Raw genomic sequence first — 72,089 nt, forward strand, 5'->3', positions numbered from 1 at the left:
ATTGTTCATCATCATCAGCCCAAGAGGCAATCCACCACACCACACACTGGAGTAGGGTATTACACCACAACGGTGGCCCGAACCAGTAAAAACCCTGTGTCTCTTGTGTTGTTCTTTCCTTAGTTTAGATCCTAGCATGGCGGAGGGGTGCAGGTAGGTAGGAGGCGAGATCTCCATGCGCACCCCAGTGTTCAAACCTCAAGGGTCTGCCGGAACCCGAAATCCGACATTTGGCGCGCCAGGTAGGGGTGCGCCGGAATTCGTCTTCCACCGCCCCGTTCTCCTCCGACCGTCACGCCCATGTCCGACGCTCGTCGGGCCCGCGCCGAGCGCCGGGCAGCACTCGCTTCCTGCGTCGCCTAGACGGCCCCTGTCGGCGGGCATCCACGTCGTTCCCCGTCACCTACCGTCAACGCCGCCACCGGCCCGGCGGGGGACAAGCGGCAAGCATCGTCCCAGCATCCGTCCGTGCGGCAAGACGGCCGCACCGCAACTCCCTCACTCACCCCAGCTGGTTCTTCATCCCGCGCGCTCCACGCGCCCATGGAGGCTCGAGCTGCACTCATCGCGGCAAATGAGCTCCTGCGCTACTGTCCCGTCGACGACGTCTACGAAGAATGGCTCGACCGCGTCACCGAGCTTGTCCGCGCCGCAGGGGGCTCTCCTGCGCCGTCCGTTCCACTGCACCGCACCCCGCCCCGCGCGGGCAACGAGGCTCCTGCGGCGCCCCGGCCGCCTCCTCCTCAAGAAGACGCCATGGCCCCAAGGCGCGTGGCCCCTAGGCGGAACCCGCTCCGTCAGGCGCCAGCGCGGCAAGAGCAGAGCTGCCAGGAAGTCCCTCGCCCGCAAGAAGCTGCCCTGGCGCTCCCTGCTCCAGCACGTCGCGACCATGCTCCTGCTCCCGCGCGTTAAGACCCCGCGCTGCTCCTAGCTGCAGCGCGTGGGGACATGCAAGACCAGGCTCTCCGTCACCCAAGGCCTCCCGTGGCCACAGCAGGCTGCCGCGCCTTAACCACCGAACTACGCAGCGTAACGTGGCCCGGCAAGTTCAAGCCAGACCTGCCTCCTTGCTACGATGGCACGGCTGACTCTGCAGAGTTCCTCCAGCTCTACGAGCTAGGCATCGAAGCTGCCAACGGAGACGAGAAGGTCATGGCGAACTGGTTCCCCATGGCACTCAAGGACGGGGCCCGCACATGGCTCCTGAACCTGGCTCCAGGCACAATCTCCTCCTCGGAGGAGATGTGCACCCGCTTCATCGCCAACTTCCAAGGCACTCGTGACCAGCCACCCGCCATGAGCGACATGCACCGCATCAAGCAACTGCCAAGGGAAACCCTGCAGAAGTACATCTAGCGCTTCAACAACGCACGCCTCAAGATTCCCAATGTGACTGAGGAGGCCATCATCTCGGCCTTCTCCGACGGCGTGCGCGACGTCAAGATGAAGGAGGAGCTGGCGATGCATGAAGACCTGTGCACTTCCTTGGAGCTGTTCAACTTGGCAAACAAGTGCGCCAGGGCTGAGGAAGGGCGTCTCTCCCTCCTCGAGCTGCCTGCCGCGGACCCAGAAGAGAAGAATCCCAAGGCCAAGGACGTGAAGCGCAAGGGGGCTGTGGTGCTCGCGGCAGAACCAGACACCAAGCGGGGCAGAGATCAGCCCGAACCCTCCAAGGGCAGCCGGTACTGTGTGTACCACGACCTCCACACCCACAACACCAACGAATGTCAAGAACTCCGAGCCGTGCGAGAAGGAAGGATCGGTCGTCGCCCCGACCGCAGTGACCGGGGCTACGGCCGAGCAGGAGGAAGAAACGCAGGACGCTGGGAAGACCGTGGGCCACGCCAAGGGTGGCGCGACCAACCTCGCGAGGATCGCTGGCAAGACCCGCCTCGCGAGAGAGGATGGAGGGATCAGCCTCGCGAGGGAGACTGGAGGGATCAGCTTCGCGAGGATCGCCCGCAAGGCAACGCAGGCCTCCCACCGCTGCCGTCGCAGCCAAGGAGAAACGAGGACCGCCACCAGGACGAGGAGGCTGGGGGCTTCCAGGAGCCGCGCACGATCGCCTGCATCTTGGGCGGAGCACAAGCCCCAGCATCTTAGTGCATCTTCAAGCAGTTCGCCCGCAAGCTGAATGCAGTCCTCCCCAGGCTCGAAGCCACGTGCCCCCTCAGGTGGTCGGCGTGCGCCATCACGTTCAGCTCAGCAGATCAGCTCAAGTGTGCGGCTACAGCCGGAGTCCTCCCGATGCTTTGTTCCCCAATCATCAGCAATGTGGTGGTCACCAAGACCCTCATCGATGGAGGGGTAGGGCTCAACGTCCTGTCCGTGGAGACGTTCAACAACCTCCAAGTGCCCTACAACCAACTTCAGCCAACCAAGCCCTTCTTCGGTATCACTGACGGCTCCACGGTCCTGATTGGGCAGGTCCGCCTCCCTGTCACCTTCGGGGCACGCGACAACTACCGCACCGAGCTCATCGACTTCGACGTCGCTCACATTCGCCTGCCGTACAACGCCATCCTTGGGTACCCAGTGCTGGCCAAGTTCATGGCCGTAACTCACCACGGCTACAACGTCCTCAAGATGCCAGGAAGCGGCGGAGTCATCACGGTGCCCTGTGAAGAGAAGGACGTGGTGTGCTCCCTGGAACGAGCCTTTTAGGCCACATCACTGGAAGACCCGGATCGTGGAAGCAGGAGGCCTCCCGAGACCACCCCCAAGAAGAAGAAGACATCGTCCGGCCCGACCACTCAGGAGGCAGGCCCCTCTGGGCCCGCGCCTGCCCAGGGTGTAACGCCCTCGATGCGGCTATATCTCCCACGTGTCGAAGCACGACTTAGAGGCATAACCGCATTGAAAGCAATGTCGCAAGTGAGGTAATCTTCACACAACCCATGTAATACATAAGGGAAAGAGTTACATAGTTGGCTTACAATCGCCACTTCACACAATTACATGAATAAAGCATTACATCATCCAGATAAAAACAAGGTCCGACTACGGAACCAAAATAAAAGAAGAACCCCGAATGCGACAAGGTCCCCGATCGACCCCAACTAGGCTCCACTACTGATCAACTAGAACGAAACAACACAAAGGACAAGATCTTCATCGAGCTCCTCCTGAGCTTGGTTGCGTCATCTGCACGGACTCATCGGCACCTGCAAGCTGGTTTTGGAAGTATCTGTGAGCCACGGGGACTCAACAATCTCGCACCCTTGCGATCAAGACTATTTAAGCTTATAGGAAGGGTAAAAGGTATGAGGTGGAGCTGCAGCAAGCGACTAGCATATATGGTGGCTATCAGACGCAAATGAGAGCGAGAAGAGAAGGCAAAGCACGATCGAGAAACTATGATCAAGAAGTGATCCTAGAACAACCTACGTCAAGCATAACTCCAACACCGTGTTCACTTCCCGGACTCCGCCGGAAAGAGACCATCACGGTTACACACGCGGTTGATGCATTTTAATTAAGGTCAACTTCAGGTTTTCTACAACCGGACGTTAACAAATTCCCATCTGCCCATAACCGCGGGCACGGCTTTCGAAAGTTCAAATCCCTACAGGGGTGTCCCAACTTAGCCCATGACAAGCTCGCACGGTCAACGAAGGATATTCCTTCTAGCGGGAAGACCCGATCAGACTCGGAATCTCGGTTGCAAGACATTTTGACAGGGTAAAACTCAACCAGCAACACCGCCCGAATGTGCCGACAAATCCCGATAGGAGCTGCACATATCTCGTTCTCAGGGCACACTCAGATGAGCTCTCCATACAACTAAAACCAAACCTCGAGTTTCCCCGAGGGGGCGCTGCACAGGACTCTAGTTTGGACCAACACTCAGAGGAGCACTGGCCCCGGGGGGGGGGGGGGTTAAAATAAAGATGACCCTTGAGTCTGCAGAACCCAAGGGAAAGGAAAAGGCTAGGTGGCGAATGTTAAAACCAATGCTGGGCATTGCTGGAGGAGTTTTATTCAAGGCGAACTGTCAAGGGGTTCCCATTATTACCCTACCGCGTAAGGAACGCAAAATCCGGGAACATAACATCGATATGACGGAAACTAGGGCGGCAAGAGTGGAACAAAACACCAGGCATAAGGCCGAGCCTTCCACCCTTTACCAAGTATATAGATGCATTAATTAAATAAGATATATTGTGATATCCCAACAAGTAAACATGTTCCAACAAGGAACAACATCTCCATGTTCCAACAAGGAACAAACTTCAATCTTCACCTGCAACTAACAACGCTATAAGAGGGGCTGAGCAAAGCGGTAACATAGCCAAACAACGGTTTGCTAGCATAAGGTGGGTTAGAGGCTTGGTTCACAAAATGGGAGGCATGATAAGCAAGTGGTAGGTATCGCAGCATAGGCATAGCAAAAGAGCGAGCAACTAGCAAGCAAAGATAGAAGTGATTTCGAGGGTATGGTCATCTTGCCTGAAATCCCGCAAGGAAGAAGAACGAGTCCATGAAGAAGACAAACGAACGTAGATGAACAGATCCTCACAACACGACGTTATCAGAACCAAACCGAAGAAGCAACACCGGAAAGAAGCAAACAATCATAGTAAAACAACCACCACATAACATGGCATGATGCACAACCAAGTATGATGCATGTCCGGTTTAATGAAGCATGGCATGGCAAAGTGTACAAGAAATCCTACAAATTAAGTGGAGCTCATTATGCAACGGAGTTGCATATTGAAGAAAACACCACATGACTTATTTAGTTCTCTCTCGTTTATGTACCCAATAATATTAAATGTTGTTAAACATGGCAAGAGGGGAAGCATGATGAAACTATCTAATCTAGGCAAGTTTAAATGAGGCCGGAACAACAAAACAACAAGTCCGGAAACTCCTCATATGCATATATTAGGTTTGGTACTGTTCTGCCCTAAACACAATTTTAGAGTTGTTAAACGTGCAAAGTAAGGTCACCATGATAAACTAGGCATTTTTCCACCCCATTTACATATAAAGTTTATTAAATTCCGAGTTACGGTTATTTAGTTATGAATTAAACCATTTTAGCATGGCATAGGAGCAAATTTAAACAAACAACATTTTAAACATCTCAAACATGCATGAAAGTTGGGTATTATTAAACTAGACAAGATTCTAAGCATTTTACATATTTAAACCATTTAATTCGAAGCACGGTTCAAGAGTTATTAATGCATGAACATGGAGGGGTAATCTGTAAATATGCAGTTCTCTAGATAATAGGAAATTCGTCCTGGCAGGAAAAAAAACAGGGGCCGAAACTAGCAGGCCCGATGGAACAGGGGATCTGGAGGGCTTCTCACCCATGGGCTCGGCACAGTAGGAAGCAGAGGAGGCCGGATGGGGCAGCGGTTGGACCGGCCCGCCTGAGGCCCACGCGGCACTGGATCAGACGTGCCCCTGCCGATCCCACTGGATCTAGGCAGGGACGAGCGTGGTCAACGGAGGCATCTCTCTCGCTCGTTCATGAAGCAGAGGTCGCAGGGGAACGGCAGCCGAGCAGTAGTGGAGGGCGGCGGATCCAGCGGGCGACGCGGCAGGGGAAGCAGGAGCCATCGATGTCGTCTCCGTCGCGGATGCAGGCGCGCGGCGGTGCATGCTCGTTCGACAGTGAAACAGCAGCAGTGGCGCACTCGACCAAGATGAGGCCTGCCGGCGGGGGTTCCGGGCAAGGGGCAAGGTCCACGTGGGTGCGGTGGATCTGACCAGTCCGAGGTTCAGGGAGGCGATTCCCGGCAACGAGGAACTCCGGCGGAATGGATTGGAGGAGCTCGGCGAGGGAATCAACCATAGCGTGAAGCTCCTGGTTCCTACGGGGCAAAGAAAAAAAACTAAGAGAAAGAAAAAGATGCAGGGAAGGAGAAGAAGGGAACGGGCCAGGGGAAGCAGCCTGATGGTTGAGGTCCCTGGTGGTGGTGCTCCGGTGGCGGCGAACCCCAGCGAGGCGAGCTGCGGGAGGAGAGCACGGGAGGGGCTCCAAGAGAATGTCCTCTTCTCTGGGATGAGAGGAGGCAGAAGAGAGCGAAGGTTGGTTGGTAGCTGAAATCGAGGAGGAGGGAATCGATGGCTGGTTCGAGTGGATCGAGGGGAGGATATGGTTGGCCCTTTGCTGAAAACAAGGGAGATGGTCGGCTCGGCTGGATCGGGAGGGATCCTGAGGAAAAACAAAGTGGCGGCGGCACCAGGGAAGGGAGGAAGGGACAAGCTAGGAATAGGGTTTAGGATAATATATATAGCGAGGGGATTAGGGTAGGGTTAACTGGACCCTCCGATTTAGATCGGGCGGTCGAGAAAATAGGTTAGGAAGTCTAATAAACAAAACGGAGATGTTTTGTAGACGTTTGGGGATGATCCGAACATGGCAGTAACGATTGTCCGGGTCGGGTTCGGGACAACTTCGGACGCGCACGTGAGGGGGGCCGCGGGCTGACGAGAGAGGTTAGGTTAGGCCTGGCAGTAGGTCATGGGCTGTGTAGACGGTCTCGAGCTGAGAGGAGAGAAGAGAGGGAGGCCCGACGACTGTTTCCGGAGACCGAAAACGTCCGACGTTAGACCAACTACTATTGCCGCTATATTTATCCGTTGGGGCATCAAATGGACTCCGAATGCGATGAAACTTGGCAGGCGGTCTACTGACAACAAAACAACACCGCATGCCAACTTTCAACCCATTCTGAGAACATTTTCCGGCCACTTATAAAATAATATTTCGGACATGTCGCGGGCGCGTGCAAGTGTGTCTGGGCTCAGAACGGACAACGGAAGGAACTGGGAGAACCCGGACGGATGCATGTTTTAAAACATGATGATGCAATGCACATGATGACATGACAAGATGCAACATGCAAGCGAATAACAAGGCAACAACAGCGAATAACTGGCGGACACCTGGCACAACGGACTCGGGGCATTACACAGGGGGAGCCTCCCTCCAACGCATAGGAAAGCGCGCCCGGCGCCCTCCTCAGGCAGGGCTCGGGAGCTCTCCCCTGGAGGGCCACCGACCTGGCTAGGGTCATGAGGGAGGCGCTTGGGCACCACATGGAGGCGTGTTTTGAAGCATGTTTCCCTCGAGAAGGAGTAAGCCAAGGAGATCCAGATCCTCAGGAGTTCGTCAGCAAGGCCATTCAGGAGCTACAGGAGTCAAGAGTCATGAAAGGCGGCCGCCGCTTGCCAGCAGTGGCCCCCCATCCAGGCGAGGATGGTGGGTTGCGCGTCTGCATCGACATACCAGGGCTCAACCGAGTCATCTCTCTGGAGCGCCTCTGGCCCTCTCGAGTGGGGCGCTGCGGAGGTCCACCCCACAGCTACGTTCGCATGCCTTACGGCTTGCCGAACGCGGCTGATGCTTACCAGCGCCTCATGAGGGGCATCACGGAGGCACGAGAGGCCAGGCGTTCCGCAGCCCTGGCAGAGATGGAGATGGCCCATGAGGAGCCGCCAGCGCCTCCGGAGCCTCCCGAGGCCCCTGGGCCTGGGGGCTCGTGAGGATCGGCTCCCGCGGCCCACCGAGCCTGCTACACCAACACCCCTTCGTCCTCAACATCATCAGGTGACATCTTTCGAGTTTTACTTCCAGCTGGGAGCACCCCCAGGGCTGCATTATTTCCAGGCCACGTGGGTCCGTCCCTGCGACGTGTATCCCTTTATTCCATGTTTTTAGCTTACCTTGTTGGGGGCGCCCCTCAGGCTGCATGATCCCCAAGCCGCTCGGGCCAGGCCCAGTGGCATGTATCCCATTTGTGTTTATTTCTGATTATGCGTTAGACCCACCATGCTTGATTATTTGATGCCGGTCCACGGCACCTCTTCTCCTCCATGCCGACCACTTGCATGTTAAAGGGGGGGGCACATGAGCATCGCGACTCAGGGCTCTTACTGGCTCTCCAGCCCTCACCCTCTGGCCTTGTCCATGGCATCGCGACCTGGCATACCAGCGACGGCTGAGACCAGCTCGAGGGCCGGGACCCGAGGATGTAGAGTGCCAACATCTAACCAAATTTGCAGGGACACATCATAAGATAAGGCCCAGTGCCAGGCGCAACCCGCCTAGAGGTAGGGCCCCGTGAGTCCCGCGCTGGCTCACGGGTGCCCAGATACACCTCGCCAGGCCCTACTGTACCAGCCACGTGTCAGGGCGGGGCTGTACATGCCCCGGGGGCTCCTCCCGGAGGGGGCCCCCCTCCCACGTACCAGTGGAAGCACCATGCTTCGCGCTGGCTGACGACACTGCCGAGGAGGGGCTATGCCCGTACACATACGGTAGCACTATGCTCCGCGCTGGTGATAAACAACTGAGGGTGGCCCCCGGGCCGCATCAACCTCAGGGAGCCCAGAGCTCAGTGTCTAGCCTCATTGTAACGCCTCCCCTCGGGAGTGCCGCGCGAGGGGGCTGGCACGAGGGCTGCGCCTGGGTCACACCCAGACGCACGCCGCACAGCCAGGTCCCCCGGGCCTGGTTCGTCGTGCGTCTCTCCCCGAGCGGAGCCAAGGTATGAAGGCCGTTTGAGCGTCAAGGGGGACTCCTGAGCATCGCGACCTAGGAGCCTAACTGGTCACGTAGCCCCTCACTTCGTGGCCCCCTCCTGGTTTCCGGTCGGGACCATCGCTGGGTGAGGCACGCGCGCGGCCGGGCTCTACAGACGTAGAACGGTAGATCCACCCACATCATACCTCCCTACTTGCAGTTCGTGCATCAAGGGGGACTCCTGAGCATCGCGACTCAGGAGCCTAACTGGTCACGTAGCCCCTCACTCCGTGGCCCCGTCCTGGTTTCCGGTCGGGATCATCGCTGGGTGAGGCATGCGCGCGGCCGGGCTCTATAGACGTAGAACGGTAGATCCACCCGCATCATACCTCCCTACTTGCTGTTCGTGCGCCAAGGGGGACTCCTAAGCATCGCAACTCAGGAGCCTAACTTGTCACATAGCCCCTCACTCCTTGGTCCCGTCCTGGTTTCCGGTCGGGACTATTGCTGGGTGAGGTACGCGCGGGGTTGGGCTCTGCCGGTGTAGAACATAAGCAAGTAGGAAGGAAAAGCGCTAATTTCAAGGAATTCAAAAGCAAATATTACAGTCCACATTGTTATCTCAATGCCAAACGCAAGTTTAAACGCCTCCCCGAGGCATGATACGTGTGCAGGAATTAAAAGCAGGACATGAGCCACGACGGAGTCACTTGGTGGGAGGGGAGCAGCGCGGAGCGGGTTCGCCTCACGGAGCAGCGGGGTCGGCAGCGCCTTGCTCCGGCTTGGTGCTGAAGTCCCAGAACTTCCCTAGCAGAGCCTCCGCGCGACCCTTCACGGCCTCGGCGGCGGCAGCGGCACGCTCACCACTCACTGGCTCCAGCAGGCTGTCGAGGTCGACACCGGGATCGCGAAGGTAGATGTGGGTGAGGACCCGCGTCAGTGCTGCAGAAGACAGGACATGCGCCTCGGCCTCGGCCGTGGGGCCAAGGCCAAGGGCGACATCTTCAAGAGCGTGAACTAGTAAGGGAAGCAGCTTGGCGGGGCCGTCCTTGGCGCCAGCCAGCGGGCTCTCCAGGCCGCTGTCGTAAAGCGTCCTCAGCGAGGAGCGAGCCTTCGCCTCCAACTCCATGAAGGCCGCGCGGTCCTCGGCAAGAACCAGGGCCTTGCTGTCCAGCTCAGCCTTCCTCGCCCCCAACTCCTGCTCCAGCGCGCCTAGGCGGTCGCGGCGCTTCCTAAGCTTGGCCTCCCGGCCCTCGACGGCTGCCTCGCGAGCCTTCACGCCTTCTTCCTGCTCTTGGCGAAGGCGGACCTCTTTCGCGAGCTGATCCCGCAGGCCTTGCAGCTCGTCCTCCAGCGCCTTGCAGCGACCGCGAACGTCGACCACCTCCCCCAGGGCTGCATCACGAGCAGCCTTCGCCTCCAGGACGGCCTTCTTCTCCTCGTCGCATGCCGTCGAGGCCTGGACCAGCGCCGCCCGAATCGAGCGTCGGAGCGAACCCATCCCGAAGCCAGCTCCAAACACCCGGCCACCAAGCGGGGGCCGGCGCCAAGAAGATCCTACCGCAGTCGGTCCAGCTCAGCAACATCACGATCCAGAACGGCAGAAGGAGTCAGAGAGACAGCGGCCGGTGGAGTAGGAGGAGAAGGCGGCAGTGCAGCCGCAGCATCCTGAGGCGGAGTCTGCCGCGCCCCGACAGCTGTAATGGCGGCGGCAGGCAAGAGCACCTCGGGAGACACTTGGGCCGTGGGGGCTGAGCTCACCCCAGCCGACTCAGTCAAACCTCGCGTGGACGACCGGGTAGGAGAAGCTTGTGCATCGCGGTCACCCTCCTTCGCGGCCAGAAGCGCCGCCACGGATGGAACCTCGGGAGCCCCCTTCGGCTTCTTTGCTGCGGGCGCCAACCTATCCAAAGATGCGGACGTCAAGCCTCAAAAGCAGAGCAAGAGATAAAGACAAGAATCAAATGCTTACGGGTCGTCGCCAGTGAGCTCAAGCGGCCTCCGGCCAAATTTGAAGCCTGAAAGCCGGCTGGAAGGGTCAACCTCGGGAAGCTTGGAGGCGGAAGGTGCGTCTGCGGTTCGCCCCGGGGCCGGGGGAGACCCGCGGGAGATCAGCCCGGTCCTACCCTTCTTCGGGATCGGGGGCGAGCTCCCGCCGTCCTGCTCGTCGTCGTCTTCGTCGTCATCCTCGTCGTCATCGTTCGGAGAGAGGCGGAGAACACGGGACCTGTGCCGGGGGAGGGGAGCCCTCGACTCTCCGTCAGTCGCCTCGGAGTCAGGCCCTTTTCCTCGCTCCCCTCCTTCTTCCTCTTCGCTGGAGTCACCGGAGGGCACGTCCACCGGTTCCTCGGGAGCTTCCAGGGGCACTGGCCCATCCCCGTTGAAGACGGGCATGGACTTCACCACCCGCTCCCAGTCGTTGCGGAGGAACAAGGGCGTAGGAGCGCCCTCCAGCCTCGCCACATTGCCCCCGACCAGAGATTGGAGAACCGCAGCCAGGTCTCCGTCGGCCAAGGCCGCGGGGCTCGGACGGGGCCTCCACATTGGAAGCGAGTACTGCCAAAGCGGAGCCAGCCGGTGCTCCAGGAACTCCCTCAGCAGCGACGTGCCGGTTAGCTTCGCCGCCGCCATGTCGGTCGGCCTCAGATCCGCGTCCATCTTCTCCAACACCATCTTCACGCGGGGATCCGCGAGCTCCGCTCGACCCCAGTCGCTGGAGCTCGTGGGTTGCTCCATGGGCAGGATCAGTCGAGGGTGGATGCGCCCAGCATCCACCATGATCCACTTGCTCCTGAAGCCCTCAATCCTCTTCCCAGAGTTCGAGATGGCAATGGCACCGCCGTACGCGACGAAGCCCGCGCACGCGGAAGCAGTCCCACGAGAGGTCCAGAGGTAGAAGTAGTGGCGCAGCAAGGCCACTGAGGGCTGCACCCCAACATGTGCTTCGCAATAATAAGCAAAGATTGCCAGGAGAAGGACGGAGTTGGGATGGAGATGCAGAGCCTGTAGCTTGTAATGGCGGAGGATAGAGAAGAAGAACTCGGAGAAGGGAGGCACCAGGCCAGCAACAATGGCACTTACGAAGAGCGGATAGAAGGTGCTCCTTTGACCCTCAGGGGTGGCGGAGCCGGCCTTTAACACCTTCGCCCCGTCGATGCCCCACGCTGTCGCCATCCGGCGCAACCGGGCAAGGCCCGCCTTTGACACGTTCAGCGAGTCCAGGGCAGACGAGTACCAAGCTGCGGCCGGGGGCTGACGAGGCGCCATGGCTCCCTAGGTTGCGCGGTCAGAGCAGATCTGGAAATCTCGAAGGAAGGAAGGAGAGGCGCAAGAAAGGGGATCTGAGCAGCAACCGGAGAAAGCAAGAAGCAGGGCCTAGGCGGATGCCACTCCTTTATCAACTCACGCGGTTGCTAAGGCGCCCACGTCCAGTCAACCGCCACGCGACGCCCAAGGCCGCATGCTGTTAGGGCCCGCGGCACTTCGCTCTTGCCCTTCCGCCTCCCTGCACGGCCAAGTCCGGGCGCGCCTTGGGCCCGGGGGCTATTGTCGGCGTTCTAGGAACGGGAGTCCCCAGACTTGCCTGCCTACGGCATGGCTCAATGCGAGGCGCAGCACGGCCCGTCTTCACCAACACAAACACAAGACCCTCGCGAGGGGCCAAGCCTCGTGGGGCGGACGACGCGGAGCTTCCGCAGGCACGACCTCATCAGGCTGGCTCACGAGGGGGCGGAGAGATCAAGGTGGGGTACCTCACGAGGTGCCCGTGATGCAAGCCATGACGATTCAGGGCGCCAGGAGGGTGCCAGCCCGCGCAGCGTCCTCTTTCCCTCTTTGGTGCAAAGGGGGCAAGCGCAGCCGCGGAGTACCGAGGCATCAGGCAAAGGTTGCCATTTCGGTGCAACGAGACCAAGACCAGGAGGACTACGAGACGGAGGTCACCGTGGAGCCCAAGACGGCGTCATCACCAGAGCTTTGCACAGGCGAAGACTACTTTTGTCAGGATAGCTGATACTTGTTGTCCCCCTTCAAATTAGCCCGCCATTTTTGGCTCCCTTCCCGCTCAATATTTGGGGAGAGGACCAGGGCCTCTATAAATAGGACTAGCCACCCCCAGGGTAGGGAGGATGGAGAATCAACCAACCCAGAAACAAGCTGGGGTCGAAATCAGGGTCGGTCAGTTGGAGGAAAGCAGAGAGAAAGAGAGAAAAAGGTGACTGAACTCCTCCGAGCAGTTCATCGCCCCAGCCAAGAACAGACCCTCACGAGGCTGTTCTTCCTTGTATTGTTCATCATCATCAGCCCAAGAGGCAATCCACCACACCACACACTGGAGTAGGGTATTACACCACAACGGTGGCCCGAACCAGTATAAACCATGTGTCTCTTGTGTTGTTCTTTCCTTAGTTTAGATCCTAGCATCGCGGAGGGGTGCAGGTAGGTAGGGGGCTTAATCTCCGCGCACACCCCAGTGTTCGAACCTCAAGGGTTTGCCGGAACCCGAAATCCGACAGGAACAACGGTAAACGCAAGGCGGATAATATCTTGGACTTTGTGGCAAACACCAACACCCAGGATAACGGTCAGCGGCATAAAGGTAAACCGCCCTAGCGGGGTGGAGGGTCAGACTCCAATCTTGAGCCCCTGTGAAATCAGCCTTGCCCAAAGCACAGGTCGAAGGAGAGGCCAGCTGTGCATCTTTGGAAAGATTGCTTCATTATGCGGGAGTGCAAAAATTCAAATCTCTTTCAATACGACAATGGACCACCCGACGGTTCAGGAGGCAGTTTCCATGGGACCGGTTATGGTGGTGGCAGCTCCGGTTCAGGATTCCAAGGCAACCAAACCGGACTTGGCAGTCAAGGCAGTTAGGGCAATCAGGGAGGTTATAACCATCAGGGGAATCAACAGCAGTAGCAATCGATTTATCAGAGCAATCCAAAGCAGTTGAATAGTGGGCAGTACCATGTCTTCACCACTAGCTTATGTAAGCGCGACCAAAAGCTTCATAAAGGGACGTGAACTCCGTTGAACCGGCGGTACCTTGTTATCTGCGCTGGTCTGAATAGCCCATTTTGTGGAGTCGAGAGGATCATCCACCCCGGGTTGATAATCCGGGTCATCTGGCCTTGGTGGTGGCGCCTCAGGTTGGGGGGGTATAAGTTCACCAAAGTGCTTATGGATGGAGGAAGCAATATCAATATCCTTTACTATGAAACCTTCCATCGCATGGGGTTGACAGATAAGAATCTTAAACCGCCGAACATCGTTTTTCATGGTGTGGTGCCTGGTAAATCGGCATACCCAGTTGGCAAGATAGCTCTAGAGGTTGTTTTTGGAGATGATCATGATACAAGATCAGAGGTGTTGACTTTTGAAGTGGTGAAAATCAAGAGCCCATATCATGCCCTATTCGGACGGCCGGCTTATGCAAAGTTCATGGCAAGGCCTTGTTATGTTTATCTGCAGCTTAAGATGCCGGGTCATAAGGGGACCATCATAGTGCATGGGAGCCGGAAGATTGCTTTGGAATGTGAAGAAGGTGATGCGGCTTATGCTCAGTCGGTTTGTGCCACAAAGGAGCTGAATTTTTATAAGGACAATGTTGATCCGGCAGACTTCTCTGAAAAAGCCAACTATAGAGCATGATCCGATGCTGAAATTTAAATCGGCTGAGGAAGCTAAGCTGGTTGACTTTGTTCCTGGCGATTCATCCAAGCAGTTCAACATCAGTGCTAACCTAAATCTGAAATAGGAAAGCATGCTCATCAAGTTCATCCGTGAGAACCGGGACATCTTTGCATGGAAGCCTTCTGACATGCTAGGTGTACCGAGGGAACTCGTTGAGCACACTCTTAATATAGCTCCTAAGTTTAAACCGGTCAGGCAGTTTCTCCCTCGCTTCAATGAGGAGAGGCGTAAGGCTATTGGTGAGGAGGTAGCCCGGCTTTTGGCAGCAAGGTTTATTGTGGAGGTCTTTCACCCTGAGTGGCTAGCTAATCCGGTGCTGGTACTTAAGAAAAACGACACTTGGCGCATGTGTGTGGACTATACAGACTTGAACAAGGCCTGTCCAGCTGATCCCTTTGCCCTCTCTCGTATCAATCAAATTATTGATGCTACGGCAGGTTGTGACAGTTTGTGTTTTCTGGATGCTTATTCTGGTTATCATCAGATCAAAATGGCAGTTAAGGACCAGGAGAAGACAACTTTCATAACTCCCTTTGGAGCCTTCTGCTATGTATCTATGCCTTTTGGGCTCAAGAGTGCCTAGGCGACTTATCAGCGCTGTGTCCAGAATTGTCTTCATAAACAGATTGGGCGCAATGTTCATGCTTATGTGGATGATATTGTGGTGAAATCCAGAAAGGAGGAAACATTGATAGATGACTTGAAGGAAACTTTTTATAACCTCCGGGTTTATAAGATGATGCTTAATCCGGCCAAATGTGTCTTTGGTGTACCGGCAGGCAAGCTCTTGAGTTTTCTTGTATCTAACAGGGGCATTGAAGCTAATCCGGAGAAGATCACAGCTATCACATCCCTGGCTAAACCGGTGTGTATCAACGATGTTCAGCATTTGGCGGGCCAGATTGCAGCCTTAAGCCGGTTTATTAGTCGCCTTGGGGAGAAGGCTATCCCCTTGTATCAGATGCTAAAGAATACGGATGACTTCGTCTGGAGTGATGCAGCTGATAAAGCATTTGAGGACTTGAAGAGACAGTTAGTCAAGCCACCTGTCCTTGCGGCTCTGGTCGATAAAGAGCCCTTATTGCTATATGTGGCTGCTAATGCCCGGGCTGTTAGTGTGCCTATTGTTGTGGAGCGCAAGGAGGCCGGAAAGGAGTATCCAGTTCAACGACCGATTTATTATATCAGCGAGGTGCTTATTGAATCCAAACAGAGATACCCACATTGGCAGAAGCTAGTGTATGGGGTTTTCATGGCAAGCCGGAAGCTCAAGCATTATTTTCAGGGTCATCCTATCACATTGGTCAGTTCAGCCCCCTTGCGAGATATCATCCAAAACAGAGAAGCACTGGCCGGATTGCCAAATGGGCTATTGAGCTTGGACCTCACGGGTTAAAATATACGCCTCGCACAGCAATCAAATCCCAAGCACTTGTGGACTTGATCAATGATTGGACATAGTTGCAGGCACCGGAGGAACAGCCAAACAACACTTATTGGACTATTCATTTTGATGGGTCCAGACAATTGGAGGGCTCGGGGGCTGGAGTCATATTAACTTCCCCACAAGGTGAAAAGTTTTGTTATGTTCTCCGTTTAATGTTCCCTTGCACTAACAATGCAGCTGAATATGAGGCCATGCTCCTTGGTCTTCGAATGGCTAAGGAGATGAATTTGAGCCGGGTTAAGTGCTTTGGTGACTCGGACCTGGTAGCTCAACAGGTGTCTGGCACTTGGGATTCCAAGGATCCACTCATGGCGGCATATAGACGAGAGGTGGATACAGTGGCTGGTCATTTCAAAGGTTATCAGGTTGACCATATAGACCAGTGAAAGAATGAAGCGGCAAATGCTTTAAGTCGCTTAGGCTCTCAACGTAAACCGGTGCCACCCAATACGTTTCTAGATGTGCTGCATAATCCATCAGTAAAGATATCTATGGAGGAGGATTTGGCTGTGCCTGACCCAGAGGCTCAATTGGTGGTGGCTCTTCATGTTATTCCTGATTGTACGGTCCCATACCTGGCATACATGAATCGAGGCGAGTTACTAGACGATGAAACTTTGGCCCGGCAGATAATCCGGCGATCCAAGTCCATGACCATTGTCAATGGGGAGCTGCATCATTGCAGCGTAACAAGGGCATCTCAGTGTTGTGTGTCTCCTCAAGAAGGTTGTGAGATTTTGCATGAGATCCACAAAGGAGGTTGTGGTCACCACGCCGGTTCAAAATCCTTGGTGGCTAAGGCTTTTCGTCACGGCTTCTATTGGTTGACGGCTCATGCTGATGCTGAGGATTTGGTAAAGAGGTGTGACGGTTCTCAGAATTAAGGATGATTCCAATCACTTGGCCGTTTGCAACTTGGGGGCTGGATATGGTTGGACCCTTTAAGAGGTCCAAGGACAAGAAGACCCACTTATTGGTGGTGGTTGATAAGTTCACCAAGTGGGTAGAGGTAGAGCCAGTCAGCAAGTGTGATGCGGCCACGGCGGTTAAATTCATCAAAAAGGTGATCTTCCGGTTTGGTTTTCCACACAACATTATAACTGATAATGGTACTAATCTGTCCAAGGGTGCTATGGAAGAATTTTGTCAACGTGAGTACATCCGGCTTGATGTATCATCAGTGGCACACCCCCAATCTAATGGTCAAACAGAGAGGGCCAATCAAGAGATTTTGAGAGGTATCACCCCGGCTTATGGTTCCTTTAAAGCGGACGCCGGGTTGTTGGGTGGAGGAATTACCTTCCATGTTATGGAGTATCAACACCACACCGAACAGATCTACGGGTTACACGCCTTTCTTCATGGTTTACGGAGCAGAGGCGGTTCTCCCTAGTGACATTCGTCATGACTCACCCCATGTGGCGGCTTATGTTGAAGCTGATAATGAGAAAGCACGTCAAGACTCACTGGACCTGTTAGATGAGGAGTGTGATCTTGCAGCGGCACGTTCGGTGATTTATCAACAAGATCTAGGATGTTATGACAGCCGCCGGGTTAAAACCAGAACTTTTCAAGAAGGCGATCTGGTCCTCCGGCTCATCCAGGATCAGACTGATATGCACAAGTTATCCCCACCTTGGGAAGGACCTTTTGTGGCCAGCAAAAATCTGCACAATGGATCATACTACCTTATCGATGTTCGAGAGCACAAAAACTCAAGTAAATCGGAGGAGGAGACCCAGCGGCCGTGGAATATAGCTCATCTTCGGCCTTACTATACTTGAGCCACAGGCTCTTCTTATGTACATAATTATGACAATGTATATATGATGATCAATATAATAAATCGGAGCCTCAGCTAAAGCGGGGTCTCTGATGTTTTTACATCATGTGTGTTTACATGGGGGCTTCTGTTTATAAAGCAGAGTTCTATTTATCCGGCTTATAAAGCCACACATATAAAAGGAAATCACAAGGGGGCTTGGTCGTATTCAAACCATAGCTACGCCTCTTGATCGGCTTAAGACCAAAGGGAAGTCACTAGGGGGCTTGGTTGTATTCGCACCATAGCTACACCTCTTGATAGGCTTCAGGCCAAAAGGAAATTATGTGGGGCCAAAGAGAGTGTTGCACCACCACAACTCAAACATAGGCACCCACTGAGCACAGCTCAAATGTTGCTTGGGGGCTCTTTGCTTCTCAAAGAACAAAGAGTTTGAACCCTTGCAATAGGCCATCAAGCCAGTCTTGGAAGCCAGGTGTATTCACCTAAAACGCCGGGTTATCCTGCCTCTTTAAGTAAGCCACTCCGTCCAGGTAAACCTGGTATGACCCGTCGAACGTTTGACAAGTCAATCACATAGACCCTGAACTTGTCAAAGTTAAAAGGATGATTGGTTAAAGATTGAGGTCCATCTTAAAAGGCTTTGAAAAATGGTTTAACTCAGTGGCCTGGCAGCCCATGAAGAGCCTCGATTTAGGGCCTGGTAGCCCATGAAAAGCCTTGCATATTCTTCTTGTGTTTTTTGCAAAGTTTTCTTTCCTTTGATAAGATTCATAAATATTTTCTGATAAACCGGTGTTTATTAAAACCCGACGTGGCTTTCAGCGCTAAGTTGTCAGTACATGATCAGTTATAATCCAACACTTATTGATCCGGTCTGGTTTTGACTACAAGTCACCAGTATTATAAGGATAAAACCGGTGTTTATCATAACCCGGTACGGTTTTATCGTAAACCGGCAAACATGGAAGGAGTCATCAATACTCCAGTTTGGTGTTATCACCCTTATTATAACAACAGATTGGTCAACCAACAAGGTGATTCAATGTAACAGGTATCATCTATTTTATATCTGGTTGTTTTTAAATACAGCCTTGGCTCTACACCTAGGCTATATATTTGGGCATCATGACCCGTCCAGTGGTAAACCGCTAGGACAATTTCAATCTCTTGTATGCAGGAACAAGTTAAAATACAGCCACTGCGAATCATGCATATAATAGATCCCAAAAGCATGGTGAGTTATCAGTATCAAGCAAAATAAGTATGCTCGATGGCATAACAGACAAGTGTTTGAACTAGCCTATTACAAGGCGCTTTCATGCCCATACAGAATAATTGTTCCAGCAAGAGTGGTAGGCTGTGACAGGCTAAACCGGCCTCCGGTTTAGGATTCATCACCAGGACGACTTGAAGATTGGGGATCATCTTGTGTCGGTGCATCTTCCTCCTCCGTATCCAGTGGCTAGAAATCATTGGTTGCCCAATCGATTCCAGTTAAGGCTTGGAACACGACTTCTTCACTTATAAGGTTGGCAAGATCAATGTCAGGGGCATAAGTGTGCTTACGAATTGGCGGAACAAGATCTTCTACATCATGTGTTGGCGCAGGATATGTTTCTGATCAGCATCATAAACCGGCTGCTAATGAGAGAGATCCGTTTCTTCCACCAATTTGCTCGCTAAAGGTCGCATTTCCCTTGTCAGCCTTCGGAGATCATCATTGTTAAATTCCGAACCATCTTCCTTCACGCCAGGATAGCCTTTGCCGATATCTGACGGTTCAAGATCTAAAATACATGCCTTGGCCCGGATTAGCGCAGCCAGAGCGCCTGACCTTGTAGATGATCTTTTAAGTTCATCCAACCGGGCAGGCAACATTGACAGTTTCTCAATAGTTTCTTTTATTAACGTTGGAGGAGGCTTGTTATGAGCAGCGGTGCAAATAATCCGTTGGGCTCCGAAATATAATTGCTCTATCAACGTATAGGCAGCCTTCAGCTTCATCCGCATGTCAGAGCCAAGATGGGTAATGCGGGTCCCTATGACATTGCAAACATCAGTAAACTGGTAATTGATGAGATAAAATGAATTGAAAAACATCAGATGAGGATACTTACCAAATACAACAGAGGTCATAGCGTTTATTTGCCGCTTTAAACTAGTCAGTTCTTCGACCACCGGTTTAAGGGCTGCTTCTGCGTCCTCGGCTCTCTTTGCTAAAGCAGCTTTCTCCGTGTCCCAATCTGCCCGTTCCTTATTAAAGGACTCCTTCAGCTTCTCCATGGCTGCTAAGATATTGGTCAGTTCCTCCTTGGCTTTAGAAGCCTCCGCTTGCTGAGATTTAATGTTTTCTTGAAGATCAGCGGTTTGGGTGCCCTTTTTGCTCAGCTCAGCCTATATAGGAAAGACATATCATCAGTGGGCTCTATATATTTGAAGTACCAAGCACATAACAAGTTATGCACTTTGCACTTGGGGGCTAATGCCTATTTGCTTCATTATCAGAATTTTTTTTCAAGTCCCAAGTGTAATACAAGCATTATTCTTGGCACTTGGGGGCTAATGTACATCTGCTCAAAGTAACAGCGCTTAAAGTCCCGGTTTACATTGGAAAGATAAATCGTCCCTTGGGGACTACACAGACGCAAAGTTGTTCTAAATAAGTATGCAGAGTTGAGATATTGCAAAGTCCCGATTTTTGATTGCCATCATAAATCAGCCCTTGGGGGCTACTAGAGTTGGTGCTTACAATTGGACTTAAGAGAGAAAAGGTTATATAATTACCTCATAACGCTCCTTCATCAGATTCACTAAACCGGCTTCGTAGTCACGGTTTGTGTACAGATGGTTTAAAAAACCAGAATGGAGTTCCTGGGCATTGAGGTGGGCATAGCTTGATAAATCGGTGCTCCATTTGCCTTTTGCCATAGCAGAACGTTCCTCCTTGACGCTATGCTTTGATAATGCAACAAGATTGCCAGGGGAGGTGTGGCCAACGCCAGTAATGATAACATCATCTTCCTTATCAGCGACAGCCTTCATTGGAGTTGACGGGATATCAGCAGCCTTAACCGGACTAGACGGTCCATCATCAATACGGACCAGGCTCGTCGGTTTATCAGCATGGTCTTCTGCTTCAATTTCTACTTGTTCATCAAAATCATGATCTTGAGGGGGCGGTTCATCAAACATGGCGTCAGCATTTGGACCTTCCGGTTCTAGAGTTTTCTCCGGTCCAACAACCACATGGTCGTCAGACGGTTTATTCGCCCGAGCCTTCTTGCTGGGTCTAGCCTTGGCTCTGAAAGGAAAACAATGCAAGGGTTAATATAGCATGCAAGTATAAACCGTCAAAAGATTCAGTTAAAATACTTACCCAACAACTGTCTTAAGAGGGAGTTGTGTGGCCGTCGACTCGCCAGATGATGAATGAGGTGTTCCCTGATAATTTGAATCGGACGGATTAAGAGGTTGTCGAAAATAACCTGCCTTGGGATAAGAAGTATTAGAAGTGGGTGAGACCTCGGGTCGACATTTTCGAACTGGAGTGTTCGGTAAATCGGCCGAAGTGACTACTTGGCCGCTGTGCCGGGTTGTGCGGCGAGCTTCGTGCTGCTGCTTCTTCAAAAGAAATTTTGGGTCCAAGTGAGCAAGGGGGTGAGAAAAATTTATTTTCCGGATTGTTTGACATATTTTCTGTGTTGACGGAGTGTCTAAACCGGAGGGAAGAGTAATTACCTCTACGTCATTAGCCTGGCTGCCTTCAGCGTCATCCTGATAATAATAATTGTCAATGAGGTGTATGAAAAGTGAACCAAGAGAGTCAAGTTCTACCTTTGAATCCGGATTATCAACGTCTTCGTCGAGGTTCAACCCGGTGGATTCAACCGCCTTCTTCTTGGCAGGCCTCTTGACCGCCTTCGTCTTAAGTCGAGGGGTTTTCACCGTTTTTTCTTGAGGTTTCTTCTTCCAAAATGGGCCATCGCCCTGTTAAAAGAATTGACAAAAGTTATAGGAGATAACATAGATTAAGTACAAGCACGAGTGAGGCAATGCTTAGAGCTGGCGGTTTATTCAAAGTATAGTAGGGACTTAACCCGGTCCTACTACAGACAGCCTCCGGTTCATTCAGTATCTTCTTCACAGCATCAGTAACTTCAGCTTCTGTCAACTCAATATCAATATGACATTGAGAGTCTTTTGAGTCACCAGTATACTCGCACATTAAACCGGGGAGATGGCTTAAAGGCAATATGCTCCATGAAATCCAGCAGCGGACAAAATCAACTCCTGTTAGATCATTGGCCATAAAGGCTCTGAGCTTGGAGAGCTATGGAGCATGTGTAGCCCGTTCTTTGGTAGTCAACTGTTGCGGAAATGGATGTGTGTTGGTAAGCCGGTGAGGACGGTAACCCGACAGAGGATTCTCATCATCAGGGGAGGTATCTTTACAATAAAACCAAGTCTAGTTCCAGTCTTTAGGATGTTATGGAGTTTGGCATGAGGGAAACTCGCATCTTTTCTCTTCTGAATTGAAACGCCGCCCAGTTCGGTATTGGGCCCGTCTACAAACTCAGTACGGCGGTTCAAATAGAAAAAGTCCTGGAATAGCTCAACAGTTGGTTCCTCTTGCAGGTATGCTTCACAAAAAACTTGAAAGTCGCAAACATTGGACACAGAGTTTGGTCCAATGTCTTGAGGATGGATCTGGAAATTGGCAAGCACATCATGGAAGAACTTGGACCTGGCGGTTTAATGCCACGGCTCATGTGATCAACAAACACTACTACTTTGCCATCTCTAGGGGTAGGAGGGTTTTCTGGACCGGGAACTCGCCACTGGATTTCACTTCGCTTCGGTAAAGTGCCAATTTTGACACATCCATCCAGTTGCTCTTAAGTAACCCGAGAAGGGACCCAGTTACAGGCATAAAATTGTTTGTCCATTGCAAGTGAAGAGCTGGAAAAGATTAATGTCGTTTTGTGATTCATGATTGAGAAAGCATAAAGCACGACAGGTTAAGAAAAGGAATTCAAGCACGCAAAATTGTTAAACCAGAGGCTGATGCTGTTATAAATGGTAAAGCAACGGGCGGTTTACAAGGGAACTAATGGCATATGACAAATTATTTTCTAAAAGGATAAACCGCCTATGCAGATGAGGAAGGTACAAATCTGAGGCAAAAAACCACTAAGTGAGGAAAAACAGGTTTCACAAGTTCACATTGGCATTTTGGATCTACCACAGGTCAGGAAAAGAAAAAGATTTAGACCTAAAAAGTTGGTTCTCGAGCAGTTCGCAAAAGTCCAGATCCGTTTTATACATAGAAGGCATGGTTGGATAGCCAAGATAAAAGACTACTATAGCTATCGCACGGAACGCATCAAAATTGAGGTCTGCTATGTATGAACTGACGAAGAACAAGAGAAGAACACCATGAACCCGTATGAACCCTAAGTGGATCTACAGAGGAAGGAGGGAAAGACTTACCGAAGTTGTTGAAGCAGCGGAGGTGTGCCGCATTTTTCTGGTGCGATCAGGTTGATGCAGCGACCGACGGTGAGGCAGAGGCGAAGCTTGACGACGGCGGCGGCGCTCGGGTGCAGAGGCGTCGCGAGGTGGAAGAAGAAATGAAGAGGAAACAGAAGGAAAAAGAAAGGTATCCTCAGCCATATTTATAAGGCAAAGAGATAAGCAACATGTGCGGGAATCGAGGAGCCCAAATAATGGATATATAACAAGGTTGTCGCCTCGATTGTTGGATGCTCATTAATAAAGGGTATCTTCAACTTTAATGAACAGGTGATGTCACGGCGGTTTACTACAAATCTGGAGGATGTTGTCACGACAGTTTATGAGATTTTATGTGAAGATGCAGAAGAAGAATTTTCCTAAGTATTGAAGATTGACATGAACCAGTTCAAATCAATCTGGGGCCTAATGTTGGGGATATTACTACTGGCCATAAATCGGCCAGGAGAGGCCGGGTTATCCCGATAATGATTATTGTATTTGAAGCCCATAAAGACAAAGATGGTGGCGCTTTATGAAGGCCCAGGGCCCAAAGGCGGGTTAGGGCCTGTAGACATAAACCGACATTGATATGTAAACTTGTGTTGTAAGATAGAAAGAGTAGAGACTGAGCAAGACATGTTTATGATCCGGCCTCGGGATTCTGTAGACTGGCGGGCGTCGACCTATGTATATAAAGGGACGACCCTGTGGCAGTTTAGGGACAACAAACAATAACTCGAGAACCAGGCAAAGAGGATTTGCTCCCTGGTTATCGAAACCCAAGCAATTCCATCACAACTGGACATAGGCTTTTACCTTCACCGCAAGGGGCCGAACCAGTATACACTCTTGCGTCCTTTGTCCGCTTTAACCCCTTTAAGCTAACCTGTGGCGATGGCTCCATGACTAAGTTCTTTCACGAGGACATCTGTCGTGACAAAACCACGACAGGAAGGGTCATGGAAGGAAAAGCGCTTCCACCCCTAGTTTGAATCCCTAAACCCCCGCACATCTGGATCACATGCGTCTTTTCATCATTCGGATTTGCCTTCTTCACCGATTGGGAACGACAAGTGAATATGTGTTTGAACAGACCCTAGTCTGGTTGATAGCCCAAGAAATTTTCGCACAGCAAGACAACGCAGCAAGATACGTTATTGTGTTTGGGGGGGAAATGGTGAATTTGAGCACCGAAAAAGTTCAAGAAACCCCTAACGAACGGATGCAGGGGAAGAGAAAGACCTCGATCGACATGGGTGGTGAGGAGGACACGCTCACCCTCGCGTGGCTGGGGCTCAGATTCCCCCTCCGGCAACCTCCAAGATCCAACGGCAATCATGTGGTCCTCAGCGAGCTTCTCAAAATCTTCCCGCTCGACGGTGGAGCGGATCCAGTCCCCCTGGATCCAACCAGGCGGCAGACCGGATCGCGACGATGTCCCCTGAGCCATCTTCTTGCCTTTTGCCGCTGTCATCTCCTTCTTTGCACGCTCCAAGGCCGTCGTATTGTCCTTCACCATGGATGCGGAATGCATGCGGGCCGAGCGGAGACGTTGAGAGCAGAGGGAGGCGCGGTGGAGAAGCATAGGAAGAAGAGATTGAATGAGGCGTACTGTACATTGCATCGGCCTCGACGCCTTTTATGGTCCTGCTTCTGAGTGGCTGACCCATGGACTCGAGCAATCCTATCATATCCCGCAACAGTCGCTCACCCAATACGTGGTGAAAAGAAGACGCGGAGATCGAGCCGCCTCTGTCTACCCGCTCCGATCACTACAGCACGCTCCATCCCACGCGCTTCTCCAAAATTTCAAATCCCGTGAGATCCGGGAACTGCAGATCAACCAATCGCGCCGAAGATTTTGCACCACAACAACACTCGAAGATTATCAGCATAATTCACTCGACGACCTCTGAGTTGATCAAGGCAACTGAAACGAGGTTTAAGCTTCAGCATGATTGCTAGACTCCGGTGAAATGCCTCCGAAGCATGGAATCGAGTCGGAACCAACTTCAACCCTTCTTCACTCAGACCTCAATCCATTCAGGGTTAATGAAGATGACATGTACCAAGGGTAGGGTCATAGGCCTGACCTAGATGCCCTACCCAAGGACACTGCCCTAGAGTCAAGAACATTCAAAGTACAATAGAATATACTGACTGAAATCACCTTGGAGTGCAATCCACTCGACCAGCTATCTCACTCGGATACCCCAATTTCACTCGACCAAGATAGAGTCACTCGACCATACGAAGAATCACTCGGAGTATAGAAGTACTAAAGCCACCCCAGGATGGCAACGGTCAGGCGTTCACTTCATAGTCTTAAAGATCATTTATAGTCATTTACAGCTAGCATTACCAGTAACACCCTTGCCTTAACGTACATTGAACCCTGTGTAACTAAGGGCTGGAGGGGCCCGGCACACTCTATATAAGCCACCCCTCCTCTGGCACAAGGGTTCGCACCCCCGGTAACTCTCATGCATAATCCAATAGTCAAAGCCTTCAGGCACCAAGACGTAGGGCTATTACTCCCTCTAAGAAGGGCATGAACTCGTAAATCTTGCGTGCACAACCTTGTCGTAGCTAGGGCATTGCCTCCTCCTATGTACCCCCTATTCTTACTGTCAGACTTGCTCCCACGACACATAACCTTCTGCCCTATTCTCCAAGATGGACAGGCCTTCATTATTTGAGACCGCCATGAATAAGTATCTTTTCACCTCTAAGGGAAATGGAGTAGGTTGACATAAACATCATGTTGTGACCAAGCACAAGTCTTACCCGACCATGGTCAGGCATCTGTACAGGAACAATAAAAGTGCGCAATTTCTGTTTCAAGAAGATCACAACTGTAAAACTATGTATAAGCAAGAGTTTATGAACAACATATATAATAGAAAACAGCTTGTATCATAAGTTTCTTGACACAGCTGGACCTGTTCAACATGTGCACCAGTGGCCACATATCCCACGTGGTCTTCCACCATTGAAACGCCCCCACAAGGACCTCAAGACGATCAATAAAGTGTAGGAACTGGTGGATGTCGTCTCAGTCGACTTGAGTGTCATCAATAATAATCAAGTTCTTTGCAAATAATAAACGAGTAGTGTCTTGAACTTTGGAATAACCTACACGTGTGACCAACTATAAGAAATATTAGTTAGAAGTAGCATCTTCGTGAGAGAAGGGAATCATAAATTGTTGCTACTTCTAAAGTCAATTTGTGATTAGTAGACATAATAGGTGGATTAAGAACCAGATACAAAACTAACATGGATGAACTACTGGAACGATGTTAGGGTGGAAGGTCATAGTGAAGATGAGACCAGGTTCTGCTATTTCCATCAACATTCGTGTACCAACTTTCATTCTGTAACACTTGAGAAAGTTTATCCAAGTTCTGCCATAAAAACAGTGATCTTCTTTGTTCATGAACCCAACTGGGAACTTATATCCTTGGTGTGTCTTCAATGTGACCATTAAGCTGGTGTATTTAGTTATGGCAAGGCCGAACATCTTGAGTACATGTGTTCTGGCAGAGCAAGGGATGCACTGCAGGAAAAATAATATGAGAACACAATTTATTCGCTATCCAAATCTAGAAATAATTTCCTCTTTCACGTCAGTGTTGACCATGGTACTAGTAACTTTTATCAAAAATATAGCAATCCAAATTTCCAAATTAGTCGACAACATGTTCAAGAACCCCAACCCTCCCAGATAGAAAAGAGGATTCTAGAAACATACTGTGCACATTTTAAAATCCCTTGTTAGGATGAGAAGGAACAAGTGTGGCGTCTCACCAAGGGCACAGAAACCTGTAGGGTCCTCACACTTTGGGCACTGCAAATGAAACACACTAGATTCATTAGGAAGAAAAATGCATCAACGGCGTCGGCTGCCATCCTAGGATTACTGACGAGCAAGGGACTAGAATTTATTGGGGATGGATGAAAAAATCGTACCTGGTTCTCCATGAGAAAACCCCAAGCAATCGCCAAGAGGAGGTTTTCTTTGAACAAGCAGACGAGGGGGAAGGGGATTCATGCCCAGTGAAATATTGAGTCTACCATGCAGTTGTGCACTCTAATTTGGTGCATGTCATGTGGACCCCATTGTCGGATTCCCCGCATATCAGCGAAAGGAAGTAGAAAGGCAGGAGTAACTAGTTACACGTAAATATATTTTTGATAGAGAGATACTCCCTCTATAAAGAAATATAAAAATATTTTATATCACAACTTTATACATAAGAAAAATCAAGGGGGATATATATAACATAATATGGGGTTCACATGAGAATAAAATACTCAGATAGGCTGACGAGTCTGGGCTTTGGGCCATATGCCAGTGGGCCTGCATGTTTGGGGGGCCATGTGTTCTAACTCAGCGCATTTCATCCGGTAAATATTTGGGTGCTGGTTTTAGATGATGTCGCAAGGCGAATACAAAAAATTAAATAAAGCACGGCAACTGTTGGAATGAAGTCAAACGACAGTTCCTAACCAGCAATTAGAGTTGCAATTATTTCACGATATCCTACGTGATAAATAATACTGTCGTACTACTTATACACACAGGACACTTGTACCACCATGCCATATTATTGCATCAAAAGCTCTCGGAGGATAGATCACTTCAGCAGTTGCATGCTGCTACTGAAGAATTTCAAAGTTGTATAGGACCAGCTCTCCTTGCCGAGAAAGTTTAGTTTTGACATCATCCCCAACCGCAAGATTTGATAGAGTTTTGAACCTAGACCATCCTTTAGCATCAATCATCATGAGACCATCCTTTCTACTTGTGGTATATTGAGCATGTTCATTCACACCAAGGTTGCGCATGGTAAGAGAAACTTGGCCACGGTCGCCGGGATTATTGATGACTCCCTCGTTGCTCTAGGAATTCTCTATTTGCAAACAAGAAGACATACACAAACAGTTAGATCAACACAATGAATCATGTGAAACAACATGGAAAGAAAAAAGAACGAAGCACTTGGGCAGCCAATGCTTACCAAGAAGGTGGAGACGTCGGTTTTTGTAAGGACTTCGGTATATGCAGTGCGAACTACAACCCAGTCTATTGCCGGTGCAAGTGCTGGTTCCGTTGCCGCTGCATGGGCCAGAGCAGATGAAAGTGCAACTTCAACTGTTGGTGTAGGTGATGGAGCCATTGCTGGTGCCCGTTGCGGTGTGACTAGTAGTACCGCCGCTGCTACCAGAGATGGTGCTCCTTGTGGAATTGGTGCCGATGTTGGAGTAGGTTCCCGTGTCGGTGCTCGATCCTCTAGTAGATCAGCCTGATCCGCTGACGCGGTCGGTGCCCAAACCTCTGGTAGATCAAACTGAGCTGCTACCGCTGTCAGTGCTAGAGCCAGTGCCGTTGGAGCAGGTGCCGGTGCTTGATCTGATGCTGAAGGTGGTACCGATGTGCGAGACAACAGTGATTGTCTCTGGTCTGCAATGATTTCATTCTTCAGCTTACTAACTTCGGTAGGCTCTGTGGCCTGGATCTAGTCTTTTTCTTCACTTCTTTTAAACCTGTGAAGGACTAATTGGGGCATACTTGTTAAAACAAACTACAGCTCATCATAGGGATTCAGACTGTACTCAGACAACAGACCGATCCAATTGTGTCCAGTAATATAAGTGATGGACAATGCCTTCATTATTGACACGTCATAAGAAGTGAAACCTGCTAAAATAACCATAGTAGAGCAGACCAAACGGTTTATTCTGTGAAAAATGTGACATGGCAAACCTGCAGCGTAAAATTGCAGCAAAAGTAGGAAAACTTGACTGTAAATCAATAAGATTTACTTGATGTGACATGAGTGAATCCTGATACGTCTCCAACGTATCTATAATTTTTTATTGTTCCATGTTGTTTTATTATCAATCTTGGATGTTTTATAATAATTTTATAGTCAGTTTATATCATTTTTGGTACTAACCTATTGATATAGTGCCCAGTGCCAGTTCCTGTTTTTTCCATGTTTTTTACATCGTAGGAAATCAATATCTTCAACATAACCAGGTTCCTAATCACAAATTTCATCTCCTTGAAATTTACATTATTCGCCATTTGCCTCTCGTTTTCCTCTCCTCCTCTTCATAAAAATTTACCGTTTTATTCGCCCCTCTTTTCCGTTCGCTGTTTTCTCGCCATGTACGATATCAAAAGAGCTAAGGGTTTTCTCACTAGTCTTAATGCTTTGGATAGCCCCTCTGTCCTCTCTAAGCTCATAAACAATGATGCTATGGAAGGATATATCGGGGTTGTTAAGAAAAATCTTAACCATTGTGATGAAGATGATCTTGGAATTTTTTGTTATTTACTTGATGAATCTTTGAAAGATGCTTGGGATGGGTTGTTGAGAATTCGAGCTAGCTATGTGCCCCAATATCAGATAGAGATATACTGGAAAAGTTTTTATGATGGTTTACCTTCTTCTTTCAAGCAAGTCTTAGATTCTAAATTTGAAAACGGTTTTCTTGAAGGGGATGCCGTTGATACTTACGAGAAGATGAAAGCCATATTTGGGCACCCCAAAGGAGAAAATGTTGAATCAACTACTCTTATGTGCTTTTATCAAAATGTAATAATTAAAGAGATGAAGGCTAGTTTAGATACGAATTTTCGCAACATGCTTAATCTTTCTTGTGCTATCAACGGACATGTGCTTTCACAAGATAGAAAATTAAATGCCATTGATAGAAAATTTTCCCTTTTCTTTCCAAAGAACAAGGATGACAAAACTTAGATCCTTGCTATATGTCTAGCTAAGGGCGTAAAACTATAGCGCTTGTTGGGAGGCAACCCAAGGAATAAATTTATTTTTGCTTTCTCTTCTTGAGTGTTAGCACAATTATGCTACTGTTATAATTGTGTTTTTTATGTTTTAATTAGTGTTTGTGAAAAGTAAAGCCTTTAGGATCTTCTTGGGCAATAGTTGTTTGATCTTGCTAAAAAAACAGAAACTTTTATGCTGATGAAATTAATTTTAGTTTCTTACCAGAGAGCGATAAAATACACATTCCACTTGCAGTCGATCAATATGCAAATTTCTCAGGCCGTCCTAATTTTTCAGAGTTTTTGGAGTTACAGAAGTATTCGAAATAGTTAGATTGCTACAGACTGTTCTGTTTTGACAGATTCTATTTTCTTTGTGTTGTGTGCTTATTTTGATGGCTCTATGGTTTTTCTTTGATGAGTTTTTGCCATAGAAAAGTTGGATTACAGTAGATATAATACAAAAACAAAATATGAATTGGTTTGATACAACACTTATAGTAGTGGTTTATTATTCTTACACTAACGGATCTCATGAAGGCTTTGTTGAGTTTCATGTGATTGAAGATTTCAAGTTTTGGGTTATCTTACGATGGATGAAGGAAGGATGTAAGAGGGCATACCAAGCTATTATTCAAGAATGAGCAAGCAACTAAGCTTGGGGATGCCCCGCCATCCCAAGCTATTATTCAAGAATGAGCAACCAACTAAGCTTGGGGATGCCCCCGAGTGGCATCCTCGCTTTCTTTCAACAACTATTGGTATTTTACTCAAGACTATATCTTTATACATCACATGATATGTGTTTTGCTTGGAGCGTCTTGTATGATATGTGTCTTTACTTTTTTTATTTTGTGTTTTAAGTTATCGATCCTTGCTGGACACACCTATTTGAGAGAGCCAAAATTATGTCATGACTTGTTAGAATTGCTCTCTATGCTTCACTTAAATGTTTTATGAGCCGGGACTTGCTCTAGTGCTTCACTTATATATTTTTGAGCATGGTGTGCTTAGTATTTTTGAAGAAATGCTCTCTTGCTTCACTTAGATTTATTTGAGAGTTAGTAAAATTTTGAAGAAATTCTCTCTTGCTTCACTTAAATTATTTTGAGACAAAGAATATTTGTTATACTCATGATCTTCACTTCTATTTGATTGAGCTTATGAAAAGCAACACAAGAAAATTAGTGCCAAAGTGATAGATATCCAAGAAGGATAAAGTAAAGAAAATTTCATGAAGATCATTGGACAAAATAAACTTGATTCTTAGTAATTGTTTTGAGATATTATGATGTGAGTTATGTTGATGAGTAATTGTGCTCTAGTAAGAATATGGGTGTTAAGGTTTGTGATTCCCTATGCAAGTACGAAAGTCAATAGTCATGCAATGAAAATTATATCCTACTTGTGGTGCATTATTCGGTGTTAATTATGCTTAATTTTTGCTTATGAGATTATTCGTTTCTTGGTTGGTCGCTTCCCAATATTTTGCTAGCCTTCATTTTGCACTAAGTATGACTTCTACTTGTGCATCCAAAATCCTTTAAACCTGTTTTGCCACATGAGTCCACTATATCTACCTATATGCGGTATTCTTTTGCCATTCTAAGCAAATTTTCATGTGCCATCTCTAACTTTCAAAATAAACTTCTCTTTTGTGTGTTTGTTTCGATCGCGGAGCGGTGAGGGGTGGCTAATATTTTCCATGCTAGATGTGTTATTCTCAAGACGAGTGTTTATTCACTTGTCATTACATGAGAGTAAGGCAAAGGTATTAGGGATGCCCAGTCCCGAAATGCAAAAAGAAATGAATTTACTTTATGTTGTCAAATAATAAATTCCTTGGAAAGTGTTGGTATGGAGGGCACACGTGGATATGGCTAGCCATGGAAAGTGAAAGTTATGGCGGGAAAAGGAATAAACTTTATTTTCTATTGGGAACCGCCTATGATATATCTATGCATGGAAATTATTGGGAACTCTAAGTCGTTTTCGTTGGTGGGATGGATACACATCCCAGAATGTTTTTATCTCAAATTTTTCGCTTTGAGCTCTGGCACCACTAAAAATCCTTACTTTCCTCTGCGAAAGGTCTATCTTTTACTTTATGCAATTTTTATTTTGAAATTTGAGTCTCCATCTTCTCTTATAAAAGCACCAACTAAGAGGCAATATGATCATGCTCAAGTATTGGGTGTAGTTAATACTCAAGTGTGTTTCATGAATGGATCAATGTTTGAGCATGATGGGCTAGGGATAACTTATTTTAGAATTGATATTTTGAAAGACATGGCTGCTTGTTGATGTGCTTGAGTATCTAAATTATTATGTCAAAACTAGACTATTGCTTTGAATCACATAAAAGTCCAAATGTCCATGCTATAAGGAAAAGAATATGATATGACTTGATGAACAACACTCCACATCAAAAATTCTATTTTTATCACTTACCTACTCGAGGATGAGTAGGAGTTAAGCTTGGGGATGCTGATACGTCTCCAACGTATCTATAATTTTTGATTCTTCCATGCTGTTTTATTATCAATCTTGGATGTTTTATAATCATTTTATAGTCATTTTATATCATTTTTTGGGACTAACCTATTGACATAGTGCCTAGTGCCAGTTCCTGTTTTTTCTCCATGTTTTTACATCACAGGACATCAATATCAAACGGAGTCCAAATGGCATGAAACTTTATGATGATTTTTATGGGCCAAAAGGAAGCAGATGGGACTTGGTTGCACCTGGGGGGAGTCCCGAGGAGGGGACAACCCACGCCTCCTAGCGCGCCCTGGTGGGTTGTGCCCACCTTAGGTACCCCCCCAGAACGCCTCTTTCCTCTATAAATACCCAAAAAAAATCCCAGAACCCTAGGGGAGTCAACGGAATATTCATCCAGCCGCCGCAGAGTCCAGAAACACCAGATCCAATCTAGACACCATCACAAAGGGGTTCACCACTTCCATTGGTGCCTCTCTGATGATGCGGGAGTAGTTCTTTGTGGACCTTCGGGTCCATAGTTAGTAGTTAGATGGCTTCATCTCTCTCTCTCTCTCTCTTGATTCTCAATACAATGGTCTCTCGGAGATCCATATGATGTAACTCTTTTGCGGTGTGTTTGTTGGGATCGATGAACTTCAAGTTTATGATCAAATCTATGTTTTTATATCCATGAAAGTATTTGAGTTTCTTTGATCTCTTTTATGCATGATCTCGTATAGCCTTGTATTTCTTCTCTGATATTTGGGTTTTGTCTGGCCAACTCGATCTATTTATCTTGCAATGGGAAGAGGTGCCCGGTAGTGGGTTCGATCTTATGGTGCTTGATCCCATTGACCGAAAGGGAACCGACACGTATGTATCATTTCTACTAAGGATAAAAAGATGAGATCTATATCTACCGCCATATAGATAAACGGATCTTGTCTACATCATGTCATCGTTCTTATTGCATTACTCCGTTTTTCCATGAACTTAATACACTAGATGCATGCTGGATAGTGGTCGATGTGTGGAATAATAGTAGTAGATGCAGGCAGGAGTCGGTCTACTAATCTTGGACGTGATGCCTATGCAATGATCATTGCCTGGATATCGTCATAATTATTTGAAGTTCTATCAATGGCCCAACAGTAATTTGTTTACCCACCGTTTGCTATTTTTCTTGAGAGAAGCCACTAGTGAAACCTACGGCCCCCGGGTCTTATTTCTCATATATTTGCCTTTGCGGTCTACTTTTTCCTTTCTTTTATTTTCAGATCTATTAAACTAAAAATACAAAAATACTTTGTTGCACTTTATTTTATTTGCGATCTATTTATCCAATCTATTACAATCTTCTTACTGTCACACACCAATTTCTGGCGCTGCTACCCGAAAGGGATTGACAACCCCTTTAACACGTCGGGTTGCGAGGTGTTGTTATTTGTGTGCAGGGGCTGTTATGTTGTGTTGCTTGGTTCTCCTACTGGTTCGATAACCTTGGTTTCATAACTGAGGGAAATACCTACCGCCGCTGTGCTGCATCATCCCCCCCTCTCTGGGGAAATACCGACGTAGTTCCAGCTGCCATCAAATCCTTACCAGGATATCACTATGTTCAAGTTCTGAATAGAAGGTTGATCGTCGAATTATGGGTGGCATGTAGGGCCCCCACTTACTCCCACAAGTAGGACAGTCCAAAGGTCATGACAAGTCGTTTGGAGGGAACATCCATGGGACAGGAAATTCTGGTGGGTGCGATAAACCCAGCAATGCATACATATATTGGAGTGTAACCATAATTTATAAACTGTCCTCACAAAAAAGATGATCTAGATACTTCAAAATATACAGACTGAATTGAGTGGACAAACATTAACATAGACTATTCTCAGGACTCACCACACAACAAAAGCGGCAATACTAAACAATATAGGGTTCACACACAAATCAAGTACTAAGCAATATTACTTACTACACACAAGCAAAGTTGCGCTAATTATACTCCGTAGAATATTTCTTGCCACTGGCCTATGGGATGTACCCCACATAACTGATTAGGCCATGGACTTCGTGAGAGATGTCTACCGCCACCTTCGCGATCTCGTCAACCTTGGAGAACCTAATAGACTGATCTTTCCACTCATAAACATGACGATGAAGACAGTCCGCATCAGATTTGTCGAGAAGCTTTACGAGAACCACACCCTTCGTAATCAAAGGCACATCTAGTAAATTGTTGTGGTGAAGTACACCCTCAAGAACACGCCTGACAACAATGCTACAGGAAAACACTTGTTCATGACACGTGGTGACAAGGACACAACAACTAGATAGTTTAGTAGTAGAACACATCCCCAGGTTTTCCAGTTCACACGACATGACTTTGAGAACTTCATATCCACCGGGGACCTGGTTCTAATACAAACAAAAACCAAATCTTTTATTACTACCTTCGTTCAGAAATATAAGCTGATTTTTGATATTTTACTCCATATAAGACTACATATACGCACAGAAATGAGTGAACAAAGACACTAGAACATGTCTACATGAGATACACAAAAAAGTTAGAACATCTTATATTTGTGAACAGAGTGATTACTTGCAATATCCATAACACAAGTTACTGATGCTACTATACTCTCTTCCAAGGCATGAGAGCTAAAATCTTGCATTTCCTACAGCTAGCATTGATGTTCATAAAGTAGTTGAAAGTAGTATATAAGAAATCAGTGTTATGTGCAAAAATCATATGTATGTCAACCTCTCGCATGTTTTGGTCAAAAGAACCATTTAGAACCCTCATTTGGCACACAAAAATCACACGCAAGATCGCACAGAAAGTTGTACTACTAGTACTAGTACTGTGTGTACATTACACAAACCTCGTATATTAGCAAGCACTCTGCAAGTTAGATGGATTGGCTTAACGAGGGATCCGGGAGAGGAGGTCTTGGACATGGTGATGGCCTTGAGCTTGTCTGTGGTAGTCTCGGTGGGGTGCTTGCGCTTCTTCGTACCCTGAGCCTCGACGGTTTTGGCCAGAGCCATAGACATCACTTCGGCCGGTGCTCCAGGGTCCATCAAGAAACTGTCAAATAGAAATAAAATAAAAGAAACCACAATCACAAACCCAAAAGAAGAATTAATAGGGAGTTAGGATCGGACGCGGGGTTGCAAGACCGTGCCTTGGCCAGAAGCAACACCATTGGTGCGCTCACCTTTCCTTCTTTGGGAGAGAAGAACAATGGCAGAAGTGCGCTTGGGTTTTCTTGAAGAAATTAGGAACAAGATGAGGGAGAAGCGAGTTGTTGTTTTCTTCAAGAGAGGAAGACGAGGGAGAAGAGTAAAATGATGGTTGCTTAGTCTGTCCAACTTACTTCTGGAAAGGTGAGGGTTTTGTGATTTGATGGCTCATTGGGCATTACCGCGGCGCTTCGACCGGGGTAGTCTACCGTGCAGTTGTGCACTCTAGTATGGAGTAATTTAGTGCATGGAAAGTGGACCCCGATGCTGGATGCCCCACACGTCAGTGAAAGTGAGTAGCAAGGTTCACGACGACAGTCTAGGAGGATCTACGTGGTAGAGCATGTCCACTGTTTCTGAAAAAATGATTACAACAAGCATTTCCACTCTTACGGCGGAGGAGTGTGAAACACGACAACCACTTGAACTTATAGAGTACTCCTACTACTAGGCATATGCAGTGGTTCATAGGTCTGTACCATAATATTGTTGCTAGTGTAGTACGATATGACGATAAAAAATAATGTTGTGCACATGTCAACTATGAACAGTGATGTAACATGCCCCTTTTTGACTGTCCGGTCGAGAATGAATAGTGAGATCAATGTTAACAGAGCTAGGTCTATAGCGCATGAAAAGTACGGTGCTACAGTACTCCACGGAACATGAACCATATGAAACACGACTCAGTGTTAGGTAGGGCGCATGGGAGCAAAAGTTCCCTTCTCGACCCACTTTTGGGTGTTTGGCGGAGTGCATGAAGGGTGCATGAGTCCACACCATGTTAACACAAATACACTAGGAGCATACAGAGCATGCATGAAGAGGGGTGCCGAGATGAGCATGCACGAAGAGGGAATAACTATATTGAGATGAGAATGCAACCAAACACACCCGCACACTTTGTGCTACAGTGACTGACCTGCATCGTCTGAGTTTTATCCAACGGTCATGTTGCGCCAAGACATGCCCATGCAGAGGACGCCTAAACACTACCGAAGTCCCTCTGCTTCTCGAGGCACACGACGTTGGTGATGCAGGGTGCCACCGCCCATAGAGCCTGCTCCCGGTCGACGAGAGCCACTGGGATGGATCTATAGGGTGGCCACGGTGGGCCGCGGCCCACCCTGGAATTTTTTGTCAGCCCAGGCCCCGATTCCCCTCTGTTCTGCTGCGCTTCCAATCTCTACTCGATCCCAGCCGCCTGCCTCACCGGCGTATTGCCGTCGAAGGACGACATGACTTTAGGAGGAGACGCCTGACTAACAGGACGTTAGGAGCCGCTTGCCCAACAGTTTCACCGCTGCCCGGGCGCACCGTCGTTCCTACCTTCTCAGTCTGTTCAGGGCTCAGGCGTGCATCACACACTTAGCCAACCTGATTTATCCTGAGATGCGTCTTCAACACTCAGCAGCGACTCCCCATCACCCATTTTCTAATTGATTCATTACTCATTAGGCATTACTGTAGTTAGGGTTTGTTGTGTACTGACTGCTACCTACACTTAGTGATTCAGATATTTCATTAATCTTTAGTACCTGTAAAGTTCACAGGGTTTCAAAATTCCGGCCCTAGGAATAGACACTAATCATGTTGGATTGTTGGTCATAGTGACATTGACCCAGATTACTACAGCAGGCCAGATTTGTTGACAATTTTACTTGTCTTTCTTACTCATTCGATATGATATCCAATTATTCATTTCGATTACTGAAAGTGCAACTATCTCTGGGTGGTTTTGGTAATTACTAACAACGTATAGCTCATTGAACAAATACTATTTCAAGATGATCATTTCAGAAAATTCAATGATTGGCATGGAATGGATTAGGAATGTGGACCCCTGAAAATGTTAAGGACACACATTGGCCCAAGCTCAAGACTCTACATTTTCATTTTATTTATCCAAGATCACATTGAGTCCATAGGAAAACCCAATACTATTAAAAGGGGATGAGGTGTTGCTTAATGGCTTACTTGCTCAAGATGCTTAGTGATATGCTCCAAAAACCCTCAACCACTTGCTCATATCCACATATGTCCCAAACCAAAAGTCAAACTCAGCCCCACTGAAATGTTCTATCCGGCGCCACCAAGTTCACTTGACATAGCCACTGCCAGAAACCCTAGTCATTTCGGTCTCACCGATAGGGATCTCGGTCTCACCGAGATGGGATTACAAACTCTCTATTTCCCTTCGCAACGTTTCGGTCCAACCGAGATGAGCGATCGTTCCACCGAGTTCGCAATGCAAACACTCTGTTTCCCTTTCGTAATGTTTCGGTCTCATCGAAATGAGCGAATCGGTCCCACCGAGTGCCTGACCAACACTCTAGTTGGCTTATTACCGAAGTCGGTCCTACCGAGTTTGTGTAATCGGTCTCACCAAGGTTATGTTATGCCCTAACCCTAATGGAATCGGTCCCACTGAGTTGACATGTCGGTCCAACCAAAAAGCCTAACATTCACATTTTGAACTGAATTGGTCTGACCGAGTTTTCTGATTCGGTCCCATCGAGTTTGGTAAATTGTGTGTAACGGTTAGATTTTGTGTGGAGGCTATATATACCCCTCCACCATTCCATCATAACTGAGGAGAGCCATCAGAACGTGCCTACACTTCCAGCATATATTTTTTGAGAGAGAACCACCTACTCATGTGTTGAGACCAAGATATTCCATTCCAACCATATGAATCTTGATCTCTAGCCTTCCCCTAGTTGCTTTCCACTCAAATCATCTTTCCACCAAATCCAAATCTATGAGAGAGAGTTGAGAGTTGGGGAGGCTATCATTTGAAGCACAAGAGCAAGGAGTTCATCATCAACACACCATCTATTACCTTTTGGAGAGTGGTGTCTCCTAGAATGGTTAGGTGTCACTTGGGAGCCTCCGTCAAGATTGTTGAGTTGAACCAAGGAGTTTGTATGGGCAAGGAGATCGCCTACTTCGTGAAGATCTACCCTAGTGAGGCAAGTCCTTCCTGAGCGATGGCCATGGTGGGATAGACAAGGTTGCTTCTTCGTGGACCCTTCGTGGGTGGAGCCCTCCGTGGACTCGCGCAACCGTTACCCTTCATGGGTTGAAGTCTCCATCAACTTGGATGTACGATAGCACCACCTATCGTGGAATTGTCACGGCAGATGTCCTAGTGAACGGACTTAGTCGTGGAGCCATCACAATGGGTTAGCTTAAAGGGGTTAAAGCGGACAAGGGATGGAAGGGATTATACTGGTTCGGCCCCTTACGATGAAGGTAAAAGCCTACGTCCAGTTATGATGGAATTGCTAGGGTTTCGATGACCAGGGAGTGAATCCGCTTTGCCTGGCTCTCAAGTTATTGTTTGTTGTCTGTCCCTAAACTGCTGCCGGGTCGTCCCTTTATATACACAGGTTGACGCTTGGCGGTTCACAGAATCTCGAGCCCGGCTCATAAACGTGCCCGGCTCGGTTTCTACCTTTCCTTGCCTTACAACATAAGTTACACATCATATGGCGGTTTATATCTACGAGCCCTAGTCCGCCTTTGGGCCCTGGGCCTTCATGTAAATCTTATTTGTAAAGCGCCATACCGCTTGTCTTCACGGGCTTCAAACATGACTAACTCCTTGTGGGCATAAACTGGCCCCTCATGGCCGGTTTGTACTTAATAGCAATATCCCCAACATTAGGCCCCAGATTGATTTGAACTCGTTCATGTCAATCTTCAACACTTAAAAAAATTCCTCCTTCTGCACCTTCGCACAGATCTTGTAAACCGTCATGACGTCATCTTCCAGGTTCGTAATAAACCGACATGACGTCACCTGTTCATTAAAACCGAAGATACCCTTCATTAATGATCCTCCAACAATCAAGGCAACAACCTTGCTGCACATCCGTTTTTTGGGCTGCTCGATTTCCGCATCTGTCGCTTATCTCCTTGTCTTATAAATAGGGCCTAGGGTCCCTTTCCTTTCCTCCCGTTGCCTCTTCGTCTGTCTTCTATATCACGCCACCTCAGCACCCGAGCGCCGCCGCCGTCGTCGACCTTCGCTTCTGCCTCAACTCCGGGCGCTGCATCACCCTGACCGTACCAGAAAAACGAGGCGCGCCTCCGCGGCTTCAACAGCTTCAGTAAGTCGTTCTTCCTTTCCTCTGTAGATTCGCTAGGGTTCACGCGAGTTCATAGAAAAACTTCATGGTGTCCTTCCCTTGTTCTTCATTAGATCCTATGCAATGAACTCCAAATTTGATGTACTTCCATGCGGTAGTAATGATAACCCTTATTTCGCCATCAAACCATGGTCTTTGTGCGCAAAAATCCAATCTGGAACTTCACAAACTGCTCGGGCACCAACTTTTTAGGTCTAAATATTTTCCTTTTCCTGACATGTGGTAGATCTGAATTTCCAATGTGAACCTGTGAAACTTGTTTTCCCTCACTTAGCCGTTTTGGCTTCAGATCTGTACTTCCATTGTCTGCGTAGGCGGTTTATCCTTTAGAAAATAATCTGCCATATGCCATTAGTCCCCTCGTAAACCGCCAGTCGCCTTACCATTTATAATAGCATCAACCTCCGGTTTAACAATTTTGCATGCTTGAATGCTTTTTCCTTAACCTGCTACGTCTTATGCTTGCTAACCATGAGCCTTAAACCGACATCAATCCTTTCCAGCTCCTTATTGGAAATGGCCAAACAATTTTATGCTTGTAACTGGGTCCCTTCCCGGGTTAATGAAGAGCAATTAGATGGATGCGTCAAAACTGGCGCTTTACCAAAACAAAGTGAGATCCACTGGCGTATTCCCGGTCCAGAAAATCCTCCTACCCCAAAAGACAACGAGGTAGTGATATTTGTTGATCACACGAGCCATGGTTTTAAACCGCCCGGATCCAAGTTTTTCCGTGATGTGCTTGCCAGCTTCCAGATCCACCCTCAAGATATTGGACCCAACTCTGTGTCCAATATTTGCAACTTTCAAGTGTTTTGTGAAGCCTATCTGCAAGAAGAGCCAACTGTTGAGTTGTTCAGGGATTTTTTCTATTTAAACCGCTGTACTGAATTCGTAGACGGGCCAAACACTGAACTTGGCGGCGTCTCCATTCAGAAAAGGAAGGATGTTAGCTTCCCTCGCGCCAAACTTCACTGTCACCCTAAGGATTGGAACCAGACTTGGTTCTACTGTAAGGATACCTCCCCTAAAGATGAGAACCCTCTGCCGGGTTATCGTGCTCACCGGCTTACCAACACACACCAACTTCCGCAACGGCTGACTGCCAAGGAACGGGCCTCATACGCACCACAACAAGCCAAGCTCAGAGCTTTCATGGCCAATGGTTTGACAGGGGTGGACTTTGTTTGTTGCTAGATATCTTGGAGTATCTTGCTGTTAAGCTGCCGCCCCGGTTTAATGTGTGAGTACACAGGGAACTCAAAAGACTCTCAACGTCATATTGACATTCAGCTAACAGAGACTGAAGTTACTGAGTCTGTCAAGAAGATGCTGAATGAACTGGAAGCTGTCTGCAGTAGGACCGGGTTAAGTCCCTTTTATACATTGAATAAACCGCCAGTTGTAAGAATTACCTCACTCCTACTTGTACTTGATATTCTTAACTATGCAACCTTTTATATCCTCTGTCCATCTTTTTAACAGGGTGATGACCCATTCTGGAAGAAGAAGCCGCTGGATAAACCGGCTAAGACCCCTCGACCTAAGATGAAGGTTGTTAAGAGACCTGCCAAGAGAAAGTCAGCTGAACCCATCGGTTTAGACCTTGATGACGACCTTGATGATCCGGACGTAGAGGTAGAACTTGACTCTCTTGGTTCATTTTTCATACACCTCACTGACAATGATTATTATCAAGATGATGCTGAGGGCAGCCAAGCTGACGACGCAGAGGTAATTATCCTTTCCTCCGGTTCAGACGCTCTGCCAACACAAAAAATCTGTCAAGCCGTTCGGAAAGTAAGATTTTCTCTCCCCCTAGCTCACTTGGACCCAAACTTTCTTTTGAAGAAGCAGCAACACGAAGCTTGTCGCACAACCCGACACAGCGGCCAAGTAGTCACTTCGGCCGGTTTACCGAAGACGCCGGTTCGGAAGTGACGATCTGAGGTCTCAAACACTTCCGATACTTCTTATCCCAAGGCGGGTTATTTCCGACAGCCTCTTAATCCATCCGATTCAAATTATCAGGGAATGCCTCTTTCATCATCCGGCGAGTCAACGGCCACACAACTCCCTCCTCTTAAGACCGTCCCCGGGTAAACAGTTTAAACTTACTCCTCTTGACACTTTATATTTACGTGATATACTGACCTTTATATCTTTTTCATTCAGAGCCAAAGCCAGACCCAGCAAGAAAGCTTATGTAGATAAACCGTCTGACGACCATGTGGTTGTTAAACCGGAGAGAACTCCAGAACTGGAGGGAGCAAATGCTGACGCCATGCTTGATGATGTGCCACCTCCAGATCATAACTTTGTTGAACAAGTAGAAGTTGATACAACAGGTCATGCTGATAAACCGGCAAGCCCGGTCCCAACTGATGATAAACTGTCAAGTCCAGCTAAGGCTGCTGAATAATCATCAACTCCAGAAAAGGCTGCTGGCAATAAGGAAGATGATATTATAATTACTGGCGTTGGCCACACCACCCTTGGCAATCCTGTTGCATTATCAAAGCATAGTGCCAAGGAGGAAATTTCTGCTATGGGCAAAGGCAAATGGAGCACAGACTTGTCAAGCTACGCCCACCTCAACACCCAAGAACTTCATTCTGGTTTTTTAAACCGTCTGCACACAAACCGTGACTGCGAAGCCGGTTTAGTGAATCTGATGAAGGAGCGTTATGAGGTAACTACATAACCTTTGTCTCTCTTATGTCCAATTGCATGTACCAACTCCAGTAGCCCCCAAGGGCCGATTTATGATGCCAATTTAAACCGGGACTTTGTAATACCTCAACTTTGCATGATTATCCTCCAAGGGCCGATTTATCATTTTAAGATGAACTGGTACTTTAACGTTGTAATCTTTTAACTTTCGCCTGTGTAGTCCCTAAGGGCCGGTTTATCTTTCCAAGCTAAACCGGGACTTCAACTAATGTTACTTTGAGCAACCGTACATCAGCCCCCAAGTGTCAAGAATAATACTTGTATTGTGCTTGGGACTTGTAAAAAATTTCTGATAATCAATCAAATAGGCATTAGCCCCCAAGTGCCAAGTGTATAACTTGTTATGTGCTTGGTACATCGAATATTCACTGCCACCTCATAATATGACCTTCTCTTATAGGCTGAGCTGAGCAAAAAGGAAGCCCAAACCGCTGATCTTCAAGAAAACATCAAATCTCAGCAAGTGGAAACCTCCAAAGCCAAAGAGGAATTGACCAGTGCCTTAGCAGCCATGGAGAAGCTAAAAGAAGCTTTTAATAAGGAACGGGCAGATTGGGACACCGAGAAAACCGGATTGCAAAAGAAAGCTGAAGACGAAGAAGCATCCCTTAAACCCGTGGTTGAAGAACTGACCGGCTTAAAGTGGCAAATAAATGCCATGACCTTTGATGTATTTGGTAAGTCTCCTCATCTAATTTGTCAATATATTTTACCTCATCAGTTGACCGGTTTACTGATGCTTGTAATGACTCAGGAACCCACATTACCCATCTGGGCTCTGACATGCGGATGAAGCTGAAGGCTGCCTATACTCTGATAGAGCAGTTATATTCCGGAGCTCAACGGGCCATCTGCACTGCCGCACATAACAAACCGCCTCCAACTTTGATAAAGGAAACCATTGAGAAACTGTCAATGTTGTCTGCCCGTCTGAATGAGTTAAAGAGATCAGGTGCAAGGGCAGGTGCGCTGACTGCACTAATGCGGGCTAAGGCATGGATACCGGATCTTAACTCGTCGGATATCGGCAGAGGCTATCCTAGCATAAAAGAGGATGGCTCAGAGTTTAACAATGATGATCTTCGAAGTCTGACAAAAGAAATGCGCCCCATAGCGAGCAAATTGGCCGCAGAAACAGATCTCTCTCACTATCAGCCGGTTTATGACTCTGATCATAAAAGACTTCCTACGCCAACACATGATGTAGAATATCCTATTCCGCCAATCCTTAAGCACACCCATGCCCCTGATGTTGACCCCTCAAACCATATAAGTGATGAAGCTGTGTTCCAAGCCTTAACTGGAATCGATTGGGCAACCATTGACTTCCAGCCACTGGGTAGAGAGGAGGAAGATGCACCAGCGCAGGACAATCCACAGCCTTCAACTCAGCCCGGTGACGAGTCATGATCCGGAGGCCGGTTTAGCCTTCTGCGTACTGCCACACTTTGTTAAACAATTATTTTTTCGGGCATTTAAAGTGCCTTGAAATAGGCTAGTTGAAAACACTTGGTCTGCTATGCCATCGTGCATACTTATTTTGCCTGATACTGCTAATCCACCATGCTTTAGGATATATTATGTTCATAATCCGTAGCGGTGTTATATAAATTGTTCCCGCATACAAGAAATTTGAAAGTGTCCTGGCGGTTTACCGCTGGACGGGTCATGATGCCCAAATATATGGCCTATGGATTGATAATGAGGCTGTACTTTGAAAAAAAATCAAAGATAAAAAAGACGATACCTGTGATATCGTATCGTACTGTTGGTTGACCAACTTTTGTATATTTAGGGTGATAACCCCAATCTGGAGTATTGATAACTCCTTCCATGTTGTGTCGGTTTATGATAAAACTGTATCGGGTTATAATAAACACCGGTGTATCGACATATAATACTGTTGACTTGTAGTCAAAAACCAGACCGGGTCAATAAACTCCGGATTATAATTGATCATGTACTAACAACTTATCATTGAAATCCAACCCGGGTCAATAAACGCCGGTTTATCATAAGCTATTTAAAAATCTCACCAGAGGAGAAAAACTCGCCAAATAAAAACACAAAGAGAACATGCAAGGCTTTTCATGGGCTGCCAGGCCCTAAATCGAGGCTTTTCATGGGCTGCCAGGCCACTGAGTTAAACCATTTTTCAAAGCCTTTTAAGATGGACCTCAATCATTAACCAATCGTTGTTTTAACTTTGACAAGTTCAGGGTCTATGATATTGACTTGTCAAACATTCGGCGGGTCATACCAGGTTTACCTGGACGGAGTGGCTTACTTAAACAAAAGGCAGGATAAGCCGGGATTTTAGGTGAATACACCTGGCTTCCAAGCCTGTCTTGATAGCCTATTGCAAGGGTGCAAGCTCTTTGTTATTTGAGAAGCAAAGAGCCCCCAAGCAACATTTGAGTTGTGCTCGGTGGGTGCCTATGTTTGAGTTATGCTGTTGCAACACTCTCTTTGGCCCCACATGATTCCCTTTTGGCCGTAAGTCGATCAAGAGGTGTCGCTATGGCTCGAATACGACCAAGCCCCCTAGTGATTTCCTTTTGGACTTAAGCCGATCAAGAGGTGTAGCTATGGTTCGAATACGACCAAGCTCCTTAGTGATTTCCTTTGATATGTGTGGCTTTATAAGCCGGGTCAACAGGACTCCGCTTTATAAACAGAAGACCCCATGTGATCACTCATGATGTAATAAAAACAACAGAGACCCCGCTTTAGCTGAGGCTCCGGTTTATTATATTGATCATAATATATACATTGTCATAAATATGTACATAAGAAGAGCATGTGGCTCAAGTATAGTAAGGCCGAAGATGAGCTATATTCCACAGCCGTTGGGTCTCCTCCTCCGATTTACGTGAGTCTTTGTGCTCTCGAACATCGATAAGGTAGTATGATCCGTTGTGCAGATTTTTGCTGACCACAAAAGGTCCTTCCCAAGGTGGGGACAACTTGTGCATATAATTCCGATCCTTGATGAGCCAGAGCACCAAATCACCTTCTTGAAAAGTTTTGGTTTTAACCCGGCGGCTGTGATAATGTCGGAGATCTTGCTAGTAAATCGCCGAACGAGCCGCTGCAATATCACGTTCCTCATCTAACCGGTCCAATGAATCCTGACATGCTTTCTCATTATCAGCTTCAACATAAGCCGCCACACGAGGCGAGTCATGACGGATGTCACTAGGGAGAACCGCCTCTGCTCCATAAACCATGAAGAAAGGCGTGTAACCCGTAGATCTGTTCGGTGTGGTGTTAATACTCCATAACACGGAAGGTAACTCCTCCACCCAACAACCCGGCGTCCGCTTTAAAGGAACCAAAAGCCAGGGCTTCATGCCTCTCAAAATCTCTTGATTGGCTCTCTCTGCTTGACCATTAGATTGGGGGTGAGCCACTGATGATACGTCAAGCCGGATGTGCTCACGTTGACAAAATTCGTCCATAGCACCCTTGGATAGATTAGTACCATTATCAGTTATGATGCTGTGTGGAAAACCAAAATGGAAGATCACCTTTTTGATGAATTGAACCGCCGTGGCCGCATCACACTTACTGACTAGCTCTGCCTCTACCAACTTGGTGAACTTATCAACCGCCACCAGTAGGTGGGTCTTCTTGTCCTTGGATCTCTTAAAGGTCCCAACCATATCTAGCCGCCAAGTTGCAAACGGCCAAGTGATTGGAATCATCCCTAATTCTTGAGCCGGAACATGAGCGCGGCGTGCAAACTTCTGACACCCGTCACACCGCTTTACCAAATCCTTAGCATCAGCATGAGCCGTCAACCAATAGAAGCCGTGAAGAAAGGCCTTAGCCACCAAGGATTTTGAATCGGCGTGGTGACCACAATCTCCTTCGTGGATCTCACGCAAAATCTCACAGCCTTCTTGAGGAGACACACAACGCTGAAACACCCCTGTTACACTACAGTGATGTAACTCCCCATTGACAATGGTCATTGACTTGGATCACCGGATTATCTGCCTGACCAAGGTTTCATCCTCCGGTAACTCACCCCGGTTCATGTACGCCAGGTATGGGACCGTCCAATCCGGAAGAACGTGAAGAGCCGCCACCAACTGAGCCTCCGGGTCAGGAATAGCCAAATCCCCCTCTGTAGGTATTTTGACTGACGGATTATTGAGCACATCCAGAAAGACATTGGGTGGCACCGGTTTACGTTGAGATCCTAAGCGACTTAAAGCATCTGCCACTTCATTCTTTTGCCGGGTCTATATGTTCAACCTGATAACCCTTGAAATGACCAGCCACTATGTCCACCTCTCGTCGATACGCCACCATGAGTGGATCCTTGGAATCCCAAGTGCCAGACACCTGTTGAGCTACTAGGTCCGAGTCACCAAAGCACTTAACCTGGCTTAAATCCATCTCCTTAGCCATTTGAAGACCAAGGAGCAAGGCCTCATATTCAGCTGCATTGTTAGTGCAAGAGAACATTAAACGGAGAACATAACAAAACTTATCTCCTCGTGGGGAAGTTAATATGACTCCAGCCCCCGAGCCTTCCAATTGTCTGGACCCATCAAAATGAATAGTCCAATAAGTGTTATCTAGATTTTCCTCCAGTGCCTGCAACTCTGTCCAATCATTGATGAAGTCCACAAGTGCTTGGGATTTGATTGTTGTGCGAGGCCTATATTTTAACCCGTGAGGTCCAAGCTCAATAGCCCATTTGGCAATCCGGCCAGTTGCTTCTCTATTTTGGATGATATCCCCCAAGGGGGCGGAACTGACCACAATGATAGGATGACCCTGAAAATAGTGCTTGAGCTTCCGGCTCACCATGAAAACTCCACATACTAGCTTCTGCCAATGTGGGTACCTCTTCTTAGACTCAATAAGCACCTCACTGATATAATAAATCGGCCATTGAACCGAATACTCCTTTCCAGCCTCCTTGCGCTCCACAACAATAGCCACACTAACAGCCCGGGCATTAGCAGCCACATATAACAACAAGGGCTCTTTATCAATAGGATCAGCAAGGACAGGCAGCTCAGCTAGCTGCCGCTTTAGACTCTCAAAGGCTTCATTGGCAGCCTCACTCCAAACAAAGTCATCTATCTTCTTCAGCATCTGATACAAAGGGATGGCCTTCTCCCCTAATCGACTGATAAACCGGCTCAAGGCTGCAATTCGACCCGCCAGACGCTGAACATCATTAATACACGCCGGTTTAGCCAGAGACGTAATAGCTTTGTGTAGCGACCAGACCTCAAATAGTCTGATCTCTGTGCTCCGGTGTCATCCATGGATCAGTAATGCTGACACCACACAATACTCGGAGGATTTATAACAGAGTTGCAATCACACACTTATTACATCAAGTGTCTCAAGAGAGAACTTATTACAATAAATATGTCTTAAGGCCATCTGATAACGATAACATCGGAAGGCTTGGAAGATAAGTGAGTCCATCAACTCCAACGGCATCACTGAGTATAGAACAACGACCTAAAACTCCTTAATCATCGTCTGAAAAGTCTGCAACATTAACGTTGCAGCCCGAAACGGGTCAGCACATGGAATATGCTGGCAATGTAACACATAGAGAGTAATGGAATGAAACAACTATACTATATGCACATTTGGATGGTGGAAAGCTCTATGGTTACAGTTTTGCGTAAAGCCAATTTTTCCCTACTACAAAGGAATAAATTTATTTAACTATCATGGTGGTTGTTAAACATTGAGAATGGTTGACAACATCCTCAATCCCAATTAAAAATAATATCATTAACAAAACCCAACAAAATTAATTTAGAGTAACATGTTGAGATTCACATGATAATCCAGGTACTAGATACTCAAGATGTCCATAACCGGGGACACGGCTAACCATGATTAGTTTATTACACTCTGCAGAGGTTTGCGCACTTTTCCGCACAATACTCGATCGCCTCTATTTGGTTTCTCGCACTACATGGTGTTTGAGAAGACGGATGACCGAGACATAGTCTTTCAGAAGCGCTAAGACCTTACGATCGGGTAGACCGTACCACCTACATCCCCTACATCTGCTAGTCTACCACTGTAAGAGTTTGCACGACTTAGTCAACTATGCTAGAGCCCATAATAGCTTGTGGCTGCACACGGAAGTTTCTAGTATGAATAATCTCATGATCCCTTTGAGCCTGGGTGGCGGTCCAAAAGAAAACAGGCAAATCCTGGATTACCCAGGTGCCTCAATCCACCCAGATGTGTGTTTAAGTTGCCACCTTAGATAAACCATTAATTTCACAAACTCACATCTGTCATGGATATCACTCACCCAATCCATGTCTACTAGCATAGCATAGCATAATAAGCAAACGTAGAAGTAACTCCCAAAGGTTTGATAATAAACAGGTAATAGGTACTACCTTAACTACTTCCCATCCCACAATTTAATTAGATCTTAATCATGCAATGTGTGAGGATTGGTCTAATGCAATAAAACTGGGTAGTAGAAAAAGTATGATCAAAGTGTTACTTGCCTTGCTGATGATCCGGGAAACCTAGCGATTCGAAGTAACAAGCGGCGCACTCCGGGTACTCTATCGCAGACAAACAAACAAGCATACAATAAGTACTCATCTAATGCACATGTAAAACTCAAATAAGAGATGTAACCAGATAGTTCAACTTAAGAACTCCGATTGGCAAAAAGAATCAAATCGAACGAAGCAACGAAAGTCAAACGGCGAAAGAAAACAACTTCGTTCTACTAATCTGGATCTAAGGCAAATTTTACAGTAGCAAAAACTTGTTTAAGTTGGTTAAACGAATAGAGGGTTTCGAGACGAAACTCTAGGCGCTTGAATCGCCTGATTCCGATAAACGAGCGAAAAGTTATACTAAAACGAAAATCGGATAACAAATCGCGATCAGAAAAATCGCGGATTTAATCCGAGAAAAAGAAAAACGACGAACGTTCGCTAGAACGAACGAACGGACGAACGCTCACTATTTAAATAAATCGGAAAAACCAATCTATTTGAAAAAAAACGAAACTAAAAAAACCGACGAAAAACCGACGGAAAAACCGAACGGTTTTTCGAAAAAAATAAAAAAACCGGCACGGACTTCGAGGCATCCTCGGGCGGCGTGCGGCGGCGAGGCGGTGGCGTCTGGCGGCGGCGGGGCGACGCGGCTAGGGTTTCGGGGGGGGGGGGGGGCAGGCGGCTGGCTTCGGCTGGGCCTCCCCCCCGGCTTATAAAGGCGACCGGGCCAGGAGTCCGGGTCGGACACGACCCGTTAGGTCGGTTCGTTTTTTTAAATAATTACACGCAGAAGAAAAAATAAAAATAAATACTAAACAGACTCTAAAAATCCCGAAATAAATTTTCCCGGGCTTCTAAAATCAAGCCGCACAAGGTGAACATTTATTTGGGGCCTAAATGCAATTTTGAAAACGCACATTTTTCCTAAATTCAAATAAAATAACGAAAAACTCCGAAATAAAATCTTATTTGATTTTATTATTAAATCCTCAATATTTCTTTATTTTGGGAAAGTCATTTTATTCCCTCTCTCATATTTTGGTAATAGAAATAATTGACGATAAAATAATATAAATCAAATGATCCTATTCTCAAAATTTGAGAAAACTCAAATATGAAAATAATGAATTCCCCAACTCTCTCCGTGGGTCCTTGAGTTGCGTAGAAATTCTAGGATCAACCAAAAGAAAAAAAATATGATATGCATGATGATCTAATGTATAACATTCCAAAATGAAAATTTGGGATGTTACACTTTGATTTTCTCCGGATTAGCTTCAATGCCCCTGTTGGACACCAGAAAACCCAAGAGCTTGCCTGCCGGTACACTAAAGACACATTTGGCCGGATTAAGCATCATCTTATAAACTCGGAGGTTATCAAAAGTCTCCTTCAAATCATCTATCAATGTCTCCTTTCTGGACTTCACCACAATATCGTCCACATAAGCATTAACATTGCGCCCGATCTGATTGCGAAGACAATTATGTACACAACGCTGATAAGTCCCCTGGTCACTCTTGAGCCCAAAAGGCATTGATACATAGCAAAAGGCTCCAAAGGGAGTTATAAAAGTTGTCTTCTCCTGGTCCTTAACTGCCATTTTGATCTGATGATAACTAGAATAAGCATCCAGAAAACACAAATGGTCACAACCCGCCATAGCATCAATGATTTGATAAATATGAGGGAGAGAAAAGGGATCAGCTGGACATGCCTTGTTCTGATCTGTGTAGTCCACACACATACGCCAAGTGTCGTTCTTATTAAGCACCATCACCGGATTAGCTAGCCACTCAGGGTGAAAAACCTTCATGATAAACCCCTGCGGCCAAGAGCCGGGCTACCTCCTCACCAATAGCCTTGCGCCTTTCTTCATTGAAGCGGCGGAGAAACTGCCTGACCGGTTTAAACTTAGGATCTATATTAATAGTGTGCTCAGCGAGTTCCCTCGGTACACCTGGCACGTCAGAAGGCTTGCATGCAAAGATGTCCTGGTTCTCACGGATGAACTCGATGAGCGCGCTTTCCTATTTTGGATCCAGGTTAGCGCTGATGTTGAACTGCCTGGATGAATCGCCAGGAACAAAGTCAACCAACTTAGTCTCCTTGGCCGATTTAAACTTCAAAGCTGGATCAAGCTCTATAGTTGGCTTTTTCAGAGAAGTCATATCTGCCGGATCAACATTGTCTTTGTAAAACATCAACTCATGTGTTGCACAAACCGACTCAGCATACGCCGCATCACCTTCTTCACATTCCAAAGCAATCTTCCGGCTCACATTCAAAAGCAATCTTGCCATGAACTTAGCATAGGCCGGTCGTCCAAACAGGGCATGATATGTGCTCTTGATTTTCACCACTTCAAAAGTCAATGTTTCTGATCTTGAATCATGATGATCTCCAAAAGCAACCTCTAGAGCTATCTTACCCACTGGGTACGCCGATTTACCAGGCACCACACCATGAAAGACAGTGTTCGATGGTTTCAGATTCATATCTGTCAACCCCATACGATGGATGGTTTCATAATAAAGGATATTAATACTGCTCCCTCCATCCATGAGTACCTTGGTGAACTTGTACCCCCCAACCTGAGGTGCCACCACTAAGGCCAGATGACCCGGATTATCAACCCGAGGTGGATGATCCTCTCGACTCCACAAAATGGGCTGTTCAGGCCAGCGTAGATAACGGGGCACTGCCGGTTCAACGGAATTTATTGCCCTCTTATGCAGTTTTTGATCACGCTTACATAGGCTAGTGGTGAAGACATGATACTGCCCACTATTCAACTACTTCGGATTACTCTGATAACCCAATTGTTGCTGCTGTTGACCCCCTGATGATTGTAACCACCCTGGTTACTCTCATTCCCTTGATTACCATGTTAGGTTTGATTGCCTTGAAATCCTGAACCTGAGTTGCATCCACCGTAACCCGGCCCATGAGAACCGCCTCCTGAACCGTCGGGCGGTCCCTGGTCGTATTGAAAAGAACTTGAATTTTTAAACTCCTGCATGATGAAACAATCCTTCGAAAGGTGCGTAGCTGGCCTCTCTCGCGACCCGTGCTTTGGGCAAGGCTCATTTAACAGGCGTTCCAGATTGGGACCTGAACATCTACCCCGCTGGGGCGGTTTACCCTTACGGCGCTGACCATTATCCTGGGTGTTGGTATTAGCCACAAAATCCAAGCTGTTATCCGCCTTGCACTTACCGTTGTTCCCATGACCCGCCGGGTTATGTTGCTGCCCCTTGGCACTACCATTCTTCTTTCCCTTCCCCGTCTTTTCATCCTCGGACTCTGGGTCCTTGGTACTATCTGAATCGGCATATTTAACCAGGGCTGCCATAAGCGTGGCCATGTCATTGTAGTGACGCTTGAGTCTTCCCAACTTCAGCTTCAAGGGCATAAACCGGCAATTGCCTTCCAATGTCAAGACTGCCGTGTCAGCATTGATGCGATCTGATGAATATAGAATAGCTGAGACCCTCTTCACCCAATGGGTTGTGGACCCCCTCCTCTTGAACACAGGCAGCTAAGTCCACAATTGACATAGGTTGTTTGCACGTGGCTTTCAATTTCTGGATAAACTGGCTTTTTAACTTGGCCCGTGACCCGATGGAGTTAGCTGGTAAACTTTTTAACCAAGTACGAGCTGTCCCTTCCAACATCATGATGAAGTACTTAGCACATGCCGCATCATCCACGTCCAGCATCTCCATCGCCATTTCATAGCTCTCAACCCATGATTCGGGGGTAAATCGGCAGTGTAATTGGGCACCTGAAGAGGATCCTTGAAGTCCTTGGGTAGCCGTACGTTACGTATGGCCGGCGTAAGACGCAGCACCCCCAAAGAACTGAAAACCACGCCTGGTTCCACCGAAGTAGTTGGACGAACCAGAGTAAGCTGACGGGCTGTGTACTGCACTACTATCTCGGCTTCTCGACGTGCTCTACCATGGTCCACCACATCTTGGGCATTAGCATCGCCTCCTGTCGGGTTATGGCCTCACAGCGGGTTACGGTTTCGCGCACTGCTTGATACGGCCGGTTCATCAATATGCCCGCTGTAGCTCCGACTTAGACGGGGGGTAGAATGAATCCTCTCGCGACTGTGTCAATAAGCCTGCTGCTAAGTCAAAGCTGTCTCCCTACGTGAAAGACAGGGGCTTATAGTTTTGCATCCCAACGTTTTACCTCAAGGGTAATGTCAACAATAATAGTTCATGAAAACCCACATCCAATTAGCCATATATATCAGGATCCTTCCAACACATTGTGATTGCCAAAGGATAAAATGTAAAAAGGAAAGGTGAAGATCACCATGACTCTTATGTAAGGTGGAAGATAAAAGTAAAAGATTGGCCCTTCACAGGGAAGCAGAGGTTGTCATGCGCTTTTATTGTTGGATGCACAAAATCTTAATGCAAAAGAATGTCACTTTATATTGCCACTTGTGATATGGACCTTTATTATGCAGTCCGTCGCTTTTATTTCTTCCACATCACAAGATCGTATAAAGCTTATTTTCTCCACATTAATAGATCATACATATTTAGAGAGCATTTTTTTGTGCACTGATGAAAACTTACTGGAAGGATCTTACTCAATCCATAGGTAGGTGTGGTGGACTCTCATGGCAAAAACGGGTTTAGGGATAGTTGGAAGCATAAGTAGTATCTCTACTTGGTGCAAAGAAATTGGCTATCATGAGAGGGAAAGGCAAGCTCAACATGTTGGATGATCCATGACAATATAATTTTTCTTAGATGTAAGAAAACATAACCCATTACGTTGTCTTCCTTGTCCAACGTCAAATCTTTAGCATATCATACCTTAATGAGTGCTCACAATCATAAAAGATGTCCAAGATAGTATATTTATATGTGAAAACTTCTCTTTCTTTATTACTTCCTATTAATTGCAACGATGACCAAAACTATGTTTGTCCACTCTCAACAACTTTTATTCATCATACTCTTTATATGTGAAGTCATTACTCTCCATAAGATCCATATGATCTCTTTATTTCTTTTTATTTCCTTCTCTTTTATTTTATTCCCTCAAGATCATAGTAAAATAATCAAGCCCTTGACTCAACACTAGTCTTTATATATATATATATATGTATATATCTATATATATATATATATATATATATATATATATATATCACAGACTCAATTACATAGGAAGATCGTAAAGAAAAACTCACAAATAGATCATAATAAAACTTTATTCTACTAGATCAAGATATTATCAAAAGGATCGAACTAAGAAAAATGGTAAAGATAAAAGTGATGGTGATGTGATACCGGGGCACTCCCCCAAGCTTGGCAGTTGCCTAGGGGAGTGCCCATACCCATGTGTTTATATCTCTTTTGCCGGTGAAGGAGATGGAGTTGTTGATGATGTAGGCTTGTCGCCCCTCTTCCAAGGCATAGGCTCACCATCATAGAAGGATGATCGAGTCTTTGGGATCCTTAAATCTGCAGCCAAACTCGTCATCTTGAATCTATATTCATACTCACAATTTTGATTTTGCAGGTCATAGATCTGGGCTTGGAGGTGGTCGATTTTCTCATGAAGCTTGAAGATGGCCTCCCCAATGTCCTTGGCATCCATCTTGTGGTTGTTGGTGAACTCCGTGATCATTATGTGATTGGAGTCGAGTCCATGCTCCACCATCTCCTGACACTTGAAAACTTGTTGCTCCATTGCCTCGAGCCTTGTCTCCACGCTTCCGGTCCTCCTTGGTCCCCCAACATCGCGGATGTGTAGCAACCCCTCACGCATCTCAATGGTTTGAGGATGTTGTAGCACTTCCGCAAGGTAGGTGTTGATGACCTTCTCGAAGAACTATCCTTGGGGGCACTTGGAGACGTCATGGTGATCTAGATCTGTCAGAAAAACAACCCGAAACAAGAACAGAGGATATTTGTGTGATACGTTGGTCAAAACCTTTCGGAGATTATATAATGAATTTTTACCGACCAAAAGAAGTATCGTGCAAGAAAACAGAGTCCGGAGAGTGCATGCGGTGCCCACGAGGCAGGGGGGTAGGGCGCGCCCTCCACCCTCGTGGACGCCTCGTGTCCTTCCCAGACTACTTATTATTTTCCTATTTTCTTAAATATTCCAAAACGGAGAAAAAATGTCATTAGAACTGTTTTGGAGTCGGTTTACTTACCGTACCACATACCTATTCCTTTTCAGAGTCTAAACGTTCTGGAAAGTGTCTTTTCTGTATTCCTCCAGGGTTACAGTTTCAATAACATTAGTTTCAACATTTATAGGATTACCTAAGATATAATGTTTGATTCTTTGACCGTTCACCACCCTCGGATTCGTGCCTTCAAAGTTGCTGATTTTTATGGCACCGGAACGATAGACCTGCTCGATGATGTAAGGACCTTCCCATTTAGAGAGGAGTTTGCATGCAAAAAAAATCTTAAACGAGAGTTGAATAGCAACACATAATCACCTACATTAAACTCATGCTTTTGTATCCTTTTGTCATGCCATCTTTTAACTTTTTCTTTAAACAGTTTGGCATTCTCATAGGCTCGGGTTCTCCATTCATCAAGTGAGCTAATGTCAAATAACCTCTTCTCACCGGCAAGTTTGAAATCATAATTGAGCTCTTTGATGGCCCAATATGCCTTTTGTTCTAATTCAAGAGGTAAGTGACATGCTTTTCCATAAACCATTTTATACGGAGACATACCCTTAGGATTTTTATATGCAGTTCTATAAGCCCATAATGCATCATCATGTTTCTTAGACCAATTCTTTCTAGATCTATTAACAGTCTTTTGCAAAATTAATTTGAGCTCTCTGTTACTCAATTCTACTTGGCCACTAGACTGTGGGTGATATGGAGATGCAATTCTATGATCAACATCATACTTAGCAAGCATGTTACGAAAGGCACCATGAATAAAATGTGAACCACCATCAGTCATTAAATATGTAGGGACTCCAAACCTTGGAAAAATAACTTCTTTAAGCATCTTAATAGAGGTGTTATGATCAACACTACAAGTTGGAATAACTTCTACCCACTTAGTAAAATATGTGTATACCCATTAGAGGAAGGAAGCGGTCCCATATAATCAAAGCCCCTAACATCAAATGGTTCAATAACGAGTGAATAATTCATAGGCATTTCTTGACGTCTACTAATATTACCAATTCTTTGACATTCATCACAAGATAAGACAAACTTACGGGCATCCTTGAAGAGAGTAGGCCAATAAAAACCGGATTGCAATACCTTATGTGCAGTTCTATCTCCATCATGGTGTCCTCCATAAGCTTCGGAGTGACACTTGCGTAGGATCTATTCCTGTTCATGCTCAGGTATACAACTTCTAATAACACCATCTACTCCTTCTTTGTAAAGGTGCGGGTCATCCCAGGAGTAATGTCTTAAATCATAGAAAAACTTTTTCTTTTGCCGGTATGTGAAACTAGGTGGTATAAATTTAGCAACAATGTAATTGGCATAATCAGCATACCATGGAGCAGTGCGAGAAGCATTTATGACAGCTAATTGTTCATTAGGAAAGCTATCATCAATAGGTAGTGGGTCATCAAGAACATTCTCTAACCTAGACAAGTTGTCTGCAACGGGATTCTCAACTCCCTTTCTATCAATAATATGCAAATCAAATTCTTGTAGCAGGAGAACCCATCTAATAAGTCTAGGTTTAGCATCTTTCTTTTCCATAAGATATTTAATAGCAGCATGATCAGTGTGAATAGTTACTTTAGAATCAACAATATAAGGTCTGAACTTATCACAAGAAACTACAACTGCTAAGAATTCCTTTTCAGTAGTAGCATAATTTCTCTGGGCATTGTCTAGAGTTTTACTAGCATATTGAATAACATTTAATTTTTTATCAACTCTTTGTCCTAGAACAACACCTACAACATAGTCACTAGCATCACACATGATTTCAAAGGGCAAATTCCAATCATGTGGCTGAACAATAGGGGCATAAATCAAGGCTTTCTTAAGTATTTCAAATGCTTCTACACAATCATCATCAAAGACAAAAGGAATATCTTTTTGTAATAGGTTAGTCAGAGGCCGAGAAATTTTTGAGAAGTCCTTAATGAACCTCCTATAAAAACCGGCATGGTCAAGGAAACTTCTTATACCTTTGATGCCCTTGGGACACGACATCATTTCAATAGCATCAACTTTAGCTTTGTCAACTTCAATACCTCTTTCAGAAATTTTATGCTGCAAGATAATACCTTCATTAACCATAAAGTGGCACTTCTCCCAATTCAATACAAGGTTAGTTTCTTCACATCTCTGCAAAACTCGATCAAGGTTGCTCAAGCAATCATCGAAAGAGGATCCATAAATAGAGAAATCATCCATGAAAACTTCACAAATCTTTTCAGAAAAGTCAGAGAATATAGCCATCATGCATCTTTGAAAGGTAGCAGGTGCATTACATAAACCAAAAGGCATACGTCTATAAGCAAAGGTACCGAAAGGGCAAGTAAAATTAGTCTTTTCTTGATCATCAGCTGACACGGGTATTTGAGAGAAACTAGAGTAACCATCTAGAAAGCAAAAATGTGTATTTTGGATAATCTTTCTAGCATTTGATCAATCAAAGGCAAAGGGTAATGATCTTTTTTAGTAGCTTTATTTAATTTGCAGAAATCAATCACCATCCTATAACCTGTAATAATTCTTTGCGGGATCAATTCATCTTTATCATTAGGAATGACAGTAATACCTTCCTTCTTAGGGACACAATGGACAGGGCTTATCCACTGACTATCAGCAACGAGATAAATTATACCTGCTTCAAGGAGCTTTAATATTTCCTTTCTTACCACTTCTTTCATCTTAGGATTTAGCCGTCGTTGGTGATCAATAACTGGTTTGGCATCTTTCTCCAAATTTATTTTGTGTTGACATAGAGTGGGACTAATGCCCTTAAGATCATCAAGAGTATATCCAATAGCAGCACGGTGCTTCTTCAGAGTTTTCAATAATTTCTCTTCTTCATGCTTTGAAAGGTTAGCACTAATAATAACAGGATATATCTTCTTTTCATCAAGATAAGCATATTTAAGAGTATCAGGCAATGGTTTAAGCTAAAACATAGGATCACCCTTGGGTGGAGGAGGATCCCCTAGGATTTCAACAGGCAAATTGTGTTTTAGAATAGTCCCTGTTTAAAGAATACTTCATCTATTTCCCTTCTTTCATTCATATACGTATCATTTTCATGGTCTAGCAAATATTGTTTTAAAGGATCACTAGGAGGCATGACAATGAAGCAAGACCAATAATTTCATATTTACTAGGCAATTCCTCATCACGGGGTTGTCTACTAAATTTAGAAAAATTAAACTCATGAGACATATCTCCCAAACCAATAGTAACAACATCCTTTTTGCAATCTATCCTAGCATTAACAGTGTTCAAGAAGGGTCTACCAAATATAATGGGACAAAATCTATCTTGTGGGGAACTAAGAACTAGAAAATCAGCAGGATATTTAACCATCCCACACAAGACTTCAACATCTCTAACAATCCCAACCGATGAAATAGCATCTCTATTGGCAAGTTTAATGGTAACATCGATATCTTCTATCTCAGCAGGTGCAATATCATGCATAATTTCTTCGTATAAGGAATGAGGTATTGCACTTGCACCAGCACCCATATCACATAAGCCATGATAACAATGATCTCCTATTTTAACGGAAATAACAGGCATGCCTACAACATGTCTATGTTTATTTTTAGCATCAGGTCTAGCAATTCTAGCAGCTTCATTGCAGAAGTAAATAACATGCCCATCAATATTATCAGCCAAGAGATCTTTAACTATAGCAATTTTAGGTTCAACTTTAACTTGCTCAGGGGGTTTGTGTGTCCTAATATTACTTTTGTTGACTACAGTTGAAGCTTTAGCATGATCCTTTATTCTAACAGGTAAAGGTGGCTTCTCAATATAAGCAGTAGGAACAACAGGATCATCATAAGTGATAGTCTTTTCTTCAACTTTAATAGGAGCAACTACTTTTACCTCGGTGGGAGGCTTATATTTAAACCACTTCTCCTTTGGGAGATCAACATGAGTAGCAAATGATTCACAGAAAGAAGCTACTATCTCAGAGTCAAGTCCATATTTAGTGCTAAATTCACGAAAAACATCGGTATCCATAAAAGATTTAACACAATCAAACTTAGGTGTTATACCTCACTCCTTACTTTCGTCGAGGTCCTAATCTTCAGAGTTGTGTTTAATTCTTTTCAATAAATCCCATTTGAATTCAATAGTCTTCATCATAAAAGATCCAGTACAGGAAGTATCGAGCATGGAGCGATTACTGAGAGAAAGCCGAGCATAAATTTTTTGAATAATCATTTCTTTTGAGAGCTCATGATTGGGGGATGAATATAACATTGACTTAAGCCTCCCCCAAGCTTGAACGTTGCTTTCTCCTTCGCGAGGCCAAAAATATATATATATAATTACGATCTGTTGGGGAACGTAGCAGAAATTCAAAATTTTCCTACGTGTCACCAAGATCTATCTATGGAGAAACCAGCTACGAGTAGAAGGAGAGTGCATCTACATACCCTTGTAGATCGCTAAGCGGAAGCGTTCAAGTGAACGGGGTTGATGGAGTCGTACTCGTCGTGATTCAAATCACCGATGATCAAGTGCCGAACGCACGGCACCTCCGCGTTCAACACACGTACAGCCCGGTGACGTCTCCCACGCCTTGATCCAGCAAGGAGAGAGGGAGAGGTTGAGAAGACTCCATCCAGCAGCAGCACAACGGCATGGTGGTGGTGGAGGAGCGTGGCAATCCCGCAGGGCTTCGCCAAGCACCATGGGAGAGGAGGAGGAGGAGAGAGGTAGGGCTGCACCAAGAGGGAGAGAACTCATGTGTATGGCAGCCCCAAACCTCAACTATATATAGGGGAAGGGGGCTGCGCCCCTTTAGGGTTTCCCACCCCCAAGGGGTGCGGCCAGCCCTATATGGCAAAGGGGAGGCGGCCAAGGGGGGAGAGGAGGGGAGGCGCACCAATATGGGCCTTAAGGCCCATCTGGACTAGGGTTTGCCCCCCCCACTCTCCCTTGCGCCTTGCACCCTTGTGGGGGGCACACCAGCCCTCCTAGGGGCTGGTCCCCTCCCACACTTGGCCCACGCAACCTTCTGGGGCAGGTGGCCCCACTTGGTGGACCCCCGGGACCCTCCCGGTGGTCCCGGTACATTACCGATATCGCCCGAAACTTTTCCGGTGACCAAAACAGGACTTCCCATATATAAATCTTTACCTCCGGACCATTCCGGAACTCCTCGTGACGTCTGGGATCTCATCCGGGACTCCGAACAACATTCGGTTACCACATACAAGCTTCCTTTATAACCCTAGCGTCATCGAACCTTAAGTGTGTAGACCCTACGGGTTCGGGAGACATGTAGACATGACCGAGACGTTCTCCGGTCAATAACCAACAGCGGGATCTGGATACCCATGATGGCTCCCACATGTTCCACGATGATCTCATCGGATGAACCACGATGTCAAGGACTTAATGAATCCCGTATTCAATTCCCTTTGTCTATCGGTATGTTACTTGCCCGAGATTCGATCGTCGGTATCCAATACCTTGTTCAATCTCGTTACCGGCAAGTCACTTTACTCGTTCCGTAACACATCATCCCGTGATCAACTCCTTGGCCACATTGCGCATATGATGATGTCCTACCGAGTGGGCCCAGAGATACCTCTCCGTTTACACGGAGTGACAAATCCCAGTCTCGATCCGCATAAAACAATAGATACTTTCGGAGATACCTGTAGTGCACCTTTATAGTCACCCAGTTACGTTGTGACGTTTGATACACCCAAAGCACTCCTACGGTATCCAGGAGTTACACGCTCTCATGGTCGAAGGAATAGATACTTGACATTGGCAAAGCTCTAGCAAATGAACTACACGATCTTTTGTGCTAGGCTTAGGATTGGGTCTTGTCCATCACATCATTCTCCTAATGATGTGATCCCGTTATCAACGACATCCAATGTCCATAGCCAGGAAACCATGACTATCTGTTGATCACAACGAGCTAGTCAACTAGAGACTCACTAGGGACATATTGTGGTCTATGTATTCACACGTGTATTACGATTTCCGGATAATACAGTTATAGCATGAATAAAAGACTATTATCATGAACAAAGAAATATAATAATAACACTTTTATTATTGCCTCTAGGGCATATTTCCAACAGTCTCCCACTTGCACTAGAGTCAATAATCTAGTTCACATCGCCATGTGATTAACACTCACAGGTCACATCGCCATGTGACTAATACCCAAGATTTTACTAGAGTCAGTAGTCTAGTTCACATCACTATGTGATTAACACTCAATGAGTTTTATGTTTGATCATGTTGCTTGTGAGAGAGGTTTTAGTCAACGGGTCTGAACCTTTCAGATCCGTGTGTGCTTTACAAATCTCTATGTCATCTCCTAGATGCAGCTACCACGCTCTATTTGGAGCTATTCCAAACAACTGTTCTACTTGGAGCTATTCTAAATTATTGCTCCATTATATGTATCCGGTCTCTCTACTCAGAGCTATCCAGATAGGTGTCAAGCTTGCATCGTCGTAACCTTTACGACGAACTCTTTTACCACCTCCATAATCGAGAAAATTCCTTAGTCCACTAGTTACTAAGGATAACTTTGACCGCTGTCCTGTGAGCCATTCTTGGATCACTCTTGTACCCCTTGACTGACTCATGGCAAGGCACACTTCAGGTGCGGTACACAGCATAGCATACTGAAGAGCCTACGTCTTAAGCATAGGGGACGACCTTCGTCCTTTCTCTCTATTCTGCCGTGGTCGAGCTTTAAGTCTTAACTTCGTACCTTACAACTCAGGCAAGAACTCCTTCTTTGACTGGTCCATCTTGAACACCTTCAAGATCATGTCAAGGTATGTGCTCATTTGAAAGTATTATTAAGCATTTTGATCTATCCTTATAGATCTTGATGCTCAATGTTCAAGTAGCTTAATCCAGGTTTTCTATTGAAAAACACTTTCAAAATAACCCTATATGCTTTCCAGAAATTCTACGTCATTTCTGATCAACAATATGTCAACAACATATACTCATCAGAAATTCTATAGTGCTCCCACTCACTTCTTTGGAAATACAAGTTTCTCATAAACTTTGTACAAACCCAAAATTTTTGATCATCATCAAAGCATACATTCCAACTCCAAGATGCTCACTCCAGTCCTTAGAAGGTTTGCTGGAGCTTTACATACTTATTAGCATCTTTCGGGATTGACAAAACCTTCCAGTTGTATCACATACAACCTTTCCTCATTAAAATCGTCGAGGAAACAATGTTTTGACATCCTATCTGCAAGATTTCATAAATAATGCAGTAATCGCTAATATAATTCCAACAGACTCTTAGCATCGCTACGAGTGAGAAAATCTCATCGTAGTCAACTCCTTGAACTTGTCGAAAAACATCTTAACGACAAGTCGAGCTTTCTTAATGGTGACATTTACCATCATTGTCCGTCTTCCTTTTGAAATCCATCTGTACTCATTAGCCTTACGACCATCGAGCCGTTCTGCCAAAGTCTACACTTTGTTTTCATACATGGATCCTCTCTCGGATTTTATGGCCTCAAGCCATTTATCGGAATCCGGGCCCACCATCGCTTCTCCATAGCTCGTAGGTTCATTGTTGTCCAGCAACATGACTTCCAAGACAGGATCACCGTACCACTCCGAAGTAGTACGTGTCCTTGTCGTCCTACGTGGTTCCGTAGTGACTTGATCCGAAGCATCATGATCACTATCATAAGCTTCCACTTCAATTGGTGTAGGTGCCACAGGAACAACTTCCTGTGCCCTGCCACACACTAGTTGAAGAGACGGTTCAATAACCTCATCAAGTTTCCACCATCCTCCCACTCAATTCTTTCGAGAGAAACTTTTCCTCGAGAAAGGGCCTGATTCTCGAAACAATCCCTTATTGCTTTCGGATCTGAGATAGGAGGTATACCCAACTGTTTTGGGTGTCCTATGAAGATGTATTTTATCCGCTTTGGGTTCGAGCTTATCAATCCTGAAACTTTTTCACATAAGCGTCACAGCCCCAAACCTTTAAGAAACGACAACTTAGGTTTCTCCAAACGGTGTCGTCTCAACGGAATTATGTGGTGCCCTATTTAAAGTGAAGGTGGTTGTCTCTAATGCCTAACCCATGAACGATAGTGGTAATTCGATAAGAGACATCATGGTATACATCATATCCAATAGGGTGCAACTATGATGTTCAGACACACCATCACACTATGGTGTTCCAGGTGGTATTAATTGCGAAACAATTTCCACAATGTCTTAATTGTGTGCCAAAACTCGTAACTCAGATATTCATCTCTATGATCATATCATAGACATTCTATCCTCTTGTCACGAAGATCTTCTACTTCACTCTGAAATTACTTGAACCATTCAATAATTCAGACTTGTGTTTCATCAAGTAAATATTCTCAACATCTACTCGAATCATCTGTGAAGTAAGAACATAACGATATTCACTGCTTGCCTCAGCACTCATTGGACTGCACACATCAAAATGTGTTACTTCCAACAAGTTGCTATCTTGTTCCATCTTACTGAAAACGAGGCTTTTCAGTCATCTTGCCCATGTGGTATGATTTGCATATCTCAAGTGATTCAAAATCAAGTGAGTCCAAACGGTCCATTTGCATGGAGTTTCTTCATGCATATACACCAATAGACATGGTTCGCATGTCTCAAACTTTTCAAAAACGAGTGAGTCGAAAGATCCATCAACATGGAGCTTCTTCATGCGTTTTATACCATTATGACTTACATGGCAGTGCCACAAGTAAGTGGTACTATCATTACTATCTTATATCTTTTGGCATGAAAATGTGTATCACTACGACCGAGATTCAATAAACCATTCATTTAGGTGCAAGACCATTGAAGGTATTATTCAAAAATAGAGTAACCATTATTCTCCTTAAATGAATAACCGTATTGCGATAGACATAATCCAATCATGTCTATGCTCAACGCAAACACCAATCTCGGTGGTAGAGGGAGCGTGCGATGCTTGATCATATCAACCTTGGAAACACTTCCAACATATATCGTCAGCTCACCTTTAGCTAGTCTCCGTTTATTCCGTAGCTTTTATTTCGAGTTACTAACACTTAGCAACCGAACCGGTATCCAATACCCTGGTGCTACTAGGAGTACTAGTAAAGTACACATTAACATAATGTATATCCAATATACTTCTATCGACCTTGCCAGCCTTCTCATCTACCAAGTATCTAGGGTAATGCTGCTCCAGTGGTTGTTCCCCTTATCACAGAAGCACTTAGTCTCGGGTTTGGGTTCAACCTCGGGTTTCTTCACTGGTGCAGCAGCTGATTTGCCGTTTCATGAAGCATCCCTTCTTGCCCTTGCCCTTCTTGAAACTAGTGGTTTCACCAACCATCAACAATTGATGCTCCTTCTTGATTTCTACTTTCGTGGTGTCAAACATCACGAATATCTCAAGGATCATCATATCTATCCCTGATTTGTTATAGTTCATCACAAAGCTCTAGCAGCTTGGTGGCAATGACTTTGGGGAAACATCACTATCTCATCTGGAGGATCAACTCCCACTCGATTCAAGTGATTGTTGTGCTCAGACAATCTGAGCACAAGCTCAACGATTGAGCTTTTCTCCATTAGTTTGCAGGCTAAGAAAATCGTCGGAGGTCTCATACCTCTTGATGTGGGCACGAGCCTGAAATCCCAATTTCAGCCCTCGAAACATCTCATATGTTCCGCGATGTTTCGAAAAACGTCTTTGGTGCCTCTACTTAAACCATTTAACTGAACTATCACGTAGTTATCAAAACGTGTATGTCCGATGTTCGCAACATCCACAAACGACGTTTGGGGTTCAGCACACTAACCGGTGCATTAAGGACATAAGCTTTCTACTGATCGCATAATCGCTACTGTCAACTTTCAACTATATTTTCTCTAGGAACATATCTAGACAGTAGAACTATAGCGTGAGCTACACATAATTTGCAAAAGGTCTTTTGACTATGTTCAGGATAATTAAGTTCATCTTATGAACTCCCACTCAGATAGACATCCCTCTGGTCATCTAAGTGATTACATGATCCGAGTCAACTAGGCCGTGTCCGATCATCACGTGAGACGGACTAGTCATCATCGGTGAACATCTTCATGTTGATCATATCTGCTATACGACTCATGCTCGACCTTTTGGTCTCCGTGTTCCGAGGCCATGTCTGTACATGCTAGGCTCGTCAAGTTAACCCTAAGTGTTTTCGCTGTGTAAAACTGTCTTACACCCATTGTATGTGAACGTAAGAATCCATCACACCCGATCATGACGTGGTGCTTAGAAGCGATGAACTGTAGCAACGGTGCACAGTTAGGGGAGAACACTTCTTGAAATTTTGTAAGGGATCATCTTATTTACTACCGTCGTTCTAAGCAAACAAGATGCATAAACATGATAAACATGACATGCAATCAAATAGTGACATGATATGGCCAATATCATTTTGCTCCTTTTGATCTTCATCTTCGGGGCTCCATGATCATCATCGTCACCGGCATGACACCATGATCTCCATCATCATGATCTCCATCATCGTGTCTTCATGAAGTTGTCACGCCAACGACTACTTCTACTTCTATGGCTAACGCGTTTAGCAATAAAGTAAAGTAATTACATGGCATTGTTCAATGACACGCAGGTCATACAATAAATAAAGACAACTCCTATGGCTCCTGCCGGTTGTCATACTCATCGACATGCAAGTCGTGATTCCTATTACAAGAACATGATCAATCTCATACATCACATATATTCATCACATTCTTGTTGGCCATATCACATCACAAAGCATACCCTGCAAAAACAAGTTAGACGTCCTCTAATTGTTGTTTGCATGTTTTACGTGGCTGCTATGGGTTTCTAGCAAGAACGTTTCTTACCTACGCAAGACCACAACGTGATATGCCAATTTGCTATTTACCCTTCATAAGGACCCTTTTCATCGAATCCGTTCCGACTAAAGTGGGAGAGACTGGCACCCTCTAGCCACCTTATGCACCAAGTGCATGTCAATCGGTGGAACCTGTCTCACGTAAGAGTACGTGTAAGGTCGGTCCGGGCCGCTTCATCCCACAATATCGTCGAAACAAGATTGGACTAGTAACGGTAAGCATATTGAACAACATTAACGCCCACAACTACTTTGTGTTCTACTCGTGCAAAGAATCTACGCAATAGACCTAGCTCATGATGCCACTGTTGGGGAACGTAGCAGAAATTCAAAATTTTCCTACGTGTCACCAAGATCTATCTATGGAGAAACCAGCTACGAGTAGAAGGAGAGTGCATCTACATACCCTTGTAGATCGCTAAGCGGAAGCGTCCAAGTGAACGGGGTTGATGGAGTCATACTCGTCGTGATTCAAATCACCGATGATCAAGTGTCGAACGCACGGCACCTCCGCGTTCAACACACGTACAGCCCGGTGACGTCTCCCACGCCTTGATCCAGCAAGGAGAGAGGGAGAGGTTGAGGAAGACTCCATCCAGCAGCAGCACAACGGCGTGGTGGTGGTGGAGGAGCGTGGCAATCCCGCAGGGCTTCGCCAAGCACCATGGGAGAGGAGGAGGAGGAGAGAGGTAGGGCTGCACCAAGAGGGAGAGAACTCATGTGTATGGCAGCCCCAAACCTCAACTATATATAGGGGGAAGGGGGGGCTGCGCCCCCTTTAGGGTTTCCCACCCCCAAGGGGTGCGGCCAGCCCTAGATGGCAAAGGGGAGGCGGCCAAGGGGGGAAAGGAGAGGGAGGCGCACCAATATGGGCCTTAAGGCCCATCTGGACTAGGGTTTGCCCCCTCCCACTCTCCCTTGCGCCTTGCACCCTTGTGGGGGGCACACCAGCCCTCCTAGGGGCTGGTCCCCTCCCACACTTGGCCCACGCAACCTTCTGGGGCAGGTGGCCCCACTTGGTGGACCCCCGGGACCCTCCCGGTGGTCCCGGTACATTACCGATATCGCCCGAAACTTTTCCGGTGACCAAAACAGGACGTCCCATATATAAATCTTTACCTCCGGACCATTCCGGAACTCCTCGTGACGTCCGGGATCTCATCCGGGACTCCGAACAACATTCGGTTACCACATACAAGCTTCCTTTATAACCCTAGCGTCATCGAACCTTAAGTGTGTAGACCCTACGGGTTCGGGAGACATGTAGACATGACCGAGACATTCTCCGGTCAATAACCAACAGCGGGATCTGGATACCAATGATGGCTCCCTCATGTTCCACGATGATCTCATCGGATGAACCACGATGTCAAGGACTTAATCAATCCCGTATTCAATTCCCTTTGTCTATCGGTATGTTACTTGCCCGAGATTCGATCGTCGGTATCCAATACCTTGTTCAATCTCGTTACCGGCAAGTCACTTTACTTGTTCCGTAACACATCATCCCGTGATCAACTCCTTGGCCACATTGCGCATATGATGATGTCCTACCGAGTGGGCCCAGAGATACCTCTCCGTTTACACGGAGTGACAAATCCCAGTCTCGATCCGCATAAAACAATAGATACTTTCGGAGATACCTGTAGTGCACCTTTATAGTCACCTAGTTATGTTGTGACGTTTGATACACCCAAAGCACTCCTACGGTATCCAGGAGTTACACGCTCTCATGGTCGAAGGAAGAGATACTTGACATTGGCAAAGCTCTAGCAAATGAACTACACGATCTTTTGTGCTAGGCTTAGGATTGGGTCTTGTCCATCACATCATTCTCCTAATGATGTGATCCCGTTATCAACGACATCCAATGTCCATAGCCAGGAAACCATGACTATCTGTTGATCACAACGAGCTAGTCAACTAGAGACTCACTAGGGACATATTGTGGTCTATGTATTCACACGTGTATTACGATTTCCGGATAATACAGTTATAGCATGAATAAAAGACTATTATCATGAACCAAGAAATATAATAATAACACTTTTATTATTGCCTCTAGGGCATATTTCCAACTGTTGGAAATATGCCCTAGAGGCAATAACAAATTGATTATTATTATATTTCCTTGTTCATGATAATCATTTATTATGCATGCTAGAATTGTATTGATAGGAAACTCATATACATGTGTGGATACATAGACAACACCATGTCCCTAGTAAGCCTCTAGTTGACTAGCTCGTTGATCAATAGATGGTTACGGTTTCCTGACCATGGACATTGGATGTCGTTGATAACGGGATCACATCATTAGGAGAATGATGTGATGGACAAGACCCAATCCTAAGCCTAGCACAAGATCATGTAGTTCGTGTGCTAAAGCTTTTCTAATGTCAAGTATCATTTCCTTAGACCATGAGATTGTGCAACTCCCGGATACCGTAGGAGTGCTTTGGGTGTACCAAACGTCACAACGTAACTGGGTGGCTATAAAGGTACACTACGGGTATCTCTGAAAGTGTCTGTTGGGTTGGCACGAATCGAGATTTTGATTTTGTCACTCCGTGTAAACGGAGAGGTATCTCTGGGCCCACTCGGTAGGACATCATCATAATGTGCACAATGTGACCAAGGGGTTGATCACGGGATGATGTGTTACGGAACGAGTAAAGAGACTTGCCGGTAACGAGATTGAACAAGGTATCGGTATATCGACGATCGAATCTCGGGCAAGTACCATACCGCTAGACAAAGGGAATTGTATACGGGATCGATTGAGTCCTTGACATCGTGGTTCATCCGATGAGATCATCGTGGAACATGTGGGAGCCAACATGGGTATCCAGATCCCGCTGTTGGTTATTGACCGGAGAACATCTCGGTCATGACTACATGTCTCCCGAACCCGTAGGGTCTACACACTTAAGGTTCGATGACGCTAGGGTTATAAAGGAAGCTTGTATGTGGTTACCGAATGTTGTTCGGAGTCCCGGATGAGATCCCGGACGTCACGAGGAGTTCCGGAATGGTCCGGAGGTAAAGATTTATATATAGGAAGTCCTGTTTCGGCCATCGGGACAAGTTTCGGGGTCATCGGTATTGTACCGGGACCACCGGAAGGGTCCCGGGGGCCCACCGGGTGGGGCCACCTGCCCCGGGGGGCCACATGGGCTGTAGGGGGTGCGCCTTGGCCTACATGGGCCAAGGGCACCAGCCCCTAGAGGCCCATGCGCCAAGATATAGGAAAAAGGGGAGAGTCCTAAAGGGGGAAGGCACCTCCGAGGTGCCTTGGGGAGGATGGACTCCTCCCCCCCTCTTAGCCGCACCCCTTCCTTGGAGGAAGGGGCAAGGCTGCGCCTCCCCCCTCTCCCCTGCCCCTATATATAGTGGAGGGGAGGGAGGGCATCCATACCTGAGCCCTTGGCGCCTCCCTCCCTCCCGTGACACCTCCTCCTCTCCCGTAGGTGCTTGGCGAAGCCCTGCAGGATTGCCACGCTCCTCCATCACCACCACGCCGTTGTGCTGCTGCTGGATGGAGTCTTCCTCAACCTCTCCCTCTCTCCTTGCTGGATCAAGGCGTGGGAGACATCGTCGAGCTGTACGTGTGTTGAACGCGGAGGTGCCGTCCGTTCGGCACTAGGATCATCGGTGATCTGAATCACGACGAGTACGACTCCATCAACCCCGTTCACTTGAACGCTTCCGCTTAGCGATCTACAAGGGTATGTAGATGCACTCTCCTTTCTACTCGTTGCTGGTCTCTCCATAGATAGATCTTGGTGACCGTAGGAAAATTTTGAATTTCTGCTACGTTCCCCAACAGTGGCATCATGAGCTAGGTCTATTGCGTAGATTCTTTGCACGAGTAGAACACAAAGTAGTTGTGGGCGTCGATATTGTTCAATATGCTTGCCGTTACTAGTCTTATCTTGATTCGGCGGCATCGTGGGATGAAGCGGCCCGGACCAACCTTACACGTACGCTTACGTGAGACCGGTTCCACCGACAAACATGCACTAGTTGCATAAGGTGGCTGGCGGGTGTCTGTCTCTCCCACTTTAGTCGGATCGGATTCGATGAAAAGGGTCCTTATGAAGGGTAAATAGCAATTGGCATATCACGTTGTGGTTCATGCGTAGGTAAGAAACGTTCTTGCTAGAAACCCATAGCAGCCACGTAAAACATGCAAACAACAATTAGAGGACGTCTAACTTGTTTTTGCAGGGTATGCTATGTGATGTGATATGGCCAAAAAGGATGTGATGAATGATATATGTGATGTATGAGATTGATCATGTTCTTGTAATAGGAATCACGACTTGCATGTCGATGAGTATGACAACCGGCAGGAGCCATAGGAGTTGTCTTATTTATTTGTGACCTGCGTGTCAACTTAAACGTCATGTAATTACTTTACTTTATTGCTAACCGTTAGCCATAGTAGTAGAAGTAATAGTTGGCGAGGCAACTTCATGAAGACACGATGATGGAGATCATGGTGTCATGCCGGTGACGATGATGATCATGGAGCCCCGAAGATGGAGATCAAAAGGAGCAAAGTGATGATGGCCATATCATGTCACTATTTGATTGCATGTGATGTTTATCATGTTTATACATCTTATTTGCTTAGAACGACGGTAGTAAATAAGATGATCCCTTACCATAATTTCAAGAAGTGTTCTCCCCTAACTGTGCACCGTTGCGACAGTTCGTGTTTCGAAGCACCACGTGATGATCGGGTGTTAGATTCTAACGTTCACATACAACGGGTGTAAGACATATTTACACACGCGAAACACTTAGGGTTAACTTGACGAGCCTAGCATGTACAGACATGGCCTCGGAACACGGAGACCGAAAGGTCGAGCATGAGTCGTATAGAAGATACGATCAACATGAAGATGTTCACCGATGATGACTAGTCCGTCTCACGTGATGATCGGACACGGCCTAGTTTGACTCGGATCATGTAATCACTTAGATGACTAGAGGGATGTCTATCTGAGTGGGAGTTCATAAGATGAACTTAATTATCCTGAACATAGTCAAAAGGTTTTTGCAAATTATGTCGTAGCTCACGCTATAGTTCTACTGTTTAGATATGTTCCTAGAGAAAAATTAGTTGAAAGTTGATAGTAGCAATTATGCGGACTAGGTCCGTAAACTGAGGATTGTCCTCATTGCTTCATAGAAGGCTTATGTCCTTAATGCACCGCTCAGTGTGCTGAACCCCAAACATTGTCTGTGGATGTTTCGAACATCGAACATACATGTTTTGATAACTACGTGATAGTTCAATTAAATGGTTTAAGTAGAGGCACCAAAGACGTTTTCGAAATGTCGCGGAACATATGAGATGTTTCGAGGGCCGAAATTAGGATTTCAGGCTCGTGCCCACGTCAAGAGGTATAAGACCTCCGACAATTTTCTTTGCCTGCAAACTAAGGGAGAAAAGCTCAATTGTTGAGCTTGTGCTCAGATTGTCTGAGTGCAACAATCACTTGAATCGAATGGGAGTTGATCTTCCAGATGAGATAGTGATGTTTCTCCAAAGACATTGCCACCAAGCTGCTAGAGCTTCGTGATGAACTATAATATATCAGGGATAGATATGGTGATCCTTGAGGTACTCGCGATGTTTGACACCGCGAAAGTAGAAACCAAGAAGGAGCATCAATTGTTGATGGTTGGTGAAACCACTAGTTTCAAGAAGGGCAAGGGCAAGAAGGGATACTTCATGAAACGGCAAATCAGCCGCTGCTCTAGTGAAGAAACCCAAGGTTGAACCCAAACCCGAGACTAAGTGCTTCTGTGATAAGGGGAATAGTCACTAGAGCGGAATTACCCTAGATACTTGGTAGATGAGAAGGCTGGCAAGGTCGATAGAAGTATATTGGATATACATTATGTTAATATGTACTTTACTAGTACTCCTAGTAGCACCAGGGTATTAGATACCGGTTCGATTGCTAAATGTTAGTAACTCGAAATAAAAGAGCTACGGAATAAACAGAGACTAGCTAAAGGTGAGCTGACGATATGTGTTGGAAGTGTTTCCAATGTTGATATGATCAAGCATCGCACGCTCCC

Source organism: Triticum aestivum, chromosome 1A (genome assembly GCF_018294505.1).
Source record: "Triticum aestivum cultivar Chinese Spring chromosome 1A, IWGSC CS RefSeq v2.1, whole genome shotgun sequence".
In the NCBI taxonomy this organism is placed as follows: Eukaryota; Viridiplantae; Streptophyta; class Magnoliopsida; order Poales; family Poaceae; genus Triticum; species Triticum aestivum.